The sequence below is a fragment of the Lactuca virosa genome, chromosome 4 (genome assembly GCF_052849685.1).
Source record: "Lactuca virosa cultivar CGN04683 chromosome 4, Lactuca_virosa_CGN04683_v6, whole genome shotgun sequence".
In the NCBI taxonomy this organism is placed as follows: Eukaryota; Viridiplantae; Streptophyta; class Magnoliopsida; order Asterales; family Asteraceae; genus Lactuca; species Lactuca virosa.
Window position 1 is genome coordinate 43,240,757 of NC_136429.1, and position 72,089 is coordinate 43,312,845.

The 72,089-nt window shown below is 35.4% G+C and overlaps 2 protein-coding genes and 1 pseudogene across 2 annotated transcripts; 1 reads left to right on the top strand and 2 right to left on the bottom strand.

The window, feature by feature from the left end:
- Positions 1–8,835: 8,835 nt before the first annotated feature.
- LOC145109699 (lignin-forming anionic peroxidase-like) lies at positions 8,836–10,363 on the bottom strand. The gene is made up of 4 exons (XM_079046889.1): positions 10,081–10,363; positions 9,775–9,957; positions 9,524–9,689; positions 8,836–9,415 (listed from the first exon to the last, which is right to left on the bottom strand). The coding sequence occupies exons 1-4, from the start codon at positions 10,303–10,305 to the stop codon at positions 9,021–9,023; spliced, it is 969 nt and encodes a 322-aa protein (XP_078903015.1). The 5' UTR covers positions 10,306–10,363; the 3' UTR covers positions 8,836–9,020.
- Positions 10,364–11,325: 962 nt separating this feature from the next.
- On the bottom strand, positions 11,326–37,628 carry LOC145104356 (uncharacterized; annotated as a pseudogene).
- Positions 37,629–50,738: 13,110 nt separating this feature from the next.
- Positions 50,739–52,423, top strand: LOC145109700 (lignin-forming anionic peroxidase-like). The gene is made up of 4 exons (XM_079046890.1): positions 50,739–51,044; positions 51,168–51,350; positions 51,436–51,601; positions 51,710–52,423. The coding sequence occupies exons 1-4, from the start codon at positions 50,820–50,822 to the stop codon at positions 52,102–52,104; spliced, it is 969 nt and encodes a 322-aa protein (XP_078903016.1). The 5' UTR covers positions 50,739–50,819; the 3' UTR covers positions 52,105–52,423.
- The last annotated feature ends 19,666 nt before the right edge of the window (positions 52,424–72,089 follow it).

Sequence of the window (72,089 nt, forward strand, 5' to 3'; positions counted from 1 at the left end):
CTTATTTTACTGTTTTACTTTATCCTAGACCATCACAAAACATGAGAAATAATAATGTAAATAGCATAAAATTATTAATTTTATACCAAAATTGTAGTTTGATATTGTGTTTTTTTTTCAAATTTAACATTGTGTTTTTATTTTGCTTTGAATGTGTATTACTGGTTTGCCGGTTACCACTCCATTACTTCTTTGTTATTCCTTCCTCTGTGACGTTGTCCATAGCAACGGGTTTCATTACACCCTTTGCCTAATCATCCTCTTCCCTCATTTACCTATTCCCCATTATTTACCCTCTTCTTGACAAAGCACACACCATCCCTCATTAACTAGGGTTTTCACACTCTGTAACTTCAAAGATTTTCTATCGTTAGCAGCATGTGTGTTCATCGCATGTCATCGATTGTAGGAAGAAAGTTGAAACCATATCATGAAGCAACAAAAATCGTCCGATCATATCAAAAGGGGACCCTATTATGACTCAAGTTTTGAAGAAAGTGAATGCGATGAACACTCATATTCATTATCGTAAAGCGACTCTGAAAGGGCATTTGTTGTTGATCAAGAGTTGGATGATTGTGATGCAGATGAACAATCGAGTTCTCAACATTTGAAGATACCTTTTGATGTTTTCCTTTATAATTTATGTCATGTCCCTGTTTATAATGAGAAGGAAAATGTTGTTGATGAAGCTATTAGAGAATAATGTCATATTGATAATGAAAATGAAGAGGATGAGAATGAGGTTGTTCAAGATCTAACCCAATTTAGTGTTCATGACCCTTCTGCTCATTGGAAGAAAATGAAACCACATTTTGTTGAAAGGTATGCTAATAAAGATGGATTAAGGTTCAGATTAACTATGTTGTTCACAATGGTTATCCAATTAAGGCGACAAAATCTTTTAGTACAAGGCTTCAAGCAAAATATGGTTTGAAAATAAATGTAAGAGGTGTACCTTCAAGTTGTGGGCATCCTGGATGAACAATGAGAATTTTTCAAATTAAGGGTCTTACTAGTAAGCATAGTTGCGTTAGGGAGTACAAGGATGCCACATTGGTTAATCGTGACTGGATTGTCAAAGAATTCCTGAAACAATTGAGTGTTATACCAAGAATGAAAGTCAGGGAGGAGAAAGAAGAAATAAAGAAAAAGTTTTTATGCATAGTGTCAAGGGGACGGGGTAATAGTGCAAAAAGAAAGCACAAGACGTTTTAACTAGAAAGTCAGAGCATTATGCTCGTATATAAGAATATAGAGGAGATTTCATCAAATCAAACCCTGGTATTACATGATAGGTTGGAGTTGATCTCAAAGAAGATGGTAGCAGTGTGTTTAAAAGATTTTATGTGTATTTCAAGGCTTTAAGGGATCGGTAGATTAGGGTTTGCAGAATAGTCATTGGCCTAGAAGGTTGTTTTTTTAAAAGGTTGATGTAAAGGGGAGCTACTCACTGTAATAGATATGGATAAGAACAACCAGGTTTACCCTATAGCATGGGTTATGGTTGATGTTGAAAACAAGTCAAACTAGGTGTGGTGAAGGGCTAACAATAATTTATTATCAGCATAAGGCATATCCGATCATTCTTTTTTGTATGTTTACTCTTTTCGTATCATGTAACATGTTTTGTATCATGTAACTTTTTTGTATCATGGAAAGTTTAGTAGAGGTTGTCAAAGAGATGTTACCATTAGTTGAGCATAGGTAGTGTGCCAGACATGCATGTGTATGTCAACTTCAAAAAGGTGTAAAATGTGATATATTATAAGAGATATTTTTGGGCAGCTTCAATGTCAACCACAGATTCCTCTTTTGTTTGGAAAATAGAGGAACTCAAAGCAATAAATGGGAATGCTTATGAATACCTGATGGCAAGGAACTCAAAAACTTGGAGTAGGGCGCTTTTTTTAGTGAATGTAGAGCATGTGAAGTTGTAGAAAATGGTATATTAGAGATATTTGATTCAGTTATTCTAAAGTAAAGGACTAAACCACTTTCTTGCTATGTTGGAGGATATCAAAATGTATGTTATGAAGAGGTTTTATAGGATGTCTACAAAGCACTTAACATGGAGTGAAGATGTATGTCTTATAATATTGACAAAGGTTGCTGAGAACAAAGAGGCCACAGAGAGGATAAATATACTTCAGCTTGGAAAAAAGGTTGTGGGATCAGGTTCTACTAGTTTGGAGCATGGTTCTTTAGAGTAAGTTAGGGGTTGATGGGGCAGTGTTTATGTTATCCCTTTTTGTATTAAGTTATCCCTTATACTTTAATTATCTCTTGTAAATGGTATACCCAAACATTACTACCCTTTTTGTAAATGAGATGGGTCAATATGGTCAAAATGTATGGGATTTTTTTGGTAACATATTATGTAAGCTTGGTATGGTGATTATGGCCCTAAACACTTTACCGCACTTCAATGGTCTCTTTTTGGCACATAAGGGTGGTTTGGTACCATTTGATCATAAACATATACACTCCATTGTCATTGTCTATTGCTATTATATTTGGACAATATCCTCATAAACATACATACTTCACTGTCTTAAAAGTATACACACTTTATATATATATATATATATATATATATATATATATATATATATATATATATATATATATATATATCAGTGTTGTAAATATCGGCCTAGGCGGCCGCCTAGGCGGCGCTTAGGCGCTAGACGGTCTGCAACTGATTACGATTAGGGGTGCTTGGCGGAAATTGGTCAATATCGGTCAAACTCACGCTAGGCGGTCCTTGGCGATCCTCGACGGTCCTCAGCGGTCCTTGGCGGGAAGATTTTAAAAAATTCAAAATTTCAAAATTTCAAATATTACACCAAAAATTTCAAAACTTCAAAATTTTAAATTTTCAAATATTCAAAATTTCAAATATTATACCAAATATTTCAAAATTTAAAATTTTAAAAATTTTAAATTTTCAAATACTATATTTTCTTAGGATATATTAAGTTTTAAAATAGTTTTATTAGTAATTTATGGTCCCCGATTAATCCTCCAATTAATCCCCGCCAAACCGATTAATCGTTTGACCCCAGTCAACCGCCGAGCTACCGTCGAGCGATTTTTACAACCTTGATATATATATATATATATATATATATATATATATATATATATATATATATATATATATATATATATATATGAAAAGTGGTCAGCATTGGACAATACAGACCACAATTACTACATCAACCCATACACAAAAAATGGTCAACATTGGACCTTACCAAACATTACTTCCATACTTAAAAACCTAACACAACTTCCTGCTTACCCCTTATAAACCATCCACGTCAAAATCCCCACCATGACTATTAAAAAGACAAGCAAACCAATCACATCCCTAACAGGAACTAGCATTATTTTTCCCTTTGATTAGGGTTCAGTTATTCCTTTTCCAGTGGTTTTTTTCTTTTTTTTCCATGATTTCATACAAAAGTTCCTTGTACCATGAACTTCACCATCATACCATTTAAAGTAACCATAGTCATCATCCTCCTTGGGGAAGTACCTGCACCAAAAGTATCTCCTACAAGGATTATTCTCACTCTTTGATATCGACATTGGGGTATCTAGTGTAACGCCCGTGTTTCTGGCTAAGCATTATTATGATGATATAATAGTTAGGGTCAACAATTGTAACCTATTTTGAAGTAATGAAGAAAAATTATTTTAGTATTATGTGATTGATATGCAACATATGTGCTTATAACGATATAATAAAATAATAATAAAAATATGCATCAAAAATAGAATGAAAATTAGACCCAATATCTTTGAAGAAATTTGAATTGGTCATGACAAGGATTCCAGAGATATAAAGAACACTGAAATCCGACTTATAACGAAGAAGTTATGACTCGTCGAAGTTTTGTGACTAAACCGGCACGACACCACGTATCGTAAAAAGTGAATTTTTGATAAACTATTTTTTAGCCTTAGCAATCTAAATGAAAGTCGTAGTATACGCTAAACTGAGAACGTACATAAAAAGAAAGACCAAATCTGACTTCGTTAGAGGAAGTTATGATTTTTCTAAGATTTAGCGTAGCAGTACACAGCCTGGAAAATCGAATTTTAGACCGATCGATTTTTAGCCAACACAATCTAAATGAGAATTGAAGATCTCGTTAATAGGAGCTCAACGATATAAAGACAGTCGAAAACGGCTGTCAGATGACAAATTTATGAATTTTTAACGGACTTTAACTTTTTAAGCTTGTTAAAATATAACTTTAAAAAATAAAGTCAAAATTAACCGACAAAGTTTAAACGAAAGTTGTAGATCACATCGCTACCTACGCGTGGATATAAAGAATTTCAAAAACGGAGCTCGTATGAGAAAGTTACGGAATTTAGAAGATAATTAATTTTTGGATTAAACCTCGAAGTGTCACGTGGAAAGATCTGGGCCAGTACTTCCTCCACACGGCTTTGCACGAGATGGCGACATGTGGCATGAGTACGCCCAGCGTACTGTTGTTTTAGCCATTACGCCCCGCGTAATTTTGAGTACACCCAACATACTGGGCACTGGTCATCCTATAAACAGAGCTCGTTTTTCACACATTTATCCACACTTCTTCAACCCATTCTCTCTCAAACACCCCCAAGCCCTCTAAGCCCTTCCCTAGCACCTCCTAAGTGTTAGAAACGAGTCACAGAGAGCCAAAAAGCCCCGAGAAGAAGAGCCTTGGGCTCAAAAGTTCTGCCCGCGTAGAGCCCTGTTCCTCACTAAACCCCCTTGTAAGTGAGTTATGCTTACTCTACTTTAAGTATAAATTATGTTTAAGTTCATTATCATTATTATGAACCAATAACAAGATTTATCAGTGATCAATGAAATATACTTTGGACATATCATACTTAAACCCTCAGCCTAGCATATTACCAAACCATTAGGCCAAAGTGATTAATGAAATATACTTTGGACATATTGCTTTCTAGATTTTACTACTATATGTTTTATTATTATTATTATTGTTATTATTATTATTTTATATCAAAAGAGATATACCATTTACTTGAGTTTTTAACCATAATAGAGTGATTGGAAAAAATATTTACTATTTTAGTATTCTTTCAAAAATATTTACCAAAATGGTATTACTTTAATTTAAAAACTAATATTATTGTTTAAAAAAAACACGGTTCTTTGATTACCTAGAAGGCTCGAACAGGAAAAAAAATCCTAAACGCAAAATAGGCCTCCACCATCGTTCTGTCATTGTCGCACGTCCACCAGCGCCGGCCACCTGTGGCCTCCTCCATCATTCGTCGACGACCTACAACCTCCTCCACCCTTCGCTTCATTCAAGGTATGCAAAGCTGTTATCGATTTTGATTCCTCCTGCTCGTTTTCTGTTTAATTTTTTGCTTCTCTATTATCGAATTGTTGCTTCTAGATTCCGATTCTTCAGTTTTCTGTTTACTTTTTTCTTCTCTATTTTGCTTTTCTCGATTCTGCTTTTCGTTAGGACGAATTGTTGATCAATTTTCTCTTTTTTTTTTTTGTAGATGGAGTTATCACAGTTTGTTTTTTTAATCTTTAAGTCAACAACAATTTGAACTTGCAAAACTTTCATGGTGTTATGTTGTTGGCAAGAATGTGAATCTTGAATCATGGGATTCAACAGAAACGATTTGGGTTTGAGGCCAAAGTTAGAGTTTAGAAAACAGATTCGGGTAAATTTGTTGAAGATGTTAAAGAAGATGAAGCGGCTAAAAGGGCTCCAAATATGAGGTCACAGATGAACATATTATGGGGGAGGATGTTTTATGTCTTTATGAATGATCAGTTATGGAATATAATATTGGGATGATCTTTTGTTTATTTTTTTGTTTATTATTATTATTTTTTTGTAGATGATCACAGTTTGTTTTTTTGTTAATGAATCTTTTGTTTTTTTTTTGTTTTTGTTTTTTTTTAGTTTTTGTTTTTTTTGTTAATGAATCTTTTGTTTTTTTTTGTTTTTGTTTTTTTGTTAATGATTACAGTTTGTTTTTTTGTTAATCTTTTTGTAGATGGAATTGATTGCAAACATGTCATTATTTTTTTCTTTTTTCTTGTTAGCACAAATTTGTATGATCATTTTTTGATTAATTTTTGCTTGTTTTTGTTTGTTTTGTAGATGAATTCGATAATAGACATGATTGACAATGAGAATTTTTCTATAATCTTTCAAGCTGCTGTTGTGACTAATGTGATGAATATAGACAATGAAGTTGAGTTAAGTGAAATATTGGAAGATGGAATTGGAGATAAAGATGAGAAGGAAGCATCTTTTGACAATAATGTTGAAGTACCTTCAACTTTTACTAATATGGAAGGAACCAATTTGACTATTGATGGCAATTGGATTGTGACACAATCAACGAGTAAGAATGATTTTACGCGAGAGTTGGGAAAGGATTCTTTCAAGGATAAAGAGGAACTTGTTAGAGCAATCAAGATCCATAGCATTAGGACACATAAACAATTTGAGGTCATTGAGTCACGTCCAACTATTTGGACTCTAAGATGCAAGTTGTACTTACAATCTGGTTGCAAATGGAACATGTGTTTGGAAACTGGGAAGAGTCTTATGTCGCTTTACCAAAATATCCAGGTGCACTTCAAAAGTTCAATCCAGGAACTATAGTTGAATGGTGTGTTTCAAGATCGACCGATGTGAATGAAGTTGAATTTAGGCGTGTTTTTTGGGCTTTTGCTCCCTCTATCAAAGGGTTTCACTATTGTCGGCCGGTGATTAGCATTGATGGCACACACTTGTATGGTAAATACAAGGGTAAGATGCTGATTGCAATGGGAGTTGATGGTAATAATCAAATTTAGCCACTTGCATTTGCTATTGTAGAAAATGAATCTTATGATACTTGGGATTGGTTTCTTTCTTCATGTCAAGACTCATGTGGTGAAAGACCGTGAAGGCATATGTCTAATATCTTATCATCATGGTGGAATTCTTAAGGCTGTCAATGAGCATGGATCTCTATGGTTAGAGCCACGTGGTTTTCATAGGTATTGTTATATTTCTTAAGTATTCTTTTATGACATTTCAATAACTTCCTTCATTTACTTACATTATTTTATCAACAACTTTTTAAAGGTATTGTTTACGACATTTCATCAACAACTTTTATGACAAGTTTCGTGATTCAGAATTGAAAGCTTTAACTTATCGTGCCGGGAGTCAGAATCAAATTTGAAAGTTCAACTCCATCATGGAAGAAATTGGGAAGTTAAATCCACGTGCTCGACAATGGTTGGAGAGTCATCCACTTAATAGATGGACACTTGCACATGATGGTGGAAGGAGATATGGGTTGCTCACAACAATTTTGTCAGAGATTTTCAATAGTGTACTTAAAGGTGCTCGTTTTTTACCAATCACAGCTTGTGTGTAACTTACATTCTATAGAATGGTGCATTATTTTGAGGTGAGACATCCTTTAGGATCTAGTTCTCATGCTAATGGAGATGCACATACTCCACATGTTGTTGTAAAACAAGTAGCTTTGATGGCAAAAGCAAGTGCACAATCCTTAAGATCTTTTAACCGAGAAAAATGTATATTTGAGTTGATAACTCAAAGAGTTCGAAATGTGCAAGTAGTTAATTTGGAACAAAAAACTTGCACATGTGGTAAATGGGAGGCATTTAAATATCTTTGTTCTCATGTCTTGAGTGCATGTGTCAAACTCTCTTTGAATAGTTGACAATATGTTAATAAATGTTACTCGATTGAATACTATTGTGCTACTTGGGCATCTGAGTTCTCCCCGCTTCCTCATGAAGCGTATTGGCCACAATCACCATTTAATGAATTACTTCCAAATTTAGAACTATTACGAAATAAAAAAGGTCGTCCTCGTTCAACAAGACTAAAAAATGTTATGAATATTAAAGAATGAAGAAATGCCAATCTTTGTGGAATTTGTAGGCAATCGGGGCATAATCGAAAATGATGTCCGTCTTTGCCATGGTAGTTTAAAAAAAAATATTTTTATGGTATTTATTGTGATTATTCTCTTATTTATTTTTTATTTTTTTTTACAGGTAAGGATTTGTTACCGGTTCAAGTTCAAGTTAATTGTGATGTTCTTCTTTTTGTAATAAACAATGGTGGAGTTTTTTTGTGGTGTTTTTTATTTTGTAACAAACAATGTTGAGTTTTTTTTTTACCTTAAAAACATTGTATGGGAATGTTAAAGTTTTTGCACCTTAAAATATATTGTATTTTTAATTTATGATGGCTAAAATTGATGGTCAAAGGGTTGTATAAGAAAAACGGATATTAAAAAAAACAGAAAAAAAAAGATAAAAAAAAACAGTAAAAAAACTAAAATAAAAGTTATCGTTTAAAACAATATATAAAAAAAACAGTAAAAATATGGAATAAAAAAGAAAAAGAAAAAATAAGATATTTAAAATTAAAAAAAAAAAATCTGAAAAGTAAGAAGAAAAATGAAAAAAAATACGATTTTGGTAAATATTTTTAAAAAAACACTAAAATTGTAAATATTATTTTTGAACAACCCTGTAATGGTAAAAAAAACTCCCATTTACATTGAATCGCGGTAGGAATATTAGTACTGTACATTAATTGTAATTTTATTTTGGGCCATTTTCTATTCATTTGTAATTTGTCCATATAGCTTAGCCCAAAGTATTGTTGTATTTATTGTACCCATACAATCAACTTTTGAAAATAAGTGTGTGGTAATATTAATAAGGGACACATTATTACTTACACGAAGGCAAATAAAAAGATCATTTGATTTTCAATAAAAATTTACAATTGCAAAAATACAATATTCATCATCACACTCTTAAACTATTCATTTTCCATCAAACAAGACTTAAACCCTTCAAAATTATTTACTAATTAAATACAAATGTATAATGGTGACCCAAGAAACATGGTCCTCGAAATTTAATATAGATGTCGCTGCTTTTCCATATATAAGTTCGATTTTTTTTTTTCTTAATTGGCAGCGCTGCAGATAGTCCTTATCACCCCGTTCGCACCTGTACGGGGATCAATTTCTCCCATCCTAACCATGGCTGCTGCAAAATCAGATGCAAACCTTGAAGGGCTGTTGCTGTACTCTAATACGATGCTATCACTTGAGCCTCCATTAAAGAGCACCTGATCCGATTGAAGAAGACCTCTCCTCTGTACTAGATTTCTGAAGTAGTTGTTGTCAAATGAATTTGGTGTCACCAAATCAAGAGGTGCCATGTTATCATCTCCTTCTCCTCTAGTCAAAGGGCAGTTGCGTCTACGTGTGGTAGCAAAGTTAGCATCTATGTCCGACCCATTGCCATGTATCCTGCCTCGAAAAGCAACACACCGTGATTGCCCAATAGTATGAGCCCCTGATACGAAAAATATTGTTCATGAGTTTCAAAATTGGAGAAAGATAAATGTCGGTGATACCATGCATGCAGCGACATATGTAAAGGGTACAGATTATAAATTCTAACCGGATAAAGCAACCATGTCTCTTTCACTCAGACCCTTCACTTCAAAATCCGAAATGAGTGACTGTAGATCCTGATCAGCTCTTGGAAGATCGCTGTCGGCTTGACTTGGATATGCAGCAGTAGAATCTCTTCTACCAAGACCTACTGACCATGATGGACCACCCACCTGCATGTTTTTAAATTATCGATAAGTAAAAAGATGCAGATTTTATCTTTATTATATGAAAATTAATATTTAAGCCGTCAATTACCACAACAGAAGCATCACGGGCTGCAACAGCGAGAATATCAGCACATGAAACGATGCCGGGACATATATTCTCCACAGCAGATTTTGCTGCATCTATAACTTCGTATCCTCCAACCCCAACATTGGAAAATGTTGTCCTCTCAGTTGTGGGTGTGTCGTTTAGTAAAATAGATGCATCGCAACCCTGCAAATTTCGCCAGTATGAAGTTGCAAGTGTGTTAGCTAGGTATAGGTCAAAAAACACAGGCGACAATGTAAAATATCATGGAAACGAAAAAGAAACTTATATATAATGAATTAAACCTACCTGAACAAAACAATCATGAAAATGAAGGCGAATGAGAAGGGCTGCCATGCGACGTTGCCGTGACACTGCAGTCCTAATTGAAGTTCTGATGACGGTGAGTGCATTAGGGCATGTGCTTTCGTAGAAGGTGGGAGACAACTGAGCTTTGCACCCAATACTGTTCAATGAAAGAATTAAAATGATGATATAAGGATAAATGGTTCGAAAAGAATGACGAGGATCCATTTGGTTGAAGATTCGGATTAAGTAAAGATCAACGGCGTGTGTTTTTGTTAAAGAACTGAAAAGTTGCAGGTTTGTCTGGGAAGTGTCATTGCTTGAGTTATATATAGGGCTGGCAAGTGGTTCAGTTGGGTGAAAGGGCAATTAATCTCATTTATTATTTGCTTGTTGACTTAGTCACTTAGACTAAGCCTCGTGTACGTGTGGATTCATGATACTTATAACTTAGTTGAGTTAAAAAAATAAAAAAAATAAAATAAAATAAAATAAAAAATAAAATTAGAATTCAAATTTTTCATGACCAAGTTGTGCATTTAATGAAACTAGATTGGGTTACTGTCCTACTGGAACCAGAGGTTTTCATATCATCCTCCTCCTCCATTTTGAAAAGAAAATCGGATGTTTTCCCTTTCATGTAACAAGAACAATCAGTAGATGGATGTAGCATGTAGGAGAATGTTAATTAGCTTGACAGTTGAGAGTATCTATATATGAGTAATTCTTTTTATGGTCGTAATTGTTTCAGGGGTGTTTGGATAAATTAATTTTTAGTTTATTAGTTTATTTGAGGTGGGAATAAACAGTTTTTTAAAAAGTGTTTGAATTAACTTATTGTGGTAGGAAAAAGCAATAAGCAATAAACATTTTTAAGTGTTTGACAAACAAAACAACTTATATGAATAAAATGATCAAAAAGGGCTTCCTCTTATATGTTAACATATTTTTCTTATTAAAACAAAACAATTTTGTTTTTTAAATAATAATAATAATTTTCTTATCCATAAGAACTAAAAAAACATTTAGAACATTATTTTTACACCTATTTTTACATGAGACCAAGATTTTCTTATCCATAAGAACTAAAAAAACATTTATCATGCAAACCTATATGAGACCACAAAAATCATTCCAAATCCATATTATCCATCACACACAGTTATAACAGATTCCATATTATCCAAAATAGTTTCATGCTACTACATTAAACCATAAAATGAAAATACCAATGAGTTTCAAAACAAATCATACGTCATTACGTGCACGAGTGTTTGACCTTGAGAAAATCTGTCCCGCAATCATATCGCGTACTGCACTCATATACATATCGTCATTTATACGTTGTCCACTTGATACTTCGTCATGTGGCTCAGTACCATCATCGGGTCCTTCATCATTGCGCGGAATATAAGATTCTTCTTGCGCTATCTGAAATGCTGCATCACCATTACCGTTCATTCTAATGTAATTGTGAATCGCCATTGAAGCTAACACAATTTTCACTTGGGTCTCGAAGTTGAAACACTACAACATTTGGACCGTATGGCGACAACAAATTCGGACCCTATCCAGACGACATGTCGTCGGTATAGGGTATGGCGACGACATGTCGTCGGCACAGGCCTGTCGGCATAGGTCTATTACGCCGTCGACATAGATGTCGTCGGCATAACTTTACCTATTGCGATAACACGTTGACGGTACAACTTTTGTCAACCATATTTTCGGAAAAAAAAATAAAGTTTTATTATAAACCTGTGGCGACGACTTGTCGTCGGGATACCTATAGCGACGACTTGTCGTCACGAAAGGTCTAAGCTATTACGATGACATGTCGTCACTATAGGGTTTTTAACATTTGTCGGTTATGGACCTATAGCGACGACTTGTTGTCGGGATAGCTACTGGTTGTTTTTTTTTTTTAGCTTTACAGGTTTTGTACATTACAATTCCTGCATTTTTAACAAATCCAAAAAATATTGCAGCATATATCAATTGAAATACATTAACTAGGTACCATTGTTCAAATTCAAAACATCAAATTCAAGTTTAATATCACAATAAGTAGTTAACTAACATTGTTCATAATACTAAAAAAACATCAACCATCATTGTCATAATCGTCTTCTTCTTCTTCTTCTTCTTCTTCTTCTTCTTCTTCTTCTTCTTCTTCTTCCATCCTTTCGGAAAATTGTTGAGAGGTACTTGTTTGTGTGTTATAGTTGAATAGAAAGGTAGGAAATGGTGGTGGTTGGAAGTTCGGAATACATGCCGCCAACGATGCATTATATTGTTGCAAATATTCTTGCATTTGTTGTGCATCAAATTGGGATTGAGATTGGAGTTGAGATTGAGACGATTTGGAAGTGGAAGCCCGTTCATTTGGAATTAAACCGAAGTTGGCGATTGGTCTCATACCCACCCCACGAGCATGTCCACGTCTCGTCCCAAGGGCACGTTCTAAACATTCTTCCTCGTTTACTTCTCCTCATTCCCCAACCTCGTTTTGCATTTTCTCATATTCATTTTGAATTTTCTCCTAAAATAAAGAAAACACTTAACATACGTTAATTAAAACAAACAACTAAACTTAAACATTAAAATAATAATAATATTTCTTAAACAAGAAACTATAATTAATAATAATATATTTAAACAACACATTCATTTCGTTTATCACTTACCCAGTCTTCTTCTGCTCGACTTGTACACCAACCCGAACCTTCTTTGTAGCGCATTTGTCTCCAACCCTCAATATGTTGCGGCTTGATTCCCATTTTTTCCTATAATAAGTGAAAAAACAATAAATATATTTGTACAAATGTTAATAACAATTTTAAATAATACTAATGTATTTTATTACTTCTAAATGACGTCGTTGAGCATAGGGTCTACATCCGTGAGCACTTGTGTGCGGAACTTTATTTTTGTCCGACGTGCGTTTGTATTCCTCTCAATAAACGTATTTTTATTAGTTTAAATATTTTTATATTTTGTTTTATGTTGCTATTAGTAACGTTTGTTCTTAATGACAAACATTTTAACTTAAAAATTAGATTGTATACATAGTTACATTGTATGACTTTTTGTTTGAGAAAAAAACGGACGGAATATTATTTTGTTTTTTTTTCAATTACAGCATTGTACTTTTAATATATATACATTTTATTTTTTTTCAATTACAGAAAAAAAACTCTTATTGATCGTCATTAGATTGTATTTATAGTATATATACATTTTTTTTCCAATTACAGCATTGTACTTTCATTCACTTAAGCTAATAAACTAAACAAATAACACAACCATACATATTTTACATTTTATACATAAAATTTCATACCAACCTAAACAAAGATCACAATCATACAAAATTTCGATTTCATATAAACCTAAACAAGTAAATTAACATTGTATACATACAATTTCAATTTCATATGAACCTAAACAAATTTGAATTTCATATAATATTTTAACCACAATTTCATATGTACCTAAACAAATTTGAATTTCATACAATTTCAATTTCGTATAAACCAAAACAAACAAACAATATACATATACCAAACAAACAAACAATATACATATACCAAACAAAAAACAACAATCACACATATACCAAACAAACAACACAATCACACATATACCAACCAAACAACACAATTCTATAATCAAAAAAGGATCAATTTCAATTTCAATTTCATGAAAACTTATGCATATATACAATTTCAATTTCGATGGTGATCCTCCGGTGGTGGGGACTCCCCTTGTCAAAATCGATGGTGATCCTCCAGTGGTGGCTGGTGGTCACCGGAAATAAAAAAAATCAGAAAAAAAACACCAAAATCGATCGTTCAAAATCGATGTTGTGTTTTGTTACATGCAATAAAATACGAAGGGTGGTGAAGGAGATAACCTGGAACGATGGGCGCCGGTGAACAACTCGCGGTGGGGACGCTTGAGGCGGCGGAAGACGGACAGTGCTGCTTCACCACAGGTGAAAACCTCTAAACACCAAAAAAAACCCCCAAATTCGGGGTAAAAATCATTAGCACACAACAATAACAAACGAAATAGGAGTAGAAAAGATTTACCTGGGGCTAATCGCCGGCTAGTGTCGTTGGAATCGGATTTTCGTCGGAGAGTTGAATTTGGCTGCGTCGCTGTGCAAATGAACGAAGGTTGCGTATTCTTTAGGGTAAACCCCTATGCCGACGACATGTCGTCGGTATAGGGTCAAATAAACGATGTCGTTTCGTTTTTTTGCTGAAACAAAAAAAATTAAAAACTAAAAACCTATGGCGACGACTAGTTGTCGGGATAGCCCTCTGATGCGGATCGCCACGTGTCCTGCCGACGACAAGCCGTCGGTATAGCATACACAAAACTACGTCGTTTTGTTTTTCTTGCACATGGATTAAAAATAAATGGAAAATATATTTATTGATACCTATACCGATGACATGTCGTCGGTATAGAATTTTAGAATACCGCCAATATTTTTGTCGTTCCCGCCAGACTTTTTCCGACGACTTGTCATCGGAACAGAGGTCCTGGTCAAAGTAAATTGGTCAAAGTTCGTAAACAGGTATGGCGACGACAATTGTCGTCGGGATAAGTGTCGTCTGCATAGGTCCGTATCCCTGTTCGATATCGGGCAATAATTACTGAAAAAGATGATTGGAACAAATTTGTGACATATACGCAATCTGAGGAGTTTAATGTTACAACTTTTTCCCAAAACTTCTTCATTCATTTATCATAAAATTACCAAAAAGTGCTTGACAAATCTTTTTTTTTTTTAGACAGGTTGTGTCACAAAAGACAGTCAAAGCGCGCAAGATGTCAAAGTACGCTCATCGGATGGGACGAGGGGGGTATACTACTCTTAGGCGGAAGTTGGTAAGCTTTGTTTTTAGCTATATGATCCTTTATATTACCTTCATAGTATGCTACTTAACAGAATTTTATTTTATATTGTTTACAATTTAATTTTTTTATAAAAAGATTGAAGAGAAAGTGATTTCAAAGGAAGAAATGCCCCCAAGGTCAATTATGTGGTGTAAAGGACGTGAAAGTAAAGGAGTATTTAAGGATGAAGATGTTAAACTCATGGCGGATAAACTAGTAACTTCAATAAACTTTTTTATTACTATTACTATAAAGATTTTAATCAGTTTTATTAGGACAATAATTATTAATATTTTGTGTGCTAGATGGAACAAGAAAAGCAGATAAAAGAAGGACAAGTTAATGTTGAACCAGGAACGGATGCCATGACCTTAGTTTTTGGCAAGGAAAAGGGAGGATTTTTAAAGGGTTTCGGCACAGGAGTCACTTACAACAGATATTTCAATGTTCCTCGCAGCAAAGGATCATCTAAGGAAGAAATTAAAGATCTTAAAGTTGCACTGCATAATGGAAAACTTGAGCTTGAGAAAAAAGATGTTGAACTCAAGGCTTTGTCTACAAAGGTTAATGAACAAGATCAAACACTAAAGCTAGTTTTGGCTCATCTTAATGCAAAAGGAGCTGACTTTCAAAATCTGTCTCATACTGTTGTAAGTAATCTTATTAACAACATGTATTTTCAATGTTACTTGTAAATTGCATTTTTTTTTAGACATTTTCCATGTTTCTTTATATTTGCTAGGGTATTTCATGTGACAAGATTGTTGAAAGTAGTGAAACAACTCCTGTTAGTCTCAAAACCAAGCAACCATCAGAACCTGTAACACCAATATGTTATCATTTTATAAGATAATCATTGATATACTTTTTTTATACTAATTTCTGTTTTTTCACTTGGGACTTTAATTTATTTAGGTTATTGCAAAACCCACCAAGAAACAAGTTCAAACCAACTCTACAACTGCAACTCCCGATACACAATTGATTTCCATGAAATCTGCAATAGTAGTTTATACTTACTTTACAGTTTTCAACACTTTTAATTTATCTTTTATATTAAAATATAATTTTACATATATGTCTTAAACCTTTATATTAGGCAAATACAAAACCCACCAGAAAAGCTGTTGACTCTAAGACTGCCACTATCAATCCTGACATACCAACAGTTTCACCAAATAAACCCCTTCACCAGGTAAGTGTTTTTTAAATGTTGAATATACATTTCTGTCTTTTTTTTCTGATTCTAATATTACTTATCATTGTAGCCAATCAAGTGTACACTATCATATCCGTATAACAGGAACATCGTTGCTCGTGGTACAATTCACTTATCATCAGAAAGACAATTCATTCATGGAGTTCCTCTACAAGATGATTGCTATAAAGTTTCCATTGATGAAGTTGTAATAAAACAAGCATTTCTACCCCATAAAACTGGAGAATTCACTTTAGTTGAGGATGCATAAAAAAGTTTTGTTCCATGGCCAAAATATCTTGTGCAACCCGAGTCAAAGGTTTGTTTAATTATGTTCACTACTTTCTGCATTACACTTTATTTTCTTCATTTAGTAGTATACTAAAGTTTTGATGTACTCAATTTTTTTTGTTTCAATGTTGTTGTTATAGGTACCAGAAATTATATCACATCAAGAACATCAACATCAAAACTCAAAGAAAAGGAAACCAACTTACATCTCATCGGATGTCCTTCTCAAGAAGACAAGGAGCAATACAAATAAGAAGAATGCCTGGTTATGTTTAGGTTTTGGTTTATGATGTGTTTGATTTTTTTACCATTATTTAAATTCTTGAAATTAGAACAATTTTCTTTTTTTTTTTTGGTATTTTAATTAGGAATTTAATGTATGAATTTGGATTTTAATTATTATTAATATCAAATTATGAATTTTAATTTTGTTTCATATTGATGGGTTTGGTTACTTTAATTTAAATTATTTTGATGTATCTAAATTTGTATAAAAAGTAACAATAAATATTAAATTAAAGATGCTTTAATATAAATTTGGCCATTTTTTATTGGTTTTCAATGTCTCTATAATTATACAATGGTTACTTTACATCATTTTTTAACGTGTGGCCAAATGGTTAACAATAGATACCATAATTGATTGTTGTTGTGACGAAATACTAGCAAATCGTCACTTATAAATTTAATTATATGTGTCCATTTACCTAACATGGTCATGTTCACCGTAATTATATGTGTAACACCCTGATTCTCAGGTATTGATTTAATGTGTGAGTTTCTTGATTTCAAGGGCTACTCGACGAGTTGATTGCCCTACTCGTCGAGTAGCAGCGGGTTGGTCCGCGTATTTTAATGACCTACTCGCCGAGTCCAAGAAGGGACTCGACGAGTAGGAGCTGGCAGATGAAACCCTAAATCTTGGGGTTTTGCACCCTATATAAAGGATCATTCGCCTCCCACCCAGCCTCCCCTTTACTGCTTCTTGTCCCTCTCAAACCCTAATCAAGTGTGTGTGTTCCATTTGTGTATTCTTGAGCTTGGAAGAGGATTTTGTGGAGAAGGGAGCTTGGAGAGCAAGTATTCAGAAGCACGGAGCTCGTGGGATCTGAAATCTACCTTATTGGGCATCTTCTGGAAGGTATAAATCATTACCCTGACCTCATTTCATTCTAGATCCCCTTTTTGGACAAATTCTAGGGTTTTCATGGTATGATTGGAAGCTATTCTTGTGTGCAAGCTAAGATCTGAAGTTGTAACTTCAGAACTGAGCTCCCTTGGGCTTCTGAGTCCATAAAGTTCCAGCTTGTGCAAGGATGAGACTCTCCCAAGGTGTAAAGCTCCATTAGTAGCTTAGATTGGTCATTTAGGGCCTTTAGAAGCTTGGATCTGTAATCTGGAACCTTGCCATGGCTTAAAAAGCGTCTGCATGGATAAAGGTCTGCAAGGACTCGACGAGTTGGATGAACAACTCGGCGAGTCCGTTGAAGATAGCCATGAACTCGACGAGTTGATGAACAACTCGGCGAGTCCGTTGAAGATTGCCTTGAACTCGACGAGTCGTTCGAAGACTCGGCGAGTCGGCTAGGGGTTCTCCCAATTCTTGGACACGTATGAACTCGGCGAGTTAAAAGGGAACTCGACGAGCCAATCAAGGATTTCATGACTTCTCGAGTTCAGGAAGGACTCGACGAGTCGGTGAACTGCACTCGACAAGTCGAGTCAACATGGACTGTTGACTTTGACTGTGGACTTTGACTTAGACCAGGGGTTGACCAGTTGACTTCTAAGGGTATTCTGGTAATTAGGAGATTTATGAAAAAGGGTTTTATGGTAACTATAGGTGGTGGAGTTCGTGTTGGTAATCCGGGAGTTGAGCTTTCTGCTTTCAGACGACAGTTGCGAGGTGAGTTATCCTCACTATACTAAGGGGTCTAAGGCACCAAGGCCGACCCATTGGATATGTTATCCTAGCAGTGGTTATGTTGAGTATCAGTTAGTGTTGCAGGATAGTGGTTATGCCAGTTAGGTAGATTTGTAGGACTACCTGTGTTGCTATATGAATATCTGTATGCTCAGTAGTTATGTTATATATGGATATGTTATGTGGGATGGGTTGAGGTGATACTGCTCCGTGCGGTAACCAACAAACCCGAGAGTATTCCAGATATGAGCGGAGGGCCCGGTAGGCATTCCAGACTCATACTGAGGACTCAGGAGCATTCCAGATACGAGCTGAGGGCCCGGTAGGCATTCCAAACTCGTACTGAGGGCCCAGGGGTAATCCAACTTGTAAAGTTGTGGACCCATTGCATGCTGTTTCAGTTGTTAAGATATGTTATTACTGATGTGGTTATATGGACTGTATGTGTATCGGTATTTTGGGGGGGTAACTCACTAAGCTCTTGGGCTTACAGTTTCAGTTTATTGTTTCAGGTACATCAGGGGATCGCGGCAAGGCGAAGGCATGATCGTACAGCTCCTCACTTTATGTTTATGTTTCTGGGATATACTCTGATAAATAATATTTTGAAAACAAAGATGTAATGTTTGACGAATTTGACGTCTTTTTAAAAGTTTAAATTTGCTTGAAATTTTTGGGTGTTACAAGTTGGTATCAGAGCCTTGGTTTGAGTGAATTGGAGGAACATTCGTGTGAATCCAGTCTCAAATCAATGAAAGATTTTCAAAATGGTTTTAAATGGTTTTCAAAATAAGTAAAGGAGGATGGAAGGTGTACGATCAGCCGGAGCCAGTAAGTAGACCCCAAAATACCATACAGTTATTTGATTATGTGATATGTTAGAACAGCATGCTAGAGGGATGCTAAGGATCTTCAGGAATTGCATGATAGAACTGTCTGATTATATGATGCCTGCTAGCCTAAGATTTTTCTTATATGAAATTGACATCATTACCATGGTTTTGAAAATCGGGCCAGACCGTCCGGTTCAACCGAGAACCGGTGTTGATACCGGTTTTTGAAAGCCCAAAAACCGCCCTAAAACCAAACCTGAAAAAACCGGCGGTTTAAACAAAAACCGGACTAAACCGGTCTGGTCTAACTGGAAAAAAACCGCCCTTCTAAAAAAAGACTTAAATTTTAAACTAAACTAAAGCGATGGGGACCACGCTTTCATAAGCGAGATACACACTTTGCTTTCACTAGCTCCTCAGATTCTTGTCCTTTTATACAGCTCTCAAAGGCCAAGCACTTTATTTTTGTGCCGATGTGGGATGAGGCTGATAGCCTAAACAATCTCTAAACTAATTCAACGTGCATACTGCATACTCATTTTCTTCCACATTCAATAATACCTTTTATTTTTTTTTTATACTTTTTGTTTTCTTCTTATGGATTAATTTATTTAACCTACTAAGGGTTCTTTTTACTGTGATGATTTTGAAGATACTCAGGTGTTGTTTGTTTTTTCTGAGGTAATATGTCTGCAGTCTGCGGATCACATCTGTAAACATTTGCAGTAGAAGAGGTGGACCAAACGTCGGCAGTCTGAAAAAAGAAGACTGTTTGTTTTTTTAGCATCTGCGGGCTACTAAAATAAACTGAAATCTAAATAAATTGATTTTTTTAAACTTCAAAGTGATTTTTTAATATTTTTATGACTTTGTTATAAATAATTAACAAATCTAGATCAACTTTTATGTATTATTGTATAAAAAATAAAAATAAAAATGGTGTGAATTAACGTATATATTTGATAAAAACCAACAACTTTGGTTGCAAAGTTATAACTAAACATTATAATTAGCGATCAAAGAATTTGATACATAAATGGATGGAAATAAACTTCGATTTTTTCAATTAAATCCATTGAAAACGTACCATAAATATTTTCTTGAGAAATTGACGATACTGTATTAAATAATGTTCTACAAAATTTGGCGAAAAAGTATAAGAATTTATATTATGATTTTTTTTTCATATTTATATAAACAACTTCAACGACTATTATTGTAATAAATATTTATTTATAAATTTGTCAAAAATATCATGTTTGTATCGTCGAACAATTTTTTTTAAGTTTTGTAATTGTTTTTTCAAATTGTTTATCATTAATAAAGTTGGAAAAAATATTAATTCAAAAAAACTTTAAAAAAATAAAGATATATGTGTTTTTTTAGGCTAGAAGATGTCTGAAGATGTTAGAAGACTCTGGTCCACATCTGCGCCAAGAAGATGGCGCGCAGACATTTTTTGGTCTGCAGTCTTCAAAAAAACAAACAGTCTGCGAAGGCTAATGTCTGCGCGGCGCAGACAAAAGAGGCCACACAGATCTGCAGACAAAAAACAAACACCACCTCAAATAACCAATCTCCCCTAAAAGTGAAATATGCAAGAAAAATAAGCATACTTACGGTAGAAATGAAACCAAATCCATATTGAACTCAATTGATAGCATTGTCGGTATATACACACAAATACATATAACTTCTTGAATCTTACATGTTATAACAAACTTTTAAGAGAGTAACATATAAAAATAAGATATTGTTGACTCATTTTCAAATTTCATAATCGTTATATATATATATATATATATATATATATATATATATATATATATATATATATATATATATATCCGGTTTATCCGGTTTTTAGGACCGGTTGAACCGGTCGAACCAGTTGAACCATCGAACCGGTAACACGGCCGGTTCGATGTCCGGTCCGGTTTTCAAAACATTGATCATTATTGTAGTTCAGTGTATGCATTGTGGTTATACATAATTAAGATCTTATAGCCTGAGAATGTTTGATTTAGCCTTATGTTCTGTTCTTGTTTGATTGGGAGCTTAAGGTAGGATTGGATATTCGAAAGTCTATAGGGTCCAGCATTATGTATGGCTAGCATGCACTAGTGCTGCAGGGTTGGTGAAAGTTTCATGGATGGGTAGGATGTGAGAGGCCGGGAGGCCAATTATGAAATATTTAGCATTCCTCTAGGAGTGAGGGTTGAGCGCTCGCCATGTTGTGTATCCAGTTAGGGCGTTGTGGTGATACTTGAGACAAATATGGGTAGGTGTGGAAGGTAGTAGGGGCCCATACTACCGAAAGCACAGGACCCATACGTGTAGCAAGGAAGTCACAACCCCTAGGGTTAGTCGGGAGTTGGCTCCCAGATATTTATGTGGATTATCTGACATCTTGTGGTATGTTTCAGAATGGTGATGACGAGACACTTTGTGGCTGGATCCGGTTCGGGGACAGGATCATGAGACAGAGGCCAGGAGGGGCCAACAGCACCTGAGCCGGTGGTGCAGATGAGTATAGAGGAGTTGGATGCTAGGATTCGGGAGATCCTGCATGATGAGGTTGCTGCTGCGTTCCGGGCACAGCTGCTGGAGATGTTCGGGTCGATCAAGACCGCCGTGGTGGAGTATTTTGATGAGCGCTACGCAGCCCTTGCAGAGACAGCCGCCGCAGCAGCTGCATCAGCTGTAACTGCGACAGGGGGAGGAGTTGGTAGGGGCTTTCAGTACAGGGACTTCGATAACACGAAGCCCCCTACTTTTGATGGGACACAGGATCCCATCAAGGCTATGAGATGGATTTCAGATGTCGAGGGGTGTTTCTTCACCTGCTCGTGTCCTACTGAACAGAAGGTCAGGTGTGCTCTGAACCTGCTTAGGTCCGGGGCCAAGGACTGGTGGAGACTTGCGACTGGGTCGTACACTGATGATCAGAGAGCTGCTGTTACTTGGGAGCAGTTCAGGGACATGTTCCGCGCCCGTTACATTCCGCAGGTTAAGCGGGAACGTTTGGCACAGGAGTTTATGAGTTTGAGACAAGATGGGGAGTCGGTGTCGGAGATCATCCGGATGTTCACTGAGAGGGCGATGTTTTGCCCGGAGTTTGCTTCAGAGCAGGCTCAGATGACCCGTTATCTAAGCATGCTCAAGACGGATATCCGTCAGTTTGTGTCTACCCAGCGATGTGATACTCTTCTATAGTTGCAGGAGGCCGCCAGACGGCGTGAGTTGGAGATTGAGCAGCAGTTGAGAGAGCAGCGGCAGACCCCGGCACAGTCTCAACCGGCGCCGAAGCGGTTTAAGACCGCTGATACTAGGACCGGGGGTCAGCAGAGCCGCACTTGTGGGAAGTGTGGCAAGGGTCATTCTGGTGTGTGTCGAGTTGGTAGTGGGTGCCACAGGTGTGGCAAGGAGGGGCATTACGTGAAGGATTGTCGCCAGGCCGCCCCAGTTCAGGGTATGAGGTTATGCTATCACTGCGATCAGGTTGGCCACATGCGGGCCAACTGTCCACTACTTGCCGCCAAGCCAGCACAGGCTCCTGCGCCGGCTACCTTGAGGATCAAGGATGGGAGACCAGTCAGGGCAGAGCCTCCGAAGGCTCAGGGTCGTGCTTTCCAGTTGACCGCAGAGGAGGCCAGGGCAGAACCAGATGTGGTTGCTGGTATGTTTCTATCCTTTATCTCGTTTTCTATATCTGTTGTATGCTTATCTGTTGTACCTGTGATTAGGTACGTTCTTAGTGAACTCTTTGCCTGCTTTGGTCTTATTTGACTCGGGGGCGAGTCGGTCCTTCGTATCTTAGTCATTTAGTAGGGAGTTCAGTGCGCCAGTGGGCGAGTTAGAGTGTCCGTTACGAGTGTCTATCGCCAACGAACACGGGGTTTCTGCTTCTTCAGTTTATCGAGGGTGTGACTTGGAGATTTTCGGGGTGTCCTTTCCGATAGATTTGATTCCGATCCCCATGGGGGAGGTGTGCGTGATTGTAGGCATGGATTGGCTCAGTCGGTTCGGTGCTATGATTGATTGCGAGGGCCAGCGAGTGGTAGTTCGAACCCCAAGTGGGGGAGAACTGATTGTATATGGCGAGGGCACCAGAGAGGGATCAGGGTTTTGTTCAGCTGCCAGGGCTCAGCAGTACATTCAGCACGGGTGTGCGGGTTATCTAGCGTATGTGGTAGATACGCGGGTCAGGGATCAGATGTCGGTTTCCGATGTATCGGTGGTCAGGGAGTTTGCAGATGTGTTTCCGGAGGAGTTGCCAGGGATACCTCCGGAGAGGCAGGTCGAGTTCAGGATCGACCTGGTGCCAGGTGCGGCCCCTATCGCTAAGGCGTCGTACCGATTGGCACCACCAGAGATGCAGAAGCTGTCATCGCAGCTACAGGAACTGTTGGGCACGCAGTTCATTCGACCTAGCAGTTCTCCATGGGGAGCGCCAATTCTTTTTGTCCGGAAGAAGGACGGTTCGCACCGGATGTGCATTGATTACCGGGAGTTGAATAAGTTAACGGTGAAGAACCGTTACCCACTCCCGAGGATAGACGATCTCTTCGATCAGTTGCAGGGCGCATCTTGGTTTTCCAAGATAGACTTGAGGTCTGGGTATCATCAGGTCAGGGTTAGAGAGGAGGACGTGGAGAAGACCGCGTTCCGAACTCGTTATTGACATTACGAGTTCGTGGTGATGCCGTTTGGGCTCACCAACGCGCCAGCAGTATTCATGGACCTAATGAATCGGGTCTGCAGACCGATGCTTGATCGCTCGGTCATAGTGTTTATAGATGATATCTTGGTGTATTCCAAGACCCGATAGCAGCATGAGGAGCATCTACGGGAGTTATTGGGAGTTCTGAGACGAGAACGGTTGTACGCCAAGTTCTCGAAGTGTGAGTTTTCGCTACGAGAGGTCCAATTCCTCGGACATCTCGTTAACCAAGAGGAAATTTTGGTCGATCCAACCAAAATCGAGGCGGTTATGCAGTGGGAGGTTCCGAAATCTCCTTCAGACATCAGGAGTTTCTTGGGATTGGCAGGGTACTACCGGAGATTCATACAGGATTTCTCTAAGATTGCGGTACCCCTCACTCGTCTGACGAGGAAGGGGGTGGATTTCCGGTGGGGCCCTGAGCAGCAGAGGGCGTTTGAGACCCTCCGACAGCGTTTGTGCGAGGCCCCAGTCTTGACACTCCCGGAGGGAGTTGAGGATTTTGTGGTGTACTGTGATGCATCCATCACAGACTTAGGGGCGGTCCTTATGTAGAGGGGACGAGTGATAGCTTATGCATTGCGGTAGCTGAACCCGCATGAGACGAGATACCCTACGCATGACTTGGAGCTGGGGGTGTTGGTGTTCGCCCTCAAGATATGGAGACATTACCTCTATGGGGTCCACTGTACCATTTACACGGATCACAAGAGCTTGAGACATATCATGGATCAGCCAAACCTGAACATGAGGCAGCGCAGGTGGCTGGATGTAGTCAAGGACTACGATTGCGAGATCCTTTACCATCCTGGTAAAGCGAATGTAGTTGCGGATGCTTTGAGCCGCAAGTCAGCTGGGTCTTCCACCCCAGCGGTATGTATGAGGATAGCGGTGGATTCTCTGCTTGTGAGTTTGATCAGATATGCCCAGGTTGAGGGCATACGACCGGAAAATCGGAAGCTGGAGAGGATCAAGGGCGAGAATACCCGGTTCGTGCAGGATAGTCGGGGACTATTGACCCGATGCGGCCGGGTTTGGGTTTCCATGTCGGGTGGGGTTAGGCAGACGGTTATGGAGGAGGCTCATAAGTCTCACTTCTCTATTCACCCGGGGGCCACCAAGATGTACCGGGATTTGAGTTTGAGCTATTGGTGGCCGTGCATGAAGCGAGAAATCGCTTGGTACGTCGAGAGGTGCTTGACCTGTAGGATGGTCAAGGCCGAGCATCAGAAGCCGCATGGCAAGCTGCAGCCCCTGGAGATTCCCATGTGGAAATGGAAACAGATCACGATGGACTTTATTACCAAGTTGCCGAGGACGGCGAAGGGGTTTGATGCTATATGGGTCATCATGGATCGGTTGACCAAGAGTGCCCATTTCTTGGCCATACGGGAGAGCTCATCGGCCGAGAAATTGGCCGAAGTGTACGTTCGCGAGATCGTATCTCGCCATGGGGTTCCCGTTTCCATTGTCTCTGATCGGGATGTCAGGTTTACCTCCCGCTTCTGGCAAAAGTTTCACGAGGAGCTGGGCACGCGGTTGCACTTCAGCACAACATTCCACCCGCAGACAGATGGCCAGAGCGAGCGGACTATTCAGACCCTCGAGGACATGTTGAGGGCGTGTGTCATTGATTTCGGTGGGAGTTGGGATTCTCACCTACCTCTTGCGGAGTTCGCCTACAACAACAGCTATCATTTTAGCCTTGGCGCCCCGCCATTCGAGCTGTTGTATGGGCGGAGATGTCGTACCCCGGTTTGTTGGGGTGAGGTTGGTCACAGGGTGATGGGTCGGACGGAGGTGGTCTTGCAGACTACCGAGAAGATTCAGCAGATTAGGCAGCGACTGCAGACCGCTCAGAGTCGGCAGAAGAGTTACGCCGACCGGCGCCGCTCCGGGTTAGACTTTCAGGTCGGTGACATGGTACTCCTGAAGGTCTCTCCCTGGAAGGGTTGATCCACTTCAGGAAGAGGGGAAAATTGGGTCCCCGATATATTGGGCCGTTCAGGATCATTGCCAGGGTTGGCAAGGTAGCTTACAAGCTAGATCTGCCGGAGGAGCTTAGTCAGATACACAACACTTTCCACGTTTCGCAGCTACGAAAGTGCCTTATGGATCAAGAGGAGGTGGTGCCGCTGGATGATATTCAGGTTGATGAACGCCTGAATTACGTAGAGAGGCCTGTGGCCATACTGGAGAAAAAGATGAAGATTCTGAGGAATAAGGAGATACCTTTGGTGAAGGTACAGTGGGAGCATCGGAGGGGGTCCGAGTGGACGTGGGAGACGGAGGCTGAAATGCGGGAGCATTACCTGGAGTTATTCGCTGCAGCAGACTTCGAGGACGAAGTCTAGTTCAAGTGGGGGAGAATTGTAACACCCCGATTCTCAGGTATTGATTTAATGTGTGAGTTTCTTGATTTCAAGGGCTACTCGACGAGTTGATTGCCCTACTAGTCGAGTAGCAGCGGGTTGGTCCGTGTATTTTAATGACCTACTCGCCGAGTCCAAGAAGGGACTCGACGAGTAGGAGCTGGCAGATGAAACCCTAAATCTTGGGGTTTTGCACCCTATATAAAGGATCATTGGCCTCCCACCCAACCTCCCCTTTACTGCTTCTTGTCCCTCTCAAACCCTAATCAAGTGTGTGTGTTCCATTTGTGTATTCTTGAGTTTGGAAGAGGATTTTGTGGAGAAGGGAGCTTGGAGAGCAAGTATTCAGAAGCAAGGAGCTTGTGGGATCTGAAATCTATCTTATTGGGCATCTTCTGGAAGGTATAAATCATTACCCTGACCTCATTTCATTCTAGATCCCCTTTTTGGACAAATTCTAGGGTTTTCATGGTATGATTGGAAGCTATTCTTGTTGGATTAATGTCTAAGTCCATAACTATATTTGGTATGTACTTGACCCGACCCGACATGGTCCATTTGGGTTGCACTTCACCGACACAATTTATATGGATAGTCTTTTGAGAATAGTATATTTATGATTTATATTAATATATTATAAGTTCTAATATATTAATATGGAATCATATTATTTAATTAGTATTGATCAAGAATTAATTTAGAATTAATTAAGTGATCAAAAAGAACTAATTAAATATGGACTCTTATATATATGGAATGGGCCAAGTTCATTTAGGTTGGGCTAAGCTTTCATGGATGGTCCATGGAGCTTTTAACCCATGGATCCTATGTAAATGAAAGGTCATGGGTATTAGGGTTTACATGGATGTAACCCAAATCCTCCATAATATATAAAGGGGTCATTGGCTCACAAAATTGACACAAGTGTGTGAAAAAAAGTGTGGGCCGATTTTAGTGAGCATACATATTCTCTCAAGTTCTTCCAAGGTGTTTTGGTGATTTGTGATTCCACTTGAGGCTTCCACACTATTGGGGCTAAGCTCTTAAAGTTCAAGACTTCAAGCAACATCAAAGGTATGTCATCTAACTATAACTTTGTAGTATGGTTGCTTCATAATATGCTAGTTAGGATGAAACCTTGGAATATTGATTATTTGCATGTATAATAGAGAAAACATAGATCCAAGGTTTATAGGGTTGCATGTACACCATAGGAGTGTTAGAATGCTCAAAACCCAACAGTGGTATCAGAGCCATGGGTTGTTTTCTGATATATTGATGCAAATGTTTTATTTTCAAGTTGAAAAAAAAGGAAAAAAAACATGACGTTTGTCAAATTTTAAGATAATTACTTGTTTTTGTGAAAAACTAATTATTTGTAAAATTTGAATCATTTGCTATATGAGTTGAATTAGGTCAAATTTAGTAAAAGATAAAATGATATGATTATTTTATTAGTTTTAAAAGTTTGATCTAAAGAGTTTTTTGAAACCTCCATAAGTTATGGATATGAAAAGGTTTTTAAAAAAATCGATTCAAAGTTTTTTATGGAGTTATAAAACTTGGTCTTAATGTTTTAAAGAATTCTATAACTTGTTCTTAAGTTATGAGACATGAAAAGTTTCATCATAAAACAAGTATTTAACTCCATAAGTTATGGAATCCAAAAGTTTTCAAGAGTTACAAAACTTGCCCTCAAGTTTTGGAATTTGGAAAAAGTTTTTTATGAGAAAAAAAAAGAATTGAATTCTAAAACTCTTGGGTTCATAACTTAAACAATTAATTAAATGGTTTTAATTTTGAATTTAATAATTGGAATTATGATGTTTTTATTGAATAATTCAATTAACTCTTATGGACTTTATTAATAGATAATTAAAGTGTTTAATTAAAAGAGAATTAATAATTCCATAATGACATGGTTTAAATTTAATTAAATTAAAAGTCTAGTTTAATTAATAGATTAAACCACCAAGTATTTTAAATGTCTAAAATACACCCTTATACTATTATAATATTAAAAGTTTAATATATTATATGTATAAGAGTAAGTCGTCTTACCATTAGTAGGCCTCATTCACGAAGCCGGTCTATAAGGGGGGTATAAGGTTACTGCCTATAAAATGGCAGTTTAATGGGTGTCCACTCTCACCCACCGCTTCCTTGACTGGTGGAGGGTCGTTAGCCGAACAGGTAGGACAAGGACTATAATTCTCCCTTCATTATAAGTATAATGATAAATACTAAGTAACTTAACACTTATAAATTCTCAATCTTAGTTACTTAGAAAAATGTGAATAAGGTGCTAATCCATGAAATTACACTTTGCACTTTGTTTAAGCTGTTAGTTGAGCGTGTGTGGTTAACCGGCACACTAACCTGGACTTAACAAGGTAGGCAAAGGGTAACTTAATGTTTATCATAGTATCGTTGGAGCGTGTGTGGTTAACCGGCACATCGATTGAGGGGTAAATATTAATTGTACCAAGTATATTTGCATGGTTACTTCACACCTTGTTTTGTGATCCTCGGCATCCCAGTCACAAAACCTAAAGGGCACACTCGAGATTGAAACATGCCATTGAAAAGTTTAATGAATCTCAAAAGAATCTAGGAGTTTCAAAACCAATTAAAACCTAATAATACATTTCGTTTATCTTGGTGGAAATTGGTGAATCGTCATTCGCATACCTTCAAATATTTTATAGCTTGGATTACGGCATCCCTCTTCCAAGTTATAAAATAGTTTGTTGGGTCCTAGCCTTAATATATCATATTGGGTGTTATATTAAGGACTTAAATCAACTTTACGTGAATTTCTCCCATTGTTGATGTCTGGTTTAGACAACAATGATCTTTCCAAACCAAGCTTTCCTAATGAATATGACTTCCCGAGTTTGGATCATGAAAGTCATACTTCTCTTCCTCCACCTCCTCCAATTATTCTCCCTAACCCACAAGTTCAAGGTCACTCAAGCCCTAATGGCAAGCAAGGTCTATGTGTGATCACATCTTAGAGATGAAGTCACATATTGACAAGCCGGGAGAGTTGGGTGTCAAAGTCTTGAGAAAGTTGGATGTTCAATCACTTTCTAAGTCACATAGTGAGTTCCTTTGGGACTACTATGAAACAGACTATGACATGAACCTTAATGATCATATCTATTTGCGTAGTGCTGCTGAATCAACAATGATTTAGAACGATAGTAAAGCAAATTTGATTAGAAGATCAACTTCCCAAAAACTTTATGGACAGTGACAATGGTGACACTGGAAATCCAGAAAAAGCATTATCTTCCCAATGGAAAGGGATTGGCCATAGTCAACCCGGTTGACCAAATGGTAAAGAGAAAGGCTAAGTCTGAGATAGTCCCATTACCAAAGGGTCCATATGTTTATTTTGCCAAAGGAAGGGACGTTGATTGCAAAGCTGCCAAATTTACCTAAGGATGTTAAAGTCAATAAGTTTGACTCTACATCAGGTAGAGCCGATTATCTAACTCTGTTAAGTTCTATTCTGAGATCCTCATTACATGATGTGACTGGGTCACATTTTGATGTTTTAAGAATCAAAGAATAGAGAGAAATCTTAAAGGAAGTATATGTTGATTCTGATCGCGAAGGTGGATTTCGATCGCATCAGAATTTTGAGCAGTTGCTTAAGAAGTTATGATATATTGCTAAGGAATAGATAACAACAATTTTCCATGTGGATTGTAAGGATAAGTTTTTCCGCAAAGTTTTAAAATAAAAGAAAATTGTTTAATTTTATTTATTTGAAGTATCCTTACAATGGCATTTGTGGAAAATTGTTGCTTATATGATTCCACTGACAGCAATATTGGAAAATGGATTTGATTCTTTCGTTTGTGGTAGTGTCTAAATTTACCAAATCAGGAAAGTTCCTCATCGCCCAAGTTTCAATTGGACCGAAACTTGGAATCATGCAAGTTGAATAGTATGATGAATGAGAACTTTCAAGCATTGGAAAATCAAGACTAGTTACTTGTTCACATGGATGTGTGAGTCAAGTGAAGGACTAAAGGGATAGAGTACACATTCTTGTGCACTGGTCATGTCCACCACAAAGCTCGTTAAGACTATTTGATTTACTAAATTTTAGTAAATATGGTTATACTTACAAGTTTAAGTATAATTCTGAAACATTGGAAAAGTCTCAATGTATGGCAGAACGAATGGGAAGAATCAAATTAGGCAGAAAGATAAAAGTTTCTCAAATCTGAAAAGATGGGAGAGTACTTTAGTATCATGTTTGTGATCATCTTAATGATTTAGAAATCATATCACAATTAGTCCTCTAAAGGTCATCTTAGTGCATTCTTATGACTAAGAAGAGGAGTCATGAATTGTTGAAATGGTTAGATCAGGAAGATGAGTCATACTTCGTTCCAAAACAATTCTTAGAGTCATACTCCAAGATTGTAACTTCAGTGACATATCTTAAAGAAAGGTTTAAAACACTTGTCAAATGTAAGAGTAAAAGTGTCCTACTCTTGTACATTTGAAATTAGTAAGTTGTGATGTTTTGGATAAAACAAAGACCAACTAAGGCCAATTGTGTGAAGTGTTTGTCTTGATAAAGAATCCGCACTATCTCTTGAATATTTGGCAAGATAGTCTTATATGTCAAGAGGATAGTGGGAGTCTTAAAGATCCTAAAAAGAATTTCAAGAACTAATCAAGAATAAAACCTGAGGTTCTTCACTAGCACACGACTTGAGGTTTATAACCTATCGTGTTGACATATTTTGTGCCAATTCCAGTTAAAGTTGGCTTTGCATAGGAGTTCTGAAAGTTCTCAATTGGTTGCATAACAACTTGGAAGCAATGGCAGGCCCTGTACTGCCAGGTGGCAAGAAGTTAAGATTGCATAAGTTCAGTCCATATGAGTTTGGATTTGTCATTATCCTTGTCTTGTGACTATGGTTTTGACGTTTCACATGGATAAGAACACATACACCATAAAATCTAAGGGTCATAAGATTTCTCTCCGATTCATGAAAATGATGGTGAGGAAACACTTCCACCAAGTAGATTTGAAGCAGATGGCAAAAGGTCTAAACAATTGAGACTATGATTACGGCATCCCTTTTCATAGTTCTAAAATTGTTTAGACACACATGCATGCTATCTAAGGAAAGGTGTATGATTTTGATAAAATTTTATCAAAGCATCTCGTATCAGAAATCTGAACTTTGGTAAGAAAGTCAATAAAGTATTGATTTCTAGAAGTCCAACTGATTTCTGAGTACATGTCAAAGCTAGTGGGAGCATAAGTGTTATGATAATAATCATCATGTTAGTGGGAGCATGATAATTATTGTTAGTGTTGCAAGTTAGCAATGTTAATTATAGAAAACAAAAGTTTCAATTCGTGAGGCTGCAGGGATTGAAAAAGTTGTTTTGCTATAATTAAGGGAGAGGATATACTTCATTTCAGTTCTAAAGGCTTAGATTGAGACCTTAATCATCTTTAGTCAAGAATATATATATATATATATATATATATATATATATATATGAGTTTCATGTTGGATTGGTTCAACTTAAGGAAATTCTATATATTGCGTTCTCAAAATTCGATTATGATTACGACATCCCTCTTCATAGTCAAATTTTGAAAACATGGCAAATAAAAATATTGTAGCAAAAGACTAGTCTAGAATCATGTCTTTATGTGAGACATCATGAATTGTGTACCATTTGCTTTGGGTACAGGATCGATTGCATGTGCTATAATATTTGTCATTTCTAAAGTTTTCCAAATGTCCAGAGGCATTAAGAAGGGAAAAGGTCTAGAATTGGATATGACTAAAATGATTAAGCAATTGTCGAGGACAATCTGAGGTTTACCAAAGATTGGTTGCTCAGGGACAGTTGGAAGTATAGTGCTAATTTTGGAAGGACCATATTGACATATTCTGAAAAGAGGCATCTCTTATTCAGAAGTGATAGTCAAAATGAGAATATGGAGTTGTCTCCATAGGTGGAAGTTATATGTGTAAGATTAGAAAACTTAATGCAAGAAGCATGTCCAAAGCAATGTACTTTGAATATGAGACTTAGTTTCCATGGAGTTGATCTCCATTGGAATACCTTATAATGACTGTTGACAAGTCTTTGTGACTTTGTACATATTCATTACAGGAGGGTCAGTGCATATAAGTTTAAAATCTAAACAGATTTCGATAAATGATAGGAATTTGAAATTCTCACATTTTTCGATAAGGATTTGGGAGTGTGAAATTAGAATCATTGAAATTATGTTCAATTGGTTTATTTCACAAAGTAAGGATCATAGACAAACATAGAGTGCATACTTGGTGTATGGCAAAGCTATTGTTTAAGAAAAACATAGTGTACATGCTTGGAGCATGGGACAACTAGTGTTTTTAATTCAAGTATAAAGTTGATAAAACGGAAACAATGAATAATGAGTAATCAGTATGGTGATAAATAAAAATGTTTATTTATATTCATAGGGTTTGATACCATATTTGATTCATTTATTCTTGTGTTTCACTTTGCATGTTTTGACTTCCAGAATAACTAAGTCACTCTTCCTGAATGATTAAGTTATTCAAACCATCCACAGTCGGTCATATGTTGGAAGTAGATATGAATCAAGACTGTCATGGGTTGGTTTGTAGAGGTCCAAGTTGGTGGACAAAGTGGTGCTACAACACTCATGAGTGCTCATAAGTTCTGAGTATTGGATTCAACCCACGCTCATTTGAATCACTTCATGGATTTTATCACGAGTGATCATGAGACGATAATATCTTATATTCTTAAAACCTAGAGATATGAGTTGTTACTATGAGTTGGTTATACATTGATTGCACGAAAACGCATTGGTAACTCGATGTTATAAAACGTGCCTTTGTGTATGATTCAACAAGTAGTAGAACAAGCCATATGAGTCGAAGTTTATCCATTCCTTTTGCCTTCGGGATAAAAGCGATATCTGTGGGCCCCTCAATGATTTAGCGATGACACATGTGAGTGCTTGGCCAAGCTAGGACTGATTTGATTTGTTCAATCAGTCAGTCATCATAAATTGAAAATCGGGAAACAACAAATGGACAGAGAGAATGATTATAATCCATGTCTCAGTCCATATGATATCTAGAATGGAGGAATATATGATCCCTTATCTAATGGACAACTCATTGACAAGGTCAGAGTTCGACAGCGGCTTTAAGAGCTATGATTGCCAGTTAGGTTTTGAAGTCATACTCAATAATAGTTTTAGACTTATCCAAGTGGGAGACTGTTGGATTAATGTCTAAGTCCATAACTATATTTGGTATGTACTTGACCCGACCCGGCATGGTCCATTTGGGTTGCACTTCACCGGCACAATTTATATGGATAGTCTTTTGAGAATAGTATATTTATGATTTATATTAATATATTATGAGTTCTAATATATCAATATGGAATCATATTATTTAATTAGTATTGATCAAGAATTAATTTAGAATTAATTAAGTGATAAAAAAGAACTAATTAAATATGGACTCTTATATATATGGAATGGGCCAAGTGCATTTAGGTTGGGCTAAGCTTTCATGGATGGTCCATGGAGCTTTTAAACCATGGATCCTATGTAAATGAAAGGTCATGGGTATTAGGGTTTACATGGATGTAACCCTAATCCTCCATAATATATAAAGGGGTCCTTAGCTCACAAAATTGGCACAAGTGTGTGAAAAAAAGTGTGGGCCGATTTTAGTGAGCATACATATTCTCTCAAGTTCTTCCAAGGTGTTTTGGTGATTTGTGATTCCACTTGAGGCTTCCACACTATTGGGGCTAAGCTCTTAAAGTTCAAGACTTCAAGCAACATCAAAGGTATGTCATCTAACCAGAACTTTGTAGTATGGTTGCTTCATAATATGCTAGTTAGGATGAAACCGTGGAATATTGATTATTTGCATGTATAATAGAGAAAACATAGATCCAAGGTTTATAGGGTTGCATGTACACCATAGGAGTATTAGAATGCTCAAAACCCAACAATTCTTGTGTGCAAGCTAAGATCTGAAGTTGTAACTTCAGAACTGAGCTCCCTTGGGCTTCTGAGTCCATAAAGTTCCAGCTTGTGCAAGGATGAGACTCTCCCAAGGTGTAAAGCTCCATTAGAAGCTTAGATTGGTCATTTATGGCCTTTAGAGCCTTGCATGTGCGTAAAGTTTGCAACTTTACGTGATAAACATGCCTTAGAAGCTTGGATCTGTAATCTGGAACCTTGCCATGGCTTAAAAAGCGTCTGCATGGATAAAGGTCTGCAAGGACTCGGCGAGTTGGATGAACAACTCGGCGAGTCCGTTGAAGATGGCCATGAACTCGACGAGTTGATGAACAACTCGGCGAGTCCGTTGAAGATTGCCTTGAACTCGGCGAGTCGTTCGAAGACTCGGCGAGTCGGCTAGGGTTTCTCCCAATTCTTGGACACATATGAACTCGGCGAGTTAAAAGGGAACTCGACGAGCCAATCAAGGATTTCACAACTTCTCGAGTTCAGGAAGGACTCGACGAGTCGGTGAACTGCACTCGACAAGTCGAGTCAACATGGACTGTTGACTTTGACTGTGGACTTTGACTTAGACCAGGGGTTGACCAGTTGACTTCTAAGGGTATTATGGTAATTAGGAGATTTATGAACAAGGGTTTTATGGTAACTATAGGTGGTGGAGTTCGTGTTGGTAATCCGGGAGTTGAGCTTTCTGGTTTCAGACGACAGTTGCGAGGTGAGTTATCCTCACTATATTAAGGGGTCTAAGGCACCAAGGCCGGCCCATTGGATATGTTATCCTAGCAGTGGTTATGTTGAGTATCAGTTAGTGTTGCAGGATAGTGGTTATGCCAGTTAGGTAGATTTGTAGGACTACCTGTGTTGCTATATGAATATCTGTATGCTCAGTAGTTATGTTGTATATGGATATGCTATGTGGGATGGGGTTGAGGTGATACTGCTCCGTGCGGTAACCAACAAACCCGAGAGTATTCCAGATATGAGCTGAGGGCCCGGTAGGCATTCCAGACTCATACTGAGGACTCGGGAGCATTCCAGATACGAGCCGAGGGACCGGTAGGCATTCCAGACTTGTACTGAGGGCCCAGGGGTAATCCAGCTTGTAAAGCTGTGGACCCATTGCATGCTGTTTCAGTTGTTATGATATGTTATTACTGATGTGGTTATATGGACTGTATGTGTATCGGTATGTTGGGGGGTAACTCACAAAGATCTCGGGCTTACAGTTTCAGTTTATTGTTTCAGGTACATCAGGGGATCGCGGCAAGGCGAAGGCATGATCGTACAACTCCTCACTTTATGTTTATGTTTCTGGGATATACTCTGATAAATAATATTTTGAAAACAAAGATGTAATGTTTGACGAATTTGACGTGTTTTTAAAAGTTTAAATTTGCTTGAAATTTTGGGTGTTACAATATGTATCTAAAATATACCCAATAGTCTTATTACGATACCGAATAGTCCTTAATTTTAACAAAATGTGTGTCTTTATAATACTTATGATTGTATTTCACTTAATTGTGTGTCTCTGTACGATAGGCTATAGTCACAAAATTTGATTGTTTTTTGTGACTAATTATTAGCAATTCGTCACTTATGGAATTAATTATATGTGTCCATTTACCAAACATGGTCATGCTCACCGTAATTACATGTTTACAAAAGATACACAATAGTCTTAACAAAATTTAAACCGTGTGACAATATAAAAGAAAACAACTACACTAAAACATCATGAATGTCGCAAGTTGGTGATAGACAGTCACCACAGTTACTAAATAAATGTGTCTATTGACGGTTTAACGCTACAATATTGGATATGTATGAAAAAAATTTCCGTACAAATTTGCCACACTTTTATAATACGACCACATGTTTTCATCTCATACGGACACTACATTTTAAAGTGACCATAAGACGCATAGGATGGCGTCACCTTCCGTCACACTTTCAGTGAAAAAATAAAATCTCCCTATATGCATATGGTCACACTTTTTTGGTGTGACTTTAAGTCATTTATCTTGTAGTGGTAGTGAAATTTACATGCATATCTCTTAGTAATACCCATCGAGCCTTCCAGACTCCAAAATTTCGTTCAATTACACTGCGAAGTGACGAATGATAATAGTTAAATTTTTCTTTGAAGCCTTTTGGTTCCCGCGTGGCACGAGTCTGTCCACGTCGAGAATCAGGAATATGATAACGGATGTTTGAACATTTGTAGGGAACAAGATAACCTTTTGTATTTGGATATCCGGCATCTACAATGTAAAACTTACCTATAGAGGTACAAATAAAGCATATGATTGTTATTCATTTATACCGTTTGAAAATATAAAACTTCTATTAATAAGTAATAATACTAACCATCGGCTGGAAGTGAAAACTTAACTTCACGTCTCCTTCGCGCTTCATTGAAAATTCTCGTGTCATGTGCGCTCCCCTCCCATCCAGCCCACGCAAAGGTAAAGCACATGTTGAAATCACATGCTGCCATAATATTTTGAGTAACACATTTCTTTCGTCCAATGTATTTGATTTGGTCACGTTGCGGAACAGAGGCCTTCACGTGTGTTCCATCGATAACACAAATACAATCCTACAAATTCAAAAAATATAATAAGTTACCAATTATTTTTACAATTACACAAATTCACCAAATAACATAACTTTGCAACAAAATAAGTACCTTGAAGTATGGATAATACCGAGGGTTATTTAAAATATGTTCTTGTATAGTTTCGTTGTAGTTAGCATTTGGTTTGATGATGTCCTTACTTAGGTTAACCACAACATCCAAGACTTTATGACAATGCCTATGGATTGTTTCCCCATAATGGTTAAAGAACTCTTGAACTAACCGATTTCCACATCCATGCGCTAAGTACAACAAAAAAAAATACCAAGGGACTCTTGAATAGATACACGACGTGATTTCTTTAACCCGTAATGTGCAACAAGATCCCTACATAACATGTTGAAAACCGGGACTTGTAATCTGAAAAGTTCATAACATCGGCTCTCATGATCGTTAAATATTTCATTGATAAGCATGCTTCCTGTGCGCGAAGATGAACGGCGACTTCTACATACGTATTTCGATTTTTGAGTCAATAGTAACCCTTTGACAGCAAGCCCACATAAAAGAAGTGTTTGAATCTCTTCATTTTCTTCAATTTCATCATATGAGTCATCACTGTCATATGAGTCTTCACTTTCATAGTTACTGGCCATGAAGATAACCTGTTACTAAAGGAAAAAGGAAACAAGGGTAAGATGGGAATTTACCACATACTAGATAAAATCATGGCAAAATCATGGAAAAGAAAACAAGAGCAAAATCATGAGGCAAGGGCAAAATTGACCACAAAATAAAATGAAATGGATTTGCATTAAAACAAACACAAAACAACCATTTCAAGTCAACATAATAGATAAAAGGATAAGTCTAACACATGACAACCGTTTAAAGTCAACCTAATAGATAAAATCATGGAAAAGGAAACAAAAGCAAAATCATGGGGCAATGGCAAAATTGACCACAAAACAAACATGAAACTAACACATGACATAAAAATAGAGTATGTCTTCAACTACTTCTCTTTCTCTATAAGCCTATTGAGAAACTCCATTTTGTTTCATTAGTCTTTGGAACCATAAAATTCTGACGAGCTGGCTTCTTTAAAAAGACCTCTAACGCTTCTAAATATCCTATTGAGCCTTCTTCAAAACCCAGGAAAGTAGACACAATTGCCATGCAATCTTCTGTTGTCGGTGAGTGTGTGGTTTGTCTTGAGAGCTAAGTGCTCCTTGTTAACAAAACATTAAAAACAGTGTCCAGTTTCTCTTCATATGACGAGTTTGCCATACTTTTTCCTTCAAATTTTCTTTTGTTGTCACGCCTGGGAGTTAACTTCTTTCCCCTCCTTTTCTTACTAGAACTATCATATGTGAGAAAAGGATCAACATCATCAAATAAGCGGACTTCGTCAGTAGCTTCTTTTCCATCTGTAATATCCACAAACTGTACATCATTTGGAGTGCTACTGTCGCCAAATTCGCAAGATAACTTAGCCTTGTCTCCAACAACTACGGTACCCCGAAATAAAGCCTCGTAATATGTCTGATATACATCCAAATTCTTATCCTTAAGCTTAGCATACTCTTTATCTTCCTATATGTACAAAATGAGAATGTCACGAAAAACACAATACAAATAATAAATTGGTAGAGAAAATTTATAATTATTACCTTTATTTTCTCATCCCACCATTCCTTTGATGCTGAGATTATATTTCTCACGGGATCAATTGAAATTCCCGTTTCTAGTCTTGTTAAACGGTCATAATATTTGAACTCTTTCCGCATAATGTCCCATTTGTTTTTCATTTGATTTCTGTCCAAATCTTTACCCATTCGTTCCAAAAGCCTCTTACATATATTGCGGGCTTAGAGAAATAAGTACTTGGTCTATTCCCGTTTTTTAGCTCGTTCATACATTCCTCAAGAAACATCTTGAATGTATGAGGATCCCAATTAAATCTATTTGTAACTTTCAGTTTGGGTGTATCAATACCCACATCATGAACATTGACAGTGTCCACTACCTATATTAAATCATTGATAATGAATGAAGAAAATTCTGAATTTTCACCCTAATGTTGAATCAAAAGAGGCAAAGGAATTTGTAAATGCAAACAAGAATCACTACCATCAATAGGAGCAAATAACAACAAGAATAAAGGATGAAGAAAAAAAAGCATCACAGGGGCACTTTATGATCAAGGATGAAGAAACACCATCACAGGGGTGTAGCACGTAGGAGCAAAAAAAAAGAAAAAAAAAGCAACAATATTACAGCTAGATGCATCAATAGCAACAAATAACAACAGCAATCAAGGATGAAGAAAAAAGAAGCATCCATGCCTTCCTGGTCGGTTTATGCATGACGGAAAAAAAAAGAAACACAAACACAGTTCCAAGTCGTCGATGTATACCAGACGAAAAAGGAAGAAACCGCAAACCTGATCGTCGATGGCTTGCAGGTCGTCGATGGCACGTCGAGAAGAAGGAATAGCGAAAGGCAGCAGAATTGTGAAGCAATTGATCGACAAAAGGGTTTATGGGTTTATGTATCGTTTTTTAAAAGGGTGATTAGGTAAATTCTCAAATCACTAAAATTAAGCAATAAACCCCCCCCCCCCCCCCCCCTTTGCTTATTAAAATCAGCTTATTTAGCTTATTCCTACCACAATAAGCTGATTTTTAAAGATTCATATCCAAACACTTAAATTCAACTTATTGTGGTGGAAATAAGCAATAAGCAATAAGCAATAAGCATCCACTTCTTTCCCTATCCAAAAACCCCTAATTACTACAAATTAGATGGTATGTAAATAAAAAAATGATGTTTTTTTCCCATATCTACCTTCCACTCAAAAGTGGAGTCGAGCTAGGATGTTGTTATTCACGCTCAAAACTAAGCTGAAAATCATTTTTAAATCTCATTTTACCATATAGACACGCTATTTAATTAAGTTATTCAATTATTTTAGGATGCTACTATAAACATAAATGGTCAAATAATGAGGATATACATATAGTACTATTTCACTCGCAAAAGATATACAAAACAATTTGTGGGTACGTATGAAATTACCATATTTTATTGATTCAAATTGCATTATTTTACGGAAAAAAATAGTTTTATGTAACTAATTATAGATTGATTTTTGATAAACGATGTTCGTGAAATATCAATTTAGCAACACTCTTATTAAAAGTCAAAAACCACTTTGACTTGGCTAGCACATAATCATTATTCATTAGCAACAAATCCATCACGATATAATAAATCCTTTGTTGTAAATTTGACGTAATTAAAACAAGATTAATAAAACTAAACTAATAACCTTAAGAAAGAAGAATGGAGATTTGGAGAGAATTTGATAACTTATATAAAGTATTCAAATTGGTGTATCTTTTACATATGTAATGGTGCTATTTATACTAGTTAAATCACTAGACATAATTAATAAGTTCTTACACATATTTGACATATTTGTTATAGGAGTTGAAAATAACTCTTACACATTTGACATTAGGGTAGAAAATGTTGTCATCCACTTATTTACAACACTCCCCCTTGGATGACATCATTTCAAATTAGAGTTCAACCTTGAAGTACTGCCTCATTAAAAACCTTGCTAAAGAAAACCCAGTGGGAAAAAACTTTAGCGAAGGGAAAAAGAGTGCAGTGTATAGTTGACTCCCCCTTATTTAGACATCTGTCACATTATATTCTATGCACATGTCGCATTCCGATGCCATGGACATGTTTCCTGAAGATTGCAGTAGGAAGTGTCTTCGTAAAAAGGTCTGATGCATTGTTACTGGATTGAACATATTTGATTTCAACTTGATGGTTCTTTATAAGCTCTTGAGTGTACTCGAAAAACTTTGGAGGTATATGTTTTGTCCTGTCGCTCTTGATATATCCTTCTTTCATTTGAGTAACACATGCTGAGTTATCTTCGTATATTAAAGTTGGACCTATATCTTTTTCAAGTCCACGTGAAGTTAAAACTAGATGTGCCATTGATCTCAACCATGTACATTCTCTACTAGCTTCATTTAGTGCAATTACTTCAGCATGATTTGAGGATGTGGTAACAAGTGTTTGCTTTTGAGAACGTCAGGAAATTGCGGTACCTCCATTCATGAATATGTATCCAGTTTGAGATCTAGCTTTATGAGGATCAGACAAATAACCTGCATCTGCATAACTAATCAAGCTTTCTTTTGAATTGTTAGGATAAAATAACCCTAAATCACTAGTTCCTCGAAGGTATCAAAAAATATGTTTGATTCCATTCTAATGTCTTTTTGTTGGGGCTGAACTAAATCTTGCTAGCAAGTTTACAGCGAAAGAAATGTCAGGTCGAGTACAGTTGGTAAGATACATAAGAGCTCCAATTGCATTAAGGTATGGTACTTCTGGACCAAGGACTTCTTCATTTTCTTTGCATGGACGAAATGGATCCTTGTCAATATTTAATGATCTAACAACCATTGGAGTGCTTAAAGGATTAGAATTGTCCATGTTGAAACGTCTCAAGACTCTTTATGTGTAATTTGATTGATATACAAGTATTCCGTTAGGCATATGCTCAATCTGTAAACCAAGACAATATTTGGTTTTTCCAAGATCTTTCATTTCAAACTCTTTCTTTAAAAGTTCAATCACTTAAAGGATTTCTTTATTCGTTCCAATGGTGTTTAGATCATCAACATAGACTGTTATGATCACATATCCAGATGTTGTTTTCTTAATAAATACACATGGAAAAATAGTGTTATTTTTATAACCTTTACTTGTCAAATAATCGCTCAAACGATTGTACCACATGCGCCCAGATTGTTTTAACCCATACAAAGATCTTCGTAATTTTATAGAGTACATTTCTTTGGGTTTTGCACTTAATGCTTCAGGCATTTTAAATCCTTTAGGGATTTTCATATAGATATCACTATCAAGTGATCCATACAAGTAAGCTGTAACAACATCCATAAGACGCATCTCTAAATTTTTAGATACTGCCAAGCTGATTAAATATCTGAAAGTGGTTGCATCCATTACCGGTGAATAAGTTTCTTCATAATCAATTCCAGGTCTTTGAGAGAAACCTTGAGCAACAAGCCTGGCCTTGTATCTTATAATTTCGTCTTTCTCATTTCTTTTTCGTACGAAGATCCATCTATATCCTAATGGTTTCACAAGTTCAGGTGTGAGGATAATGTTCCCAAAAACCTTTCTCTTGTTAAGAGAATTTAATTCAACTTGCATAGCTTCCTTCCATTTAGCCCAATCATTTATTCTTTGACATTCAATGATAGATTGTGGTTCGGGATCATCATTCATAATATCACATGCAACTGAATAAGAAAATATTGCACCTATATTGTCAGTTTCATTTTGGTCACATATTCTATTTGTCTGACCATAATTTAGTGCATCATCCTCCTTTCCTGGGGGAATTTGAATAATTCGTGTTTCTCTAGGAACACTTTCCTCGTGATCTAGTGCATTTTCTGCTCCTCTTCTTTTTCGTGGGTTCTTATCTTTAGAACCAAATGGACTTCCACGATTCAGGCGTGTTTTAGACTCTTGAGTGACTTTATCATCAGATTGTCCATGTGGAATGTCAATTCAAGCTGGAACATTGACAGCTGGTATATATGATTTAGTCACCCTTTTTGTGTCAGTAAATGCATCAGGTAATTGATTTGCCATTTCTTGGAAATGCATTATCTTTTGAACTTCCATGTCACATTGCTTTGTGAGAGGGTCAAGATATGATAAAGAAGGCTCATGCCATGACACATCCTTTTCTGGAATCTTCTTTTCTCCACCTAATGATGGGAAATTTGCCTCATCAAATTGACAATCTGCTAGGCGTGTTGTGAAAACATCACCTGTTAATGGTTCAAGATATCTTATAATAGATACGGACTCATAACCAACATATATTCCCAACCTTCTTTGATGACCCATTTTTGTCCGTTGAGGTGGTGCAATAGGGACATATACTGCACACCCAAAAATTCTCAAATGGGATATATTTGGCTCTTGACCGAAAGCAAGTTGTAGTGGAGAATATACATGATATGAACTTGGTCTCATGCGTATCAATGATCCAACATGTAAGATTGCATGGCCCCAAACAGAAATAGGAAGTTTGGTCCTCATTATTAATGGTCTAGCTATTAGCTGGAGACGTTTAATCAGTGATTCAGCTAAACCATTTTGTGTGTGTACATGAGCAACTGGATGCTCAACAACAATTCCTACAGACATCCAATAGTCATTAAATGCTTGTGAAGTAAATTCACCAGCATTATCAAGTCTCACTCTTTTGATAGTATAATCAGGGAAATGTGCTCTTAATTTAATAATTTGGGCAAGAAACTTTGCAAATGCCATATTACGAGTTGATAATAGGCAAACATGAGACCATTTGCTGGATGCATCTATTAAGACCATAAAGTATCTAAATGGTCCAGATGGTGGGTGAATCGGTCCACATATATCACCTTGAATTCTTTCTAGAAATCTAGGTAACTCCCTTTCAACTTTCATTGGAGAATGTTTTATAATTAACTTTCCAAGGGAACAAGATGCACATGGTTTTATGCTGTTGGATTGAGGGAGCTTTTGGTCCTTCAATGGATGCCCATGTGTATTCTCAATTATCCTTCGCATCATTGTTAATCCTGGGTGGCCTAACCTATCATGCCATAAACTGAATGTCCCAGGATCACAATGTTTTCCTTCGACTACCATATTTGATTCAATCATATGTATATATGTATAATGCAGACCAGAATCAAGTGTTAGTAGTTTTTCAAGCACATGGTTTTTGTCTATAATATACATATATTTCTTATTTTCAATGGTCACAGTTTTTGTGTCATAACCTTTGAAATATATGTCATTGAAACTTAATAAGTTTCTATTAGACTTTGGAGAAAATAAGGCATTTTCTATACAAAAGCTTGTACCATTTGGTAATATAAAATGGGCTTTCCCGGTTCCCTCTATCAAGTCTGCATGACCTGATATTGTATGTATGACTGTTTTTGTTGGTACTAATTCTGAAAAATATTCCTTTGATTTCAGAATAGTATGTGTACTACCACTATCTGCTATACAAAGATCTCCAATCTTTTCTTGGTGTTTTGCTCCAGTTGGACTCATATTAAACTTCACATATAAAAGGAATAATAAGTGAATAAACATAATCATAATTATTATTAAAAAGAAAGTTCATTTATTGTAGAAAAGACATTACATGAAAAACAAACGAAGGAAAAACAGTTTTACTAGAACAATAATAGATTTTTTTTTAGTTTATGTCTTCCATGTCATTACAGAAATCAGCAACATTTAGCGGAGTGAATTCAACATTATCAATGAGGTTTGCTTCTTTTCCTTTTCCTTTAATGGACTCTTGATAAAGTTGACAAAGATGTGCAGGTGTGCGACAGGTCCTTGACCAATGGCCTGTGCTACCACATCTATAACATGAACCATCAGATTTTTGTGATGTCCCAGTGTCATGCCTTGCCACTTTGGCCTTATCTTGTGTGTGGACATTGTTTCTTTGTGAATATTGGTAATTATTCCTTTTCTGGCCACGACCACGATTATTATCTTGTCCACGACCAAAATTATGGTTCTGATTATGGCTTTGGTTTCGATTAAAATAGCCACGGCCTCGTCCTCGACCACGACCTCGCCCTCGTCCACGTGTATTGTTTCGATGACCATCAATATTTGTAGCATTTGCTTCAGGAAGTGCTACTGATCCCGTTGGACGAGATTCATGGTTTTTCATCAAGAGTTCATTGTTTTGCTCTGCAACGAGCATACATGCATTCAGTTCAGAATATCTTGTGAACTTTCGCATTCGATATTGTTGCATCAAGGTAATGTTTATTGCATGAAATGTTGAGTAAGTTTTCTCCAACATATCTTCATCAGTAACCTCTTGTCCACAATACTTGAGTTGTGAACATATTCTAAACAAAGCTGAGTTGTATTCATTTACTTTCTTGAAGTCTTGAAACCTTTGTGTTCTCCATTCATCTCTAGAATTTGGAAGTATAACTTCCTTTTGATGATCAAATATTTCTTTCAAAAGATTCCAGAGAATACTTGGATCAGTAACATCAAGATATTCAAATCTCAACATTTCATCAATATGCTTACGAAGGAAAACTTGTGCTTTTGCTTTGTCTTGTGTCAAGCAATTATTAAATTCATATATAGTATTTGAGATACCCATGAATTCAAGATGCATTTTTACATCTATCATCCATGACACATAGTTTTTCCCACTAACTTCAAGTGCTGCAAACTCGAGCTTTGCAATGTTGGACATAATGTAACTATAAATTTTAAACAAAATAAAAATTAAAATTAAAATCCATTTATTTCAATAAATATTACACAAAAAAAAGCGGTAAAGTTAACATTGTATACAAGCCTAAATGTAGATGGAATTCCATATTATCTTCGATGTTAAGGATTGGGATGAAAAGTAACATGACTATTATAGTCATGATTATCACAAAAGGATGAATCATCTTGAAGCTTGATTTCTTGAAATTGATTTATTTGATAGAAGAGAGAAATATTTGTTGTGGGTAAAATAAGCAGGGTAAAGATGTTTATTTATGGTAAAAAAAAATATAGTCGTTGTTTTTGCTGTTTATAATCGTTGCATATATATTCCCGTTGTGTATATATGTATATGTATTTTATAAATCATGTAATAAGACTTATAACTAATACATAACTTTACTAAGTAGAAACATAAATAAATATTAGTAAATGTTTAAATAAAATTATGAAGAGTATCTAAAATATAAATAAACATTGACATGTATAAATAAATATAATTTAAATGTTAGTATGCACAAATAAAAGTTAGTAGCATAATATAAATGTTAGTATGCATAAATAAAAGTTAGTTGCATAATATAAATGCTAGTTTCCATAAATAAAAATTAGTTGCATAATGTAAATGTTAGTATAAAAATTAGAATACATAAAGAAATGTTAGTATATGAAATAAAAATTGTTAGTAGTCCATAATGTATAAGTTTCATTAATTCATTAGTATTATTATTATTTTAATATGATTGAGGTTTTATAATTAATAGTGTTTTTAATAAGTAATACATACGTTGATCAAGATAGATGTGATTTTCCACTTGTTTAATAACCTTGATTAGAGCTTTCGTGCTGATAACGTGTTGTAAATTTGACGTAATTAAAACAAGATTAATAAAACTAAACTAATAACCTTAAGAAAGAAGAATGGAGATTTTGAGAGAATTTGATAACTTATATAAAGTATTCAAATTGGTGTATCTTTTACAATGGTGCTATTTATACTAGTTAAATCACTAGACATAATTAATAAGTTCTTATACATATTTGACATATTTGTTATAGGAGTTGAAAATAACTCTTACACATTTGACATTAGGGTAGAAAATTTTGTCATCTACTTATTTACAACATCCTTCATATTATATATTAATTTAGATTTAGATTTTTTTTTTGTATTTTTAAATATAAATAATTTATCATATATATTAACAAACTTTATATATATGATTTTTATTTTATGTATTATGAATTTTGTCCTTCCGCCACCCAATTTTTACACATTCAAAGTTTTATTTTTTTCCTTCTGGCTCCCTAACTCACACTTTTTGAACTTCTTTAATGGTCAGTAGTGTTTTATTACGACACAACAGATTTACAAGGTCTAAACTCTAACCTTCAACCCAACACAAAAATAAATGGTTTGCCACCACATGATTAATGTTCTAACTCGACACGACACAACATGTTTGTAAATCAATATATGGCCTTAAATATATGCACCACATGTGTAGTTTCAACGATTTGCTCTCTCTCTCTCTCTCTATATATATATATATATATATATATATATATATATATATATATATATATATATATATATATATATATATATATATATATATATATATATATATAGGAGTAGGATCAATTGAGAACACCCAAAAAGTTGAGAATGTGAGAATAATTTTGGACCCTTCAAATTTCAAAATTTGAGGCTGAAATTAAATTGGCATTTATTTAATTTCCAACTAATTTAAATATTTTTTAAATTTCAAAAAATAGGAAAAGGGTATGAAGCTAATTTTCTTTTTGATTATTTCCACAAAATTAGCAACTATTATATGGAAATTAAAGTCAGTCAACCTTATTAAAATAAATCAACCAAACTAGGTTATCACAAACCCTATCACCATGTCTCTCATACTTGTCGTCTTCATCATTCTCCCGTCACCACCATCTTCATTTACTTGTTTCTATGGATCAGTAATTGATTTTGGTTGGCAGTGTAGTTTCGATCTTGACTGGTTTCAATGGTCTAGTAGCTGCTTCGACTCGTAGGGTGTTAGATCGAAATTGTGTTTTCAACAAAGCTTCAATTCTGGTTGATCGAATTTGAGTCTTTGATGATATTTATTCTCAAACGAAGGAATGTTTTGGTGTCAGTTACGTGAGCTTTAATCTAATTGGTTTGCATTGTCGGTAGCATTATGGGATATTTTTTAAAATTTGTCAACAAATTTCGATGATATGTTTTCGTGTTTGTCAAAATCGAAATCACATGGTCAAATTAAAAATGTCACTTTGAATGGTGGTAATATCTTTTATCTAATTTATATGGTGTTTGATCCTTTCGAATTAACCAATAAAGGAATTACATGGTCAAAATTTGAAACGAATCTATTTAGCATGAGGCTTAAATTCTTTTGGCTGTTTCTACACATAATTTAAGTTTTTATGCCCTATATCTTTCAATTAGCATACATTTTTAATATCCAAGTTAAAGTGATTTTGAGTTTTAATTTCTTTGATGTCATAATTTTTGATTATGCGTTTTAATTTCTTTGATGTCATAATTTTAGATTTAATGGAATAACTTTTAAATATATAGATCAAGAGGTAAACTTTGAGTTTCAATCATTAATGATTATAACATTTGTTGTAGATGGATGCTCTAGAGAAGAGAAAAACATCAATTTCACCAACAGACAAAATTTTGAAGAAACGTGGAGCATGATGTTTCAATTTTGTATTCTTGTATTCTCATAGACGAATAGCTAATTATCACATTGTAATTTCTTTTATGTTTTGAGTTATTCATTTATGATACATATATAAAATAGTTATTTATACTATGTATTGTATTCATTTGTGATTATAGCTATATGAGATTTATTTTAGAAATTGTTCTTATTCATTTACAATTATAAATGTAATGATTTTTAAAATTTTATATTGTGCTTTATTCAATTACGATTATGACTGTATTCATTAAAAACAATAGCATTTTATATTTATGAATGAAAATGTGCGTTAATGTATGAATACATGGTTTTAAATCATTAACTATAATTTTGTCAATATTAATGTACAAATTCAAATTCTAATATAATCATTTACGATTGATAGTTTATTTATTATTATTTACGATTTACGCATGATTTATGTGAAACACGAGAAAAAAAATGATTTTTTAAAGATTTTTTTTTAGTTTTTAAATAAAATTCGGTAAAAATGATTTTTAGATTCCATTAACATAAAAAAAATCGAATTTGGTAACCGATCCTAAATTTAAGGGATTTTGATTGAATTTTATTTTATTTTAATTTTAAGAAAATATATAATTACTAATATGCCCTCATATATTGATTGGTCCAGAATTGTTCTTGCGTTCTCAATGTTTTAGGTGTTCTCATTTGATCATTCTCATCTCTCTCTCTCTCTCTCTATATATATATATATATATATATATATATATATATATATATATATATATATATATATATATATATATATATATAATAGGTGTGAGACTCGTGTATTACACGGGTTGATTTAAAAAAAAGATTAAACATTAAAGTGTAAACATAAAATATTTTTTAATGTACAATTTTAAAATAAGAAAGGAAGAAACGTATTTATTACAATTTAATATGATATATATGATATTTAATAATTTACATATATAAGTATATGACTTTAATTTTAAAAATTGAAACAAACCAAAATTTGACAAGTATCAAAAATCATGAAAGATTGACATGTGGCAAAAAAAACCTTCAGTTATTAAGGAGGATATATATATATATATATATATATATATATATATATATATATATATATATTATTTAGCATCGGTTGATGCTTACATTATATATACTTTAGGTAGATGATATTGTTGATGAGTTTTGGCCAAAAGAACATCCTATGTGCTCATGCAAACCCTAAAGCTTGGATCTAGGCTTCTCTATTGTACATGCAATTCATCCAAGACTTTCTAACCCTAGATCTAGTGTATATAATTCGAAATTGACATACCAAAACAGATCTAGATGATTACCTCTTCTTCAAAGCTTGAATCTTCTTATCCTTGGAGCTTAGAGTCACAAATGTCACTCCTTTAATGGCTTACAAACACCACAAGCAAGAGGATGATCTTGGAGAGAGGTTGGAAGCTCTTGAAGTCGGCTCTGGTATTCTTAGAAGTAGGGTTAGCCGATTTCAGGAGCCTAAAGGGTCTATTTATACTTGTGCTGTTAGGGTTTAAGTCAAAACCCTAATTGGATAGCTTAGGCCTTAAGCAGTCCAAAGAACCTTCCAGAATAAAAGCCTTGGACGAAATTAGATGGGCTCCCACTCTAATTTTCGTCCACCCCTTAAATCCAAAAGGATTCTCAGTCCAAATCAACTATCACACAATTGACAGTTCAAGTCCATTTTATTTAATTAATCTCTTTTAGCCACATAATTAATTATTAATTAATTTTTGTCTAATATTAATTAAACTATATGATTTCTCCTTTAATATATTATATATATAACATATTAATAAATCATAATAACCTCTTTATTCATAAATCATCCTATCATGTTGCTTTGGTGAATGCAACCTAAAAGGACCATACACAACCGGGTCAAGTACTTACCAAATATAGTTACGGGCTTAGACACTAATCCAACAATTGTATTTACAGTCTTACACCAACTCTATTGCCACAAATCATAACTTCATTGTGTAGTGAGTTCCCCCTGAGTGATGTTCACTTATTTTTCTTCATAACGGGCAACACACATACACACACTATTATACTCCTTAATTTCATTTGTCTCATAGGCCCCGTACGAAAAAAGAAAAAAATGGTCCTAAGTACATTTTTTTATATAAGAAAAAATCATTAATACTACGAGATAAGTTTATAATTGTTATAAAATTATAGTCAAAATAAAAATTGTCACTGTTCAGTCACTAATCTATCTTTAATCCGTCACTTAACGTACATAAAAAGGTTTAGGACCTCCTAATAAATGACACGAACCATGTACGGTCACACATCCCGCGCATGCTAGTGACGGTACATCCAAGGGAAAACGTCATGTGTTTTGTTAGAGAAGGATTTGAAAACTCTGGTTCCAGGAAGGCAGTAACCCAAGGTAATTACATTAAATGTACAAATTGGTGAAAGCAAATTTTAATTCTAGGTCAAGAAAAGTGAACTAAGTTATAAGTATCATGGCTCCACGCGCACACTACGCTTAGTCTATGTGGCTAATTCAACAAGCAAATAATAAATGAGATGGTACTCTTTCACCCAACTGAACCACTTGTATGCACCACTTGCCAGCCTTCTAAAGTATAGGTGCATATATATATCTCAAGCAATGACACTTCCCAGACAAACCTGCAACTTTTCAGTTCTTTAACAAAAACACACGCCGTTGATCTTTACTTAATCCGAATCTTCAACCAAATGGATCCTCGTCATTCTTTTCGAACCATTTATCCTTATATCATCATTTTAATTCTTTCATTGAACAGTATTGGGTGCAAAGCTCAGTTGTCTCCCATCTTCTACGAAAGCACATGCCCTAATGCACTCACCGTCATCAGAACTTCAATTAGGACTGCAGTGTCACGGCAACGTCGCATGGCAGCCCTTCTCATTCGCCTTCATTTTCATGATTGTTTTGTTCAGGTAGGTTTAATTCATTATATATAAGTTTCTTTTTCGTTTCCATGATATTTTACATTGTCGCCTGTGTTTTTTGACCTATACCTAGCTAACACACTTGCAACTTCATACTGGCGAAATTTGCAGGGTTGCGATGCATCTATTTTACTAAACGACACACCCACAACTGAGAGGACAACATTTTCCAATGTTGGGGTTGGAGGATACGAAGTTATAGATGCAGCAAAATCTGCTGTGGAGAATATATGTCCCGGCATCGTTTCATGTGCTGATATTCTCGCTGTTGCAGCCCGTGATGCTTCTGTTGTGGTAATTGACGGCTTAAATATTAATTTTCATATAATAAAGATAAAATCTGCATCTTTTTACTTATCGATAATTTAAAAACATGCAGGTGGGTGGTCCATCATGGTCAGTAGGTCTTGGTAGAAGAGATTCTACTGCTGCATATCCAAGTCAAGCCGACAGCGATCTTCCAAGAGCTGATCAGGATCTACAGTCACTCATTTCGGATTTTGAAGTGAAGGGTCTGAGTGAAAGAGACATGGTTGCTTTATCCGGTTAGAATTTATAATCTGTACCCTTTACATATGTCGCTGCATGCATGGTATCACCGACATTTATCTTTCTCCAATTTTGAAACTCATGAACAATATTTTTCGTATCAGGGGCTCATACTATTGGGCAATCACGGTGTGTTGCTTTTCGAGGCAGGATACATGGCAATGGGTCGGACATAGATGCTAACTTTGCTACCACACGTAGACGCAACTGCCCTTTGACTAGAGGAGAAGGAGATGATAACATGGCACCTCTTGATTTGGTGACACCAAATTCATTTGACAACAACTACTTCAGAAATCTAGTACAGAGGAGAGGTCTTCTTCAATCGGATCAGGTGCTCTTTAATGGAGGCTCAAGTGATAGCATCTTATTAGAGTACAGCAACAGCCCTTCAAGGTTTGCATCTGATTTTGCAGCAGCCATGGTTAGGATGGGAGAAATTGATCCCCGTACAGGTGCAAACGGGGTGATAAGGACTATCTGCAGCGCTGCCAATTAAGAAAAATAAAAAATTCAAAGTTATATATGCAAAAGCAGCGACATCTATATTAAATTGCCAGGACCATGTTTCTTGGGTCACATTACATTTATATTTCATAAATAAGTTTTGAGGGTTGAATTCATATTTGACATAAACTGAATAGTTTAATAGTAGAGCAGATTGTCGTCGTAAATTATTATTGACAAAAACTCATATTGTCTTTCCCCAATTGTAAATTATTATTGAAAATCTCTAGAGCGTTGTTTTAGTTGTCGTCGTGTAATAATGTCTCTACACTTTGGTGGTGTTTGTTTTTTTATTTTACATATGTTTTGTCTTTGCGGACCATATGCAAAGATTAGTATTTGCACAAAGGTTGTTTTGTTTAGAGGACTGCGTATCTAAAAAGGTTCTTGCGTTCTTCTTTCTGATGTAGATGCGGATTAGAGTTTTTTTAACATCTTCGGACATTTCCTAGCAAAAAAAAATTCCATTTTTTTCAAATGTGTGTTTTTTTCTATTTTGAATGCCTTTTTTTTCAAGTGGTTTTTTTGTAACCTCTTTAAGCATTAATGTTTTTTATTTGATTGTATTTTTTTAAATATTTTTGCATTTTAACTCCAATGAAATACAATAAATATAAAATATATCCGTTTACATAGCCCTCGATCCCGCTCCCACCCACACCCCGAATCCCCCGTTTACATAGCCCCCGATCCCTCACCCGAATACCTTTATCACCCCCGATCCCGCTCCCGTTCCCCCGTTTTATAAGCTTAAAATTGATTTTTTTGCTAAAAAAAACTATTATATTTTGGGCTAAAAAAATTATTTTTCATAACTTTAAAAGCTTAAAATCTAGTTTTTTAACAACTAAAAAATTAAAAATCCAACATTACAAATTCAACATTACAAAACGACAAATCCAACAAACGGGGCCCCCACAGGAGTACGGGACGGAAATACCCACTCCCGCCCCCGGTCTTGAAAATAATACGAGATTTAATCCCATTCCTGCCCCCGCCCCCGCCTCCGAATTTTTTTAAAAACTAATCCCGTATGGAATCGGGCTCCCTCGGAAGTTTTTGACATCCCTACTCAAACCTAGTAATTGATTAGAATGTTTTTTGGAGAGAGAGAGAGAGAGAGAGAGAGACTGATTTATTAATTTATTTTGTGGTTAATAAATTAATTAGAAATCAAAATAACTTATTTATTAATATATTATGAGAATAATATATTAATTAGAAATAGTATTCTTTAATTAAAAATTAATTGAAATTAATTTTGGGATTAATTGAATTAATTAAAAGTGGAAGGACTAAAAGTGACAATGTTCAAAAGTTGAACATTGACCAATTCTAGAACCTCCCATAAGGGGGACGGTTCTAGAGGAGTTCTAGAGGGTTTCTAGAGCTTTTCTTGAGCTCTAAGGAAACTTGGATGCCTTAGGGGGAAGGCAAAAGGATTAGGGTTATCTAAAATGAACCTGCATTATCCTTAGCCTCCCTATCACCTATATAAACCCCATTGGGTTATGATTTTCAAAATCACTTCATTCCAAAGAGAGAATTTAAAATTTTCCTTCCTCCTCCTCTCTCTGCTTAAGCCTCCAACTTGCTAGGGTTTAGGTGTGAGCCATTAGAGACACGAGACTTCTGGTGCTTGCTTTCTAAAGACCATCAAAGAAGGATTACTAGTTTATTTGCTATAATAAACTAAAGGTATGTTTTTTTCTTATAACCCATTTGTTAATTTTGAAAATAGCAATGTACTTTAGGATTCTTGATATTCAATAGTTGTTTGCAAATCATAGTGAGATCATAGATCCTTTTGGGTGCATATGAACTTAGGGTTTATGTTTTTTCCGCCAAAATGAAATTTTTGTAACATATAAAACCCATCAATGGTATCAGAGTCATTGTTCTCACTGATCTTGTACAAAGTTGAATAGATCAAAATTAGGTTTTATAGAAACTAAACCCTGAGGAGGCAATTTTCGAAAATCTCTAGGGTTCTTGAAACCCTAGCCTCCACCCTATATTTTTGAAATTTACAAGGGTTTTAGAAACCCTAGCCCCTTTTGCCTAATTTTCGAAAATTGAGGATCCCTTTTAGGGTTTACCTTGTTTCCTTATTTGTTATTTTTAAAAGCTTTCAAATTTGAACAATTAAAACCTGATAAACCCTAGCCTATTTTCGAAAATTAGAAGGCTTAGGATAATGATTAAATTTGAATTATATTATTAATTGGTTAATTGTAAATAACTATTTAATCCATAATGATTTAATTAATTTAATTATTTGTTTAATTAAAAGATAAAGATTAAATCAAAAGTAGTTTATTTTAAATTAATTTCGAAAATTTAAATTTAAAGCTAATATTTTAGAAAAGTTTTAAAATAGACCTTATACTATATATAATTTAAGATTAATATATTATATGTATAATACAAGTCAGACAAATTGTTAGTACGTCTCATTCACGAAGTCATACTATAAGGGGAGTTTAAGGAATCGGCCTATAAAATGACCGTCATTAGGTATCCACTCTTACCCACCGCTCTCTTTTATGGTGGATGGTCGTTAGCCGAACGGATTTGATAGGACATAATCTGTCACACCCCCAAACCGGAATGGCGGAAACGTTTGGGGGCGGAGGACGTCATGTATAGTATCACAACAATTGAATCATAGTAATCAAAGCAACAACAACCATTGTATTAATAGTATAATGTTTACATTATATTTGAATCATACACGATTGACTCCAAAAGTAAATAACAAGTAAAGACTCGAACTACTATGCTCCATCTTCTTGAACCCGGTGCGTGTATATGTCTACTAATGTCCTGAGAATACAAGTAGGTTTTGAAAGAGTATCAGCATAAAGCTGGTGAGTTCATAAGCGTTTTGTTTTGGAAAACTTTTCTTTGTTCTATCGAAAAGTGCGTTATTTTTCTCCAGAAAACCTTATATTTTCTGATGTAGTTAAGTAAAAATGATTCTTACAAGTTCTTCCTGCGAGTACTTAGTGTATACAAATCATATACAATCCAGATCGAACAAACAATCGATTGTGTGGTTTTGCCCCAAGCCCACAACCAAACAAGGAACAGGAAGTGAGGCGGAGGCCACACATTCCACTGGTTATCGGATCCTTATGTACATAATCCTGAAGTATTCACTAGATACTTACAAAGCTAACTGTATTGCTCCTTTGATGTCTATTGATATTGTTCCTCAAGAAAATCCAATATTTTCTTATGAAAAGCATGATTAACCCATTCCTTCTATGACTTCTTAGTTCATACTTGTTACGTATAAACCAATATCGGATAGACAGTTAAATGTGTGGATCTGCCCTAAACCCACAACCAAACAAGGAACAGGGAATGGGGCGGAAACCACACATTCCACAGTCTATCCGATATTCTTCATGCGTAACCTGGATGCATAAACTAAGGAGACATGGAATTAGTAATGAATATCCGTTAGTTGAATAATGAACCGCTTAATTTCAAAGTACTGATGTTTATCCTGGAAAATCCTATATTTTCCCTAAGTGTAAGTTATTGAATTATCTGTTCCAAATCGAAGAGTACAAGTATCTACCATACTTATATTGTTTAAGCATTGTTCTTTTTGAAAACCCTGGCTACCACCAGTAAGGTATATTAGTCTTATTACATAAATAAAACTAGTTGAAAACGTAGAGTCCTATATCATGAAAGTGTTGTTAATACCCTCCTGTGATCACTTAGCACATATGAGTTATAGAAATCTAGATCGAACAAACAGTCGATTGGGTGATTCTGCCCTAAGCCCACAACCAAACAAGGAACAAGAAATGAGGCGGAAATCACACATCCCACTGCAAGTTGGATGTTAATTTCATATTACCCTGATGTACATACTAAGTCATCACATAGTTACTAACCCTCTTGACTGATTGTTAAGTACATTATTACGTGGACGAGTCGTTGTTTCACTTGTGGATTCTTATAACCCTACTATGGACGTTCAACATTAAGATGTACTCGGATGTACGTCGTGAAAAATGACGTTTGTCACCCTAGGTTGACTGTAGCTAATAGTCAGGGTGCGGGATTGTCACTCCCTGTGGATTCTTATAACCCTACTATGGACGTTCCACTTGAGGCTTCCACACTATTGGGGCTAAGCTCTTAAAGTTCAAGACTTCAAGCAACATCAAAGGTATGTCATCTAACTAGAACTTTGTAGTATGGTTGCTTCATAATATGCTAGTTAGGATGAAACATTGGAATATTGATTATTTGCATGTATAATAGAGAAAACATAGATCCAAGGTTTATAGGGTTGCATGTACACCATAGGAGTGTTAGAATGCTCAAAACCCAACAGTGGTATCAGAGCCATGGGTTGTTTTCTGTTATATTGATGCAAATGTTTTATTTTCAAGTTGAAAAAAAAGGAAAAAAAAACATGACGTTTGTCAAATTTTAAGATAATTACTTGTTTTTGTGAAAAACTAATTATTTGTAAAATTTGAATCATTTGCTATATGAGTTGAATTAGGTCAAATTTAGTAAAAGATAAAATGATATGATTATTTTATTAGTTTTAAAAGTTTGATCTAAAGAGTTTTTTGAAACCTCCATAAGTTATGGATATGAAAAGGTTTTTAAAAAAATCGATTCAAAGTTTTTTATGGAGTTATAAAACTTGGTCTTAATGTTTTAAAGAATTCCATAACTTGTTCTTAAGTTATGAGACATGAAAAGTTTCATCATAAAACAAGTATTTAACTCCATAAGTTATGGAATCCAAAAGTTTTCAAGAGTTACAAAACTTGCCCTCAAGTTTTGGAATTTGGAAAAAGTTTTTTATGAGAAAAAAAAAGAATTGAATTCTAAAACTCTTGGGTTCATAACTTAAACAATTAATTAAATGGTTTTAATTTTGAATTTAATAATTGGAATTATGATGTTTTTATTGAATAATTCAATTAACTCTTATGGACTTTATTAATAGATAATTAAAGTGTTTAATTAAAAGAGAATTAATAATTCCATAATGACATGGTTTAAATTTAATTAAATTAAGAGTATAGTTTAATTAATAGATTAAACCACCAAGTATTTTAAATGTCTAAAATACACCCTTATACTATTATAATATTAAAAGTTTAATATATTATATGTATAAGAGCAAGTCGTCTTACCATTAGTAGGCCTCATTCACGAAGCCGGTCTATAAGGGGGGTATAAGGTTACTGCCTATAAAATGGCAGTTTAATGGGTGTCCACTCTCACCCACCGCTTCCTTGACTGGTGGAGGGTCGTTAGCCGAACAGGTAGGACAAGGACTATAATTCTCCCTTCATTATAAGTATAATGATAAATACTAAGTAACTAAACACTTATAAATTCCCAATCTTAGTTACTTAGGAAAATGTGAATAAGGTGCTAATCCATGAAATTACACTTAGCACTTTGTTTAAGCTGTTAGTGGAGCGTGTGTGGTTAACCGGCACACTAACTTAGACTTAACAAGGTAGGCAAAGGGTAACTTAATGTTTATCATAGTATCGTTGGAGCGTGTGTGGTTAACCGGCACATCGATTGAGGGGTAAATATTAAGGGTACCAAGTATATTTGCATGGTTACTTCACACCTTGTTTTAGAAGGCTTAGGATAATGATTAAATTTGAATTATATTATTAATTGGTTAATTGTAAATAACTATTTAATCCATAATGATTTAATTAATTTAATTATTTGTTTAATTAAAAGATAAAGATTAAATCAAAAGTAGTTTATTTTAAATTAATTTCAAAAATTTAAATTTAAAGCTAATATTTTAGAAAAGTTTTAAAATAGACCTTATACTATATATAATTTAAGATTAATATATTATATGTATAATATAAGTCAGACAAATCGTTAGTACGTCTCATTCACGAAGTCATACTATAAGGGGAGTTTAAGGAATCGGCCTATAAAATGACCGCCATTAGGTATCCACTCTTACCCACCGCTCTCTTTTATGGTGGATGGTCGTTAGCCGAACGGATTTGATAGGACAGAATCTGTCACACCCCCAAACCGGAATGGCGGAAACGTTCGGGGGCGGAGGACGTTATGTATAGTATCACAACAATTGAATCATAGTAATCAAAGCAACAACCATTGTATTAATAGTATAATGTTTACATTATATTTGAATCATACACGATTGACTCCAAAAGTAAATAACAAGTAAAGACTCGAACTACTATGCTCCATCTTCTTGAACCCGGTGCATGTACATGTCTACTAATGTCCTGAGAATACAAGTAGGTTTTGAAAGAGTATCAGCATAAAGCTGGTGAGTTCATAAGCGTTTTGTTTTGGAAAACTTTTCTTTGTTCTATCGAAAAGTGCGTTATTTTTCTCCAGAAAACCTTATATTTTCTGATGTAGTTAAGTAAAAATGATTCTTACAAGTTCTTCCTGCGAGTACTTAGTGTATACAAATCATATACAATCCAGATCGAACAAACAATCGATTGTGTGGTTTTGCCCCAAGCTCACAACCAAACAAGGAACAGGAAGTGAGGCGGAGGCCACACATTCCACTGGTTATCGGATCCTTATGTACATAATCCTGAAGTATTCACTAGATACTTACAAAGCTAACTGTATTGCTCCTTTGATGTCTATTGATATTGTTCCTCAAGAAAATCCAATATTTTCTTATGAAAAGCATGATTAACCCATTCCTTCTATGACTTCTTAGTTCATACTTGTTACGTATAAACCAATATCGGATAGACAGTTAAATGTGTGGATCTGCCCTAAACCCACAACCAAACAAGGAACAGGGAATGGGGCGGAAACCACACATTCCACAGTCTATCCGATATTCTTCATGCGTAACCTGGATGCATAAACTAAGGAGACATGGAATTAGTAATGAATATCCGTTAGTTGAATAATGAACCGCTTAATTTCAAAGTACTGATGTTTATCCTGGAAAATCCTATATTTTCCCTAAGTGTAAGTTATTGAATTATCTGTTCCAAATCGAAGAGTACAAGTATCTACCATACTTATATTGTTTAAGCATTGTTCTTTTTGAAAACCCTGGCTACCACCAGTAAGGTATATTAGTCTTATTACATAAATAAAACTAGTTGAAAACGTAGAGTCCTATATCATGAAAGTGTTGTTAATACCCTCCTGTGATCACTTAGCACATATGAGTTATAGAAATCTAGATCGAACAAACAGTCGATTGGGTGATTCTGCCCTAAGCCCACAACCAAACAAGGAACAAGAAATGAGGCGGAAATCACACATCCCACTGCAAGTTGGATGTTAATTTCATATTACCCTGATGTACATACTAAGTCATCACATAGTTACTAACCCTCTTGACTGATTGTTAAGTACATTATTACGTGGACGAGTCGTTGTTTCACTTGTGGATTCTTATAACCCTACTATGGACGTTCAACATTAAGATGTACTCGGATGTACGTCGTGAAAAATGACGTTTGTCACCCTAGGTTGACTGTAGCTAATAGTCAGGGTGCGGGATTGTCACTCCCTGTGGATTCTTATAACCCTACTATGGACGTTCCACTTGAGGCTTCCACACTATTGGGGCTAAGCTCTTAAAGTTCAAGACTTCAAGCAACATCAAAGGTATGTCATCTAACTAGAACTTTGTAGTATGGTTGCTTCATAATATGCTAGTTAGGATGAAACATTGGAATATTGATTATTTGCATGTATAATAGAGAAAACATAGATCCAAGGTTTATAGGGTTGCATGTACACCATAGGAGTGTTAGAATGCTCAAAACCCAACAGTGGTATCAGAGCCATGGGTTGTTTTCTGTTATATTGATGCAAATGTTTTATTTTCAAGTTGAAAAAAAAGGAAAAAAAACATGACGTTTGTCAAATTTTAAGATAATTACTTGTTTTTGTGAAAAACTAATTATTTGTAAAATTTGAATCATTTGCTATATGAGTTGAATTAGGTCAAATTTAGTAAAAGATAAAATGATATGATTATTTTATTAGTTTTAAAAGTTTGATCTAAAGAGTTTTTTGAAACCTCCATAAGTTATGGATATGAAAAGGTTTTTAAAAAAATCGATTCAAAGTTTTTTATGGAGTTATAAAACTTGGTCTTAATGTTTTAAAGAATTCCATAACTTGTTCTTAAGTTATGAGACATGAAAAGTTTCATCATAAAACAAGTATTTAACTCCATAAGTTATGGAATCCAAAAGTTTTCAAGAGTTACAAAACTTGCCCTCAAGTTTTGGAATTTGGAAAAAGTTTTTTATGAGAAAAAAAAAGAATTGAATTCTAAAACTCTTGGGTTCATAACTTAAACAATTAATTAAATGATTTTAATTTTGAATTTAATAATTGGAATTATGATGTTTTTATTGAATAATTCAATTAACTCTTATGGACTTTATTAATAGATAATTAAAGTGTTTAATTAAAAGAGAATTAATAATTCCATAATGACATGGTTTAAATTTAATTAAATTAAGAGTATAGTTTAATTAATAGATTAAACCACCAAGTATTTTAAATGTCTAAAATACACCCTTATACTATTATAATATTAAAAGTTTAATATATTATATGTATAAGAGCAAGTCGTCTTACCATTAGTAGGCCTCATTCACGAAGCCGGTCTATAAGGGGGGTATAAGGTTACTGCCTATAAAATGACAGTTTAATGGGTGTCCACTCTCACCCACCGCTTCCTTGACTGGTGGAGGGTCGTTAGCCGAACAGGTAGGACAAGGACTATAATTCTCTCTTCATTATAAGTATAATGATAAATACTAAGTAACTAAACACTTATAAATTCCCAATCTTAGTTACTTAGGAAAATGTGAATAAGGTGCTAATCCATGAAATTACACTTTGCACTTTGTTTAAGCTGTTAGTGGAGCGTGTGTGGTTAACCGGCACACTAACTTAGACTTAACAAGGTAGGCAAAGGGTAACTTAATGTTTATCATAGTATCGTTGGAGCGTGTGTGGTTAACCGGCACATCGATTGAGGGGTAAATATTAAGGGTACCAAGTATATTTGCATGGTTACTTCACACCTTGTTTTAGAAGGCTTATGATAATGATTAAATTTGAATTATATTATTAATTGGTTAATTGTAAATAACTATTTAATCCATAATGATTTAATTAATTTAATTATTTGTTTAATTAAAAGATAAAGATTAAATCAAAAGTAGTTTATTTTAAATTAATTTCAAAAATTTAAATTTAAAGCTAATATTTTAGAAAAGTTTTAAAATAGACCTTATACTATATATAATTTAAGATTAATATATTATATGTATAATATAAGTCAGACAAATCGTTAGTACGTCTCATTCACGAAGTCATACTATAAGGGGAGTTTAAGGAATCGGCCTATAAAATGACCGACATTAGGTATCCACTCTTACCCACCGCTCTCTTTTATGGTGGATGGTCGTTAGCCGAACGGATTTGATAGGACAGAATCTGTCACACCCCCAAACCGGAATGGCGGAAACGTTCGGGGGCGGAGGACGTTATGTATAGTATCACAACAATTGAATCATAGTAATCAAAGCAACAACCATTGTATTAATAGTATAATGTTTACATTATATTTGAATCATACACGATTGACTCCAAAAGTAAATAACAAGTAAAGACTCGAACTACTATGCTCCATCTTCTTGAACCCGGTGCATGTACATGTCTACTAATGTCCTGAGAATACAAGTAGGTTTTGAAAGAGTATCAGCATAAAGCTGGTGAGTTCATAAGCGTTTTGTTTTGGAAAACTTTTCTTTGTTCTATCGAAAAGTGCGTTATTTTTCTCCAGAAAACCTTATATTTTCTGATGTAGTTAAGTAAAAATGATTCTTACAAGTTCTTCCTGCGAGTACTTAGTGTATACAAATCATATACAATCCAGATCGAACAAACAATCGATTGTGTGGTTTTGCCCCAAGCTCACAACCAAACAAGGAACAGGAAGTGAGGCGGAGGCCACACATTCCACTGGTTATCGGATCCTTATGTACATAATCCTGAAGTATTCACTAGATACTTACAAAGCTAACTGTATTGCTCCTTTGATGTCTATTGATATTGTTCCTCAAGAAAATCCAATATTTTCTTATGAAAAGCATGATTAACCCATTCCTTCTATGACTTCTTAGTTCATACTTGTTACGTATAAACCAATATCGGATAGACAGTTAAATGTGTGGATCTGCCCTAAACCCACAACCAAACAAGGAACAGGGAATGGGGCGGAAACCACACATTCCACAGTCTATCCGATATTCTTCATGCGTAACCTGGATGCATAAACTAAGGAGACATGGAATTAGTAATGAATATCCGTTAGTTGAATAATGAACCGCTTAATTTCAAAGTACTGATGTTTATCCTGGAAAATCCTATATTTTCCCTAAGTGTAAGTTATTGAATTATCTGTTCCAAATCGAAGAGTACAAGTATCTACCATACTTATATTGTTTAAGCATTGTTCTTTTTGAAAACCCTGGCTACCACCAGTAAGGTATATTAGTCTTATTACATAAATAAAACTAGTTGAAAACGTAGAGTCCTATATCATGAAAGTGTTGTTAATACCCTCCTGTGATCACTTAGCACATATGAGTTATAGAAATCTAGATCGAACAAACAGTCGATTGGGTGATTCTGCCCTAAGCCCACAACCAAACAAGGAACAAGAAATGAGGCGGAAATCACACATCCCACTGCAAGTTGGATGTTAATTTCATATTACCCTGATGTACATACTAAGTCATCACATAGTTACTAACCCTCTTGACTGATTGTTAAGTACATTATTATGTGGACGAGTCGTTGTTTCACCTGTGGATTCTTATAACCCTGCTATGGACGTTCAACATTAAGACGTACTCGGATGTACGTCGTGAAAAATGACGTTTGTCACCCTAGGTTGACTGTAGCTAATAGTCAGGGTGCGGGATTGTCACTCCCGTATAGATCTATACACAAACTCAGGTTTTCCCTCCAGGAGACTCTATTTACAAGGCGTCTCACACTGTAGTTCTCTCAACGAATCCACGAATAATACTGTGAAAACCCTTTTTGTTATTAACATGAATCCTTATAAAATAATATCTTTTATTTCATAATTCATAAGTTTGTTTCCTTAGTTCTGAAAACTGCTTTTGCAAAGTTTCTATCCTAATACGTTTTGTAAAACTGATTTCTACATTCGATGTATACTAATGATGGAAAATATATTAAACAAAATAATATTTTCGAACACAAGATTACTTGTGCTTTTTCTTGTATTCCCCCCTGAAAATATTAAGAACTCGGAAAATATAGGGGTATGAACTCACCTGTAGTAAGCGATTCGAATGAAGGTTCGCGTAGGGATGAGAAGTTCCACGAATGAATTCCCGAGACACAAACGAGTCCTAAATGACATATAATGGCATATATGGGCATGTAATTAGTGTTTTAGACAACTAACATGCAAGGAAACACCCTTAGGGACTAGGAAACACTTGCTAGGAAGTGTTACAATCACATGTGATTGACGAAAAGGGCTTTACGGCCATACAAGAGAGTGTACGGCCAAGGGTTCACGGCTAATGTGTGTGTACGGCCCATGAGTGTACGGCCAATGAGTATACGACCGTACACCCATGGAAGGAGCATGCAAAATGGGTGATTTAATCCATGGGGAAACTAGTGGGTCTAATGTTCAACAAGAAGGTGGGCAAAACACTCGATTTGGACCCTTTTTGGGTGTGTACGGCCAACCTATGAAGGGTTTACGGCCGTACACCCTTCAAGATGATGAAATATGAATAATCAGGGCTTGGATCTAGTGGTCTTTCATGTATAACAAGTTTAAGGTTGAAATACTTACTTTTTTGGAGCCTTTGGGGTGTTCACGGCCGATGATAGTTGAGAGAGAATGAGAGTGATCTCGGTTGAGAGGAGGGAAAAATGAGGAGAAATGAGCACAACATATATATAGAGGGTGGTGTATGGCCGTTGACCCTGTGTACGGCCGTACACACCTTGGGAATGGTTTCCGGAACGAGTCAATCTCTCCAGCCTCGAGTAAACACTAAAGTTAGAAGCTCTTGAGGTGAAAGTGAAGGAATATGATACATATGGGGTGAGTTCACGACCATCTTGAGTGTACGGCCGTACACCCATGTGTGCGGCCGTACACTCCTCTTGAAGGAGTGTTTGGCTTGAATGCAACTCGATGAACTTAAAATAACTCATCCCCAGACCCAAACCTTGAATGTACTAGGCTTAGAACACTCAAACAGACCCTAAACAATGCTACAAGATAGCATAAACGAGTCTGACTTTCAATGATTGAGGTAACTTAGAGATAGAGATTTCCGGGTTGTCACATAATCTCATTAATAAGTATAATGATATAAAGTAACTAAATCATTTTTAAAATCCCACTCTTAGTTACTCTAGGAAAATGTGAAAAATATGCTAATCCATGAAAACGTGCATCATGATTTATATGTCGTTAGTGGAGCGTGTGTGGTTAACCGACACACTAATAGGGACTATAAAGAGATATGATAGACATCTAGAAAATTATCATTGTTGATGGAGGGTGTGTGGTTAACCGGCACATCAATGTGGGATGATAAATAACATCGAGGTTGTCAAGCGGGTTTGCATGATTATTCACATCTCGTTTGTGATCCTCGACATCCCAGTCACAAACGTTAGAGCATAATATGAGATTAAACATCTCATTGATAAGATTCAATGAATCTCAAAAGATCTAGGAGTTTCATAAGATTAGAATTGGTAAAAGCCTTACCCACCTAAAATAGATTTGAATTTGATTACGACATCCCTCTTCAAAGTTCGAATCGAAAATATGGATCCTAGCCTTAATTTAAAAGTCCAAGTTAATGATTAAGGATTAAAATCAACTAACTTGAATTCTCTTTTCTCCTAATTTTAGTTGTCTTATGAAGATGGAAATGGTCTTCCTCGTTCTTTTGGAAATGGTTTTCCTCTTCGTTCTGAAGATGATTTTTCACATTCTGGTCAATGTGAAAATGTTTTCCCTTCTTCAAGAATTGGTGGAATTAGACATCATGCTTCTTCAACTCTTCCTCCTCATGTGACGCCCCCAACGTCACGTTTTCGTCAAGTTGAAAGATATGAAGCAACTCAATCCCTATTGGCATGTAGACATCAATATGGAAATTATGTGTATGCACATGTTCTACAAATGAAATCGTACATTGACAAGTTGGATATAATGGGTGTCATTTTCCTAAAGGAGCAAGCCATTGATTTGGTTCTACTCGCGCTTCCTAAGTCATATGGTAAGTTTGTTGAAAACTTCCATATGAGGAATCTCGATGTGACCCTAATTGATCTGACCCAAATGTTGATTATAGCTAAAGCAAAAATGCTTAAGAGTGCATCTAAATTATAGATGCTTATTGGGTCTAATTACAAGGTTTCCATGGACATTGATGATGGTGACAATGGTTGTCCAGAAAAAGATTTCTCTTCCCAATGGAAAGGGGTCGTCCAAGATCAAAATCGTTTGATCGTATGGTAAAAGAAAAAACAAGTTATGGGATCATTCCATGTGTTAACCCCAAAGAGTCCATTTGTTTTTACTACCAATTGAAGGGACATTAGAAAAAAAGTTGTCCAAAATACCTGAAAGATCTCAGAGATAGTAAAGTCAAGTCGGGTGACTCTACTTTAGGTACATACATTATTTGACTCCATTGTTTTGTAAGTTCCTATTCATAGACTCTTTATACATGATGTGATGATCACATTTTGATGGTATTAAAGGAGCTAAGAGAAAGAAGGAAGCTAGAGCAAGGTAAGCTAAATATGATCATGAGAAATGGATTTTGGTCACATGGTTCGAAGATCAGAATTTGGAGCTACTACTAAGGAGTTGGGATAATTTAATAGATTGTTATTACTCTTTGGAGATGTCTAGAAACATAGTTTTCATTCTATGCGTTGTAAGGAGAAGTTCCAACTTTTCATATATTTCCAATAAAAGTGAAATTCTGGTTTATCTGGCTGCCTTATTTTATATTTCCTTGTAATGAAATTTATGATAGTGTTGGTTACGTTTCTAATATTAGCAATATTAATTGTGGGTTTGATTCATATGATATATCATGTGGTATTGTCATAATTAACCAATTAAAAACAAATCTCATCACCAACTGGACAGATACTTGGTATTGTACAAGTCGCATTGTATAGTGTATGAGAATCTTGTTTATTGGAAAATTATAACTAATTAATTGATCACATGTTTATGTGAGTCAAGTGAAAGGACTAACGGACCCAGTACACGTTGATATGGACTATTCAAATCCACCACAAAGGACGATAACTCTATTCGTTATGATTTACTGATGCTTCAGTAATATGGTTGTGTTTATGAGATTAAGCATAATTTTAATACTTTGAAAATATTCAAAGAGTAGCAGAACGAATAAGAAGAAACTATTAGGCGGAAAGATAAAAGATTCTCTAATTTGATAAGAAAGGAGAATGCTTTAGTATCATGTTTTATGATCAACATAGTGATTGTGGATTTATATCACAATTGATCATCAAAGAAAATCTTAGTGCAATTGTATGGCTAAGAAGAGGAATCGGATATTGTTGAAAATAGTCGATCATAGATGACTCATACTTCGTTCCAAATCAAATTGTAGAGCCATGATCTAGTAATTACAAATTGTATCTTGAAATTCATTTCAAACTAAGAAAGTTGAAAACACCTCGAAATATGTGGAGTAAAAATGGTTTCTTACTCTAGCACATATAGAATTGGAGTTGTGATGTTTTCATTACTCGAGAAACAAAAGATAAACTGAGACCTATTCTATGAAGTGTTTTCTTGGCGGGAATCCACGTGAACTTTTGAATACTTGTTTTAGCTCGTCAAGGAATGTTCCTTGAGATAAAACTCATATGTCAAGAAGTCAGTCGTATTGATCTTGAGAGTTTCAAGAGTTATCCGACAATAAACCTTTTAGTTATCACTAGCACGCGACATGAGGTTGATAACCATTTATGTTTGGTTTACACATTCTTATTTTTGTGCACTTCTAGTTGAGTTGGCAATGCTTATGAGTTTTATGTCTTCATTTAACTGCAAAAGCAAAAGCGCGTTGGTCAGTGAAAGTACATTGATCAATATAAGTGAGTTGCTAACAACATACAAGCATTGGTAGGCCCTTGTGCTACCAGAGGGCAAGAAATTTAGAAATAGCAAAGTTCAGTCGGTGAAGGAAAGCTAAATTTGAATTTGGTTTTGTCCTAAACCTATCTTATGATTGTAGGTTGGAAATGATAGATTCACATGGATGGGAACATATACACCAAAAAAAATATAGGTGGCAAAGTTTTCGTCCTAATTCATGAGAATAATTGTGAGGAAATACTTTCACTGATAGATTTAAAGATATGGTAAAGATCAATATGGATGTTGGTTGTGTTAATTGAATTCTCAAATTCATGATATGATTACGACATCCCTCTTCATATTTTGAATTGTGAGGAATGGAAAGGAGTTGTTTGAACTTTCAAGACACATAAGTTCTAAAAGGGTTTAAACACACACACATATGCTATCCAATTAGGGTGTATAAGCTTAAGAAGTCTAGTTAGAAACTTATCAAAGTATCGCGTAACAGAAATTTGTACTTCAGTAAGAAAGTCAAGAGTATTGATTTCTAGAAGTCCAGTTGATTTCTGGTACATGTCAAAGCTGGTGGGATCAAAATTGTTATGCTAGTATTACATGTTGACAATACTGTTCGTAGGGAACAAAGTTTTTAATTTGCGAATTGCAAAGTTTGGGAATTGTTTCGCTATAGTAGACTTAAGGGAGAGGGCACTCATACTTCTTTTCGAATCTAAAGGTTTAGATTGTATAGTTTAATAGAACTTAATCATAGACATATATGAATATCATGTTGAAATGTTTCAACATAGGAAATTCAATATATGGAATATTATAGCAAGAGATTGAACAAATATCATATCCTTATATATGATATAATGAGTCAAGTCCCATATGCTTCAGATATAGGATCGATTATGAATGCTATAATATTCACTTATTCTAATTTTTCAAATGCTCGAAGCATTGTGAGAAAAAAGGACTAGAATTTTGTGTAACTAAAGTTGTTAAACAACTGTAAAGAACATTCTAAGGTTATACCAAAAGACTGGTTACTTGTGGACAGTTAGGAGTATGATATTAATTCGGACGGACCATAGTGACATGATTCTAGGTTGAGATGTGATGGGTTTTATATAATACAACATCCTATGGTGCACATACAACCCTAAATACCTTGGATCTATGTTTTCACTAATTATACATGCAATGATGTTTCCAAGGTATAAAGCCTATAACTAGCTTGCAATTGACATATACCACATACAATACTAGTTAGGGTAACATACCTTTTATGTAGCTTGAAGTCTTGATGTATTTGGCCTTAAGAGCTTATCACCAAAAGTATGAATGCCTCAAATGGCTCACAACTCACCTAGGACAAAGGTGGCTCTTGAGAGAGAATTCCTTCCACACCAAAATCAACTCCATGAGCTCCAAGAACTACAAGTGGCGATTTTGGCTATGGAGTGACCTATTTATATGTAGGATTCCAAGGGTCATGGGTATAACCCAAATCCATACCCATGGGTTCTATGATCCATGGTTCATGTGGCCCAACTCTTTATGTATCCATACATAAACTTGGTCCAACATGGATCATAAGCCCAACACATATAAATATAACTAATTACCATAATTAGTCCCCATAGATTTAATTAGTCTCTTTTGATCACTAAATTAATTCCAAATTAATTCTTGATCAATACTAATTAAAACATATGATTTCATATTAATATATTAGAACTTATAATATATTAATAAATCATATACAACCTTCTCTCAAGAATCCATCCTAACAAATTGTCCTGGTGTTATGCAACCCAAATGGACCATGCTACTCTCGGGTTGAGTACATACCAATAATAATTATGGGCTTAGACGTCTAATCCAACAGTCTCCCACTTGGATAAGTCTAAAACTATTATTGCAAGTAAGACTCCAAAACCCGACTAGCAATCGTAGCTCTTAAAACTGTTGTCGAACTCTGACCTAGTCAATGACGTGTCCATTAGATAAGGGATCATATATTCCTCCATTCTAGATATCATATGGACTGGGACATGGATTATTATCATTCTCTCTGTCCATCTGTTGTTTCCCGATTTCCGATTTATGACGACTTACTAATTGAACAAATCAAATTAGTCCAGGCCCGACCGAGCACTTACATTTGTCATCACTAAATCATCGAGGGGCCCTCAGATATCGCTTTTATCCACATGGGGTAAAAGGAACGGATAAACTTCGACTCATGTGCTTGTACTAACTACTTGTTGAATCATACACAAAGGCACATTTTATAACATCAAGTTACTGATGCGTTCTCGTACAATCAATGTACAACCAACTCATAGTCAACAACTCATATCTCTAGGTTTGAAGAATATAAGATATTATCGTCTCATGATCACTCGTGATAAAATCCATGAAGTGATTCAAATGAGCGTGGGTTTAATCCAATACTCGAATCTTATTCCAGGAGCACGCATGAATACTGTAGCTATGTCTAAAACATCTAGACATACTAAAGACCCATTCATGACAGTCTTGCCTCAATACCTACTCCCATAGTATGATCGACTGTGCACAGTTTCAATAACCTAGTTATTCGGGAAGTCAAAACATGCAAAGTGAACCACAAGAATAATACTAATCCTATATGGCCCCAATACTTGTGAGAGTAAATAAAACACCTTTTATTTTATCACCATATTGATTACTCATTATTCATTGTATAATGTTTTGAATAATCAACTTTATACTTGAATCAAAACAATAGTTGTCCCATGCTCCAAAAACCACAAAGACTCGACAACAGACATTACAAAGTATTCCAATGGAGAGCAATTCCATGGAAACGAAATGTCACATTCAAAGTACATTCCTTTGAACATCCTTCTTGCATTAAGTTTTCTAATCTTACATAGATTTAATGAATAACTTCCACCTACAGATACATTTCCATATTCCCATTTTGACTATCACTTCTGAACAAGAGTTGCCTCTTTTCAGAATATGTCAATATGGTCCTTCCAAAATTAACACAATACTTCCAACTGTCAATGAGCAACCAATCTTTGGTAAACCTCAGATTGTTCTCGACAATTGCTTAATCATTTTAGTCATATACAGTTCTGGTCTTTTTTCCCTCTTAATGCCATAGGCATTTGGAAAATTCAGAACACATGGAAATATTATAACATATGCAATCGATCCTATACCCGAAGCATATGAGATACATATTCATAACATCTCACATAAAGACATGATCCTAGACCAGTCTTTTGCTATAATTTTTTTCTATTAGCCATGTTCTCAAAATTCGGACTATGAAGAGGGATGTCGTAATCATAATCGAATATTGAGAACGCAATTAATATTTCCATATATAGAATTTCCTTATGTTGAACCATTCCAACATAACTTTCATATGTATACTTGACTAAATTTGATTAAAATCTCAATCTAAGCTTGTAGAATTGAAATGAAGTATAATTTCCTCTGCCTTAATTATGGCAAAACAACTTTTCAGAACCTGCAACTTTGCAAATTGAAACTTTTGTTTTCTATAATTAACATTGCTAACTTGCAATACTTAACATAATGATCATGCTCCCACTAACATGATAATTATTAGCATAACACTTATGCTCCCACTAGCTTTGACATGTATCCAGAAATAAGCTGGACTTCTAGAAATCAATACTTGTTGACTTTCTTACCAAAGTTCAGATTTCTGATACGAGATGCTTTCATAAAACTTTATTTAAGCTTCCCGATTTCATACACCTTTCCTTAGATAGCTCACATGTGTGTCTAAACAATTACAAAGAGGGATGCCGTAATCATAATGTTTAGACCTTTTTCCATTCTTACTAGTCTATGTTAGTGTGCCGGTTAACCACACACGCTCCACTAACGAATTTGAGAATGCAAATATCACAATTGCTTACTTAAAATATACTTAGTGAAAGCGTTTCCTCACCATCATTTTCATGAATCGGAGAGAAACCTTATGACACTTAGATTTTTATGGTGTATGTGTTCCTATCCATGTAAATTTGTCATAACCATAATCACAAGACAATGTTAGTGACAAATCCAAACTCATATGGACTGAACTTGTTCAATCTTAGTTTTCTTGCCACCCGGCAGCACAAGGGTCTACCATTACTTCCAGATAGTTATGTAAACAACTGAGAACTCATAGAACTCACATGCGTAATCAAATTTAACTGGAATAGGCACAGAAACAAGAATATGTCAACACGATAGGTTATAAACCTCAAGTCGTGTGCTAGTGGTAAACAACAGGTTTTATTCTTGATTAGTTCTTGAAATTTTTCAAGATCTTTAAAACTCCCAATGACCTCTTGACATATAAGATTCTCTTGTCAAGAACCATTCCTTGACAAAGCAAATATTCAAGAGTTAGTGTGGATTCATATCAAGACAAACACTTCACACAATTGGCCTTAGTTGGTCTTTGTTTTATCCAAAACATCACAACTCACCAATTTCAAATGTACAAGAGTAAAAAAAGTTTTACTCTACATTTGATAAGTGTTTGAAACCTGTCTTAAGATTATGTCACTCAAGGTTACAATCTTGGAGTATGACTCTAAGACTTGTTTTGGGAGCGAAGTATGATTCATCTTCTTGATTTAAACTATTTCAACAATTCACGATTCCTCTTCTTAGCCATACAAATGCACTAAGATGTCTTTAGAGGATCAATTGTGATATGGTTTTTCCATAAACAT

What these genes read in the sequence shown, in the direction of transcription:
- LOC145109699 (XM_079046889.1), bottom strand. Translation starts at nt 10,305, where the DNA reads ATGGATCCTCGTCATTCTTTTCGAACCATTTATCCTTATATCATCATT. An exon ending in TTCATGATTGTTTTGTTCAG is followed by an intron (nt 9,958 to 10,080) that starts GTAGGTTTAATT and finishes CGAAATTTGCAG; the next exon opens with GGTTGCGATGCATCTATTTT. An exon ending in CCCGTGATGCTTCTGTTGTG is followed by an intron (nt 9,690 to 9,774) that starts GTAATTGACGGC and finishes AAAAACATGCAG; the next exon opens with GTGGGTGGTCCATCATGGTC.
- LOC145109700 (XM_079046890.1), top strand. Translation starts at nt 50,820, where the DNA reads ATGGATCCTCGTCATTCTTTTCGAACCATTTATCCTTATATCATCATT. An exon ending in CCCGTGATGCTTCTGTTGTG is followed by an intron (nt 51,351 to 51,435) that starts GTAATTGACGGC and finishes AAAAACATGCAG; the next exon opens with GTGGGTGGTCCATCATGGTC. An exon ending in AGACATGGTTGCTTTATCCG is followed by an intron (nt 51,602 to 51,709) that starts GTTAGAATTTAT and finishes TTTTCGTATCAG; the next exon opens with GGGCTCATACTATTGGGCAA.